General features: G+C 47.6%; 3 protein-coding genes across 3 annotated transcripts; all 3 read right to left on the bottom strand.

The window, feature by feature from the left end:
• Positions 1 to 3030: 3030 nt before the first annotated feature.
• Positions 3031 to 14066, bottom strand: LOC143956724 (olfactory receptor 52Z1P-like). The gene is made up of 2 exons (XM_077466915.1): positions 14024 to 14066; positions 3031 to 4681 (listed from the first exon to the last, which is right to left on the bottom strand). Exon 2 carries the CDS (start codon positions 4414 to 4416, stop codon positions 3451 to 3453), a length of 966 nt encoding a protein of 321 aa, XP_077323041.1. The 5' UTR covers positions 4417 to 4681; positions 14024 to 14066; the 3' UTR covers positions 3031 to 3450.
• Positions 14067 to 27753: 13687 nt separating this feature from the next.
• LOC143956723 (olfactory receptor 52D1-like) lies at positions 27754 to 29059 on the bottom strand. The gene has a single exon (XM_077466913.1). It carries the CDS (start codon positions 29057 to 29059, stop codon positions 28109 to 28111), a length of 951 nt encoding a protein of 316 aa, XP_077323039.1. The 3' UTR covers positions 27754 to 28108.
• Positions 29060 to 49672: 20613 nt separating this feature from the next.
• On the bottom strand, positions 49673 to 50878 carry LOC143956722 (olfactory receptor 52E8-like). The gene has a single exon (XM_077466912.1). It carries the CDS (start codon positions 50713 to 50715, stop codon positions 49765 to 49767), a length of 951 nt encoding a protein of 316 aa, XP_077323038.1. The 5' UTR covers positions 50716 to 50878; the 3' UTR covers positions 49673 to 49764.
• Between the last annotated feature and the right edge of the window lie 21211 nt (positions 50879 to 72089).

Here is a 72089-nt window from a genome sequence, read left to right as displayed (position 1 = left end):
TAGCTGAAGACATCGAATGTCAAGGAGAGCAGAAATGCAACCCGGCAGGTCCAACCCAAAAGGGGATCTTTCCCAAAGTCCCCTAAGCTTTCCTTACTCCTTCTGTAGACTTGGGAAGGGAAGGTAGGCGGAGAAAGGAGCGGCCAGTGCCCAAAAATATGCAACCTGGAAGGTGAGTTGGAAGGAATTTATTGAAAATAGAAACAAGTTCATTGAACTAACACGTTTCGGGGAACACTTCTTCAGGGCTATCAAATAAACACAGAGGTGGTTTACAGAGACAGATATATATATATATATGAATGTAAATGTGTAAAGGCTGTGTCCCGGAGCTGCCTTCTCTATGTTGAACCTGTGTTTGTTGAGTCTTTGACAAACTGTTTAGATGGTCCTTCAGACATTTTGCATATATATTATATTATATTATTTCAAATTTTATTTGTTTTATTTATTTTATATTAATTTGAAGACCAGGCCTTTTCTGACACTTTTTGTTTACAAAAATCAGGATTTTGCTTGCTAGAAAATTATTTCAAAATTGTTTTAGCAGAGACCCTAGAGATTAAAACGGGATGGCAGGTCCTTTTTATGGAGAGATATTTGGTCTATATGACCCCCAAATCTCTCCTCTACCTTTGAAAGCAGAAGATAAAAAAATAAAATAAATAGATCTTTTGCTTTAGAAAAAAAAATAGTTTACTTCCACCCTAGACCGGAAGTGACGCCATGACGTTGCTTCATGGCGTTGCTTCGGTTGATGTTGCTGCGGTCCTCCAAGGCCATAGAGGGGATCAGAGATGATCTGGTCTTTGGCAAACTCTGTGGTCAGCTGTGCAAACTGTCAGATCATTTCCTGGGCTCAGCCGGTAAAAGCCCCACCTTCAGGAGGGGGAGGACTCCTCCCGCTGCTTCTGAAAGTGATCCAGCAGCTAATTAGTCACTCTGAACACTTTCATGAAAAAGAGAACAATTCCAGCTGTGGCATCCATGGCGTATAAAAACATATTTCGTTCACACTTTCTCTCCTGGTTTGCCAACTATCTGGTAGAAATAATTTAGGTGAATTTGAAGCCCCCCCAATCCTTTTTATTTGCTCTGGGCCTGCAGCCTTGGTCCTCCCCCACCATGTGTCTCGACTTTACCTGTCCCTCCTGAGTTCCTGGGACCTTCATGGTTGGTGTCAGGAGGGAGAACATTGGGAGAACATTGGGAGATCATTGGGAGATCATTGGGAGATCATTGGGAGAACATTGGGAGATCATTGGGAGAACATTGGGAGATCATTGGGAGATCATTGGGAGGACATTGGGAGATCATTGGGAGATAATTGGGAGAACATTGGGAGATCATTGGGAGAACATTGGGAGATCATTGGGAGATCATTGGGAGATCATTGGGAGAACATTGGGAGATCATTGGGAGAACATTGGGAGATCATTGGGAGATCATAGGGAGATCATTGGGAGAACATTGGGAGAACATTGGGAGATCATTGGGAGAACATTGGGAGATCATTGGGAGATCATTGGGAGATCATTGGGAGAACATTGGGAGAACATTGGGAGATCATTGGGAGATCATTGGGAGAACATTGGGAGATCATTGGGAGATCATTGGGAGAACATTGGGAGATCATTGGGAGACCATTGGGAGATCATTGGGAGAACATTGGGAGATCATTGGGAGAACATTGGGAGATCATTGGGAGAACATTGGGAGATCATTGGGAGATCATTGGGAGAACATTGGGAGATCATTGGGAGAACATTGGGAGAACATTGGGAGATCATTGGGAGATCATTGGGAGAACATTGGGAGAACATTGGGAGATCATTGGGAGATCATTGGGAGATCATTGGGAGATCATTGGGAGAACATTGGGAGATCATTGGGAGATCATTGGGAGAACATTGGGAGAACATTGGGAGATCATTGGGAGATCATTGGGAGAACATTGGGAGATCATTGGGAGATCATTGGGAGAACATTGGGAGATCATTGGGAGACCATTGGGAGATCATTGGGAGAACATTGGGAGATCATTGGGAGAACATTGGGAGATCATTGGGAGAACATTGGGAGATCATTGGGAGATCATTGGGAGAACATTGGGAGATCATTGGGAGAACATTGGGAGAACATTGGGAGATCATTGGGAGATCATTGGGAGAACATTGGGAGAACATTGGGAGATCATTGGGAGATCATTGGGAGATCATTGGGAGATCATTGGGAGAACATTGGGAGATCATTGGGAGATCATTGGGAGAACATTGGGAGAACATTGGGAGATCATTGGGAGATCATTGGGAGATCATTGGGAGATAATTGGGAGAACATTGGGAGATCATTGGGAGAACATTGGGAGAACATTGGGAGAACATTGGGAGATCATTGGGAGATCATTGGGAGATCATTGGGAGAACATTGGGAGATCATTGGGAGATCATTGGGAGAACATTGGGAGAACATTGGGAGATCATTGGGAGAACATTGGGAGATCATTGGGAGAACATTGGGAGATCATTGGGAGATCATTGGGAGAACATTGGGAGAACATTGGGAGATCATTGGGAGAACATTGGGAGATCATTGGGAGATCATTGGGAGAACATTGGGAGAACATTGGGAGATCATTGGGAGATCATTGGGAGAACATTGGGAGATCATTGGAAGATCATTGGGAGAACATTGGGAGATCATTGGGAGATCAATGGGAGATCATTGGGAGAACATTGGGAGATCATTGGGAGAACATTGGGAGATCATTGGGAGATCATTGGGAGAACATTGGGAGATCATTGGGAGAACATTGGGAGATCATTGGGAGAACATTGGGAGAACATTGGGAGATCATTGGGAGAACATTGGGAGAACATTGGGAGATCATTGGGAGAACATTGGGAGATCATTGGGAGATCATTGGGAGATCATTGGGAGAACATTGGGAGAACATTGGGAGATCATTGGGAGATCATTGGGAGAACATTGGGAGATCATTACATATCTGTTTCCTGATCTCCTCTGCATTTTATGAACCTGGAAGCACTTCTGAGCACCTCCGGGTTCAGAATGGTCAGGGAAGAAGCCAACCATAGACTGTACTCAGAGTGCAGCTTCCACATTAGGGGTCTAATAGACCTCTGATGTCTCCTTAATGGATCCTCTTCAAGGCAGAACATCACTTTGTCCTTCTGCTCATTTCATGTCAGCCCAGCCTGTCATTGGTACGCCCCAACAGGGACTGCATCAAGAACCTTCAAAAATAGACCATGTGTCTCCTCAGATGAGTCCCATCAAAGCCTCACGAAAATAAACTCTCCTGAAGGGTATAAAATCTTGATCAATTGTTCATGATTGAGAAGTGGTCACTTTTTCCATTTCTTACCTCTCACTGAAAGCATAAAACATACAAATACAAACACAATAAAGCATTGGGCCTATAAAAACCTAAAAACATTTCCCCCCAAAGACATTGGGTGTCCCTCTACAAAGCATTGCCGAGGCCCTCTGGCGAATCTCTCTGGTTTTTACGCCATAGATGATCGGGTTCATCATCGGTGGGACAAGGACATAGAGGTTGGCGAAGATGAGGTGGAACTGCTGAGAGATGTGTCTGTGGCCAACTCTGTGAGCTATGAAGCTAAAAAATGCCGGTATGTAGAAGAGAACGATGACACAGGTGTGGCACACGCATGTATTGAAGGCTTTGAAACGAGCCTCGGAGGATGAGAGTCTCAGAACTGCTGAGATAATAGCAGCATAGGAAATTATAATGAGGACCAAGTCCACCCCGGTGGAACAGGTGGCTATGACCAGCCCATACACCACATTCACCATTATATTCGAAGTCGCCAACCTAGCCACGGACATGTGTTCACAGTAGGTGTGCCCTATGACGTTGCTTCGCTGGAATGGTAATCTGTTGAGAAGAAAAGCAAATGGCGTAATTACGAAGATGCTTCTGAGAAGAGCCACCATGGCCGTCTTCTGTATGAAGGAGCTGGTGAGAGTGGTAGTGTAAGATAAAGGGTGACAGATGGCGCAGTAACGGTCATAGGCCATGGAGAGCAAAATGGCGGATTCAGTACAAAAAAAGAAATGGATGAAGAACACTTCGGTGAGGCACCCAATGAAAGAGATCTGATGGTTACCAAACCAGAAGATGCTGAGGGTCTTGGGTACGGTGGTGGAGCTCAAGAGGACGTCGCTGATTGCCAACATCATCAGGAAGATATACATGGGCTGGTGGAGACTCTCATTGGCCGAGATGACCAAGACCAAGGCGGAGTTTCCCAGGAGTGACAGAACATACATGATGGAGAAGGGGATGGAGATCAGGAGATGCGAGTCCTCCAGGCCAGGAATTCCCATCAGGAGGAAATAATCAGGGTGGAAATCGGTGGAATTTAACATTTTTCAATTTTATTTTGTAAGTTGCCGATCTGCTTGAGTGAGAAAAGCATCAAAAGTTGAAATAATTTCACAAAATTTCGTTATTTAAGAGAAATAATACCAAATATTTATTTATTATTTGATTACTTATGTATTATTTATTATGTATTTGTTTGGAGTGTAGAAGGGTTTGAAACATCACCAGTTCCTCTCCTTATATTTTGTGGTAGTCTTCTGTTGGTAGATATTCCTCCATTTCCTGCCAAGGTAGAAGGTGATAGGAGGCCTATCAACAGAGGCAAAAAAAAACAGTTGAGTGGGGAAGGGTTAGAACCTCTGAGCATATTTTACATCCCCACTCCGGCCTTCCCTTCAGTCTTGCACAGGTGTATCGGGCTCCTCTCCTGGACTGAAAAATGGCTTCCTCCGATTTCACTGCATACTGTGAGCTTCAAGTAATATTCGCCAAACCCAACCTGAAGCTGAACCCAGGTGCATTCGCCACCCACCACTAGTCATAGCGCCCTGCGTCCCCCCGCACCCCCCCCCCCCAGCCCACAGATCCTCAAAACCACCAGGCCAGGGTTGTGATGAAGTGGCCTTTGTCCTTTCCTAGGGGGATCCTCCTTGACAAGGTGCACCCCTCTTTGTTGGCCAGGCATGATTTAGGATCAGGGGGTGGATGCACACTTCACCCCGCCCGTTCCTGGCCTTCATGCTCCGATGGGGGTCTGTTGTGGATTTTTCGAGGGACTCCAAACTTTTTTTCTAGTTTTTTTTTGCATTGGGTTTCCCCTTTAATTGCATATCAGACTCCAAGAGTCTGCGTATAATTTGGGGAAACCTCACGCCTATGTGCTTTTTTTTGGGGGGGGGGGGGCTTTTTCTAGCATGGGGTCCCCCCATGACATCCATACCAGACCCTCAGAAAGCATTACTATCTGGCTTTGTATTTTTCGGGAGAACGCCACTCATTTTTTGTTCTGTGGGATCCCCCCCATTAACATCTTTATCAGACCGTAATGTAGGCCAATGAGGGTCCCTTTTTAGGGTGGCTCCTCCATTCTCTGGCGGGTTCCTGAGGGTCCCTTTATAAAGTGGGTGGAGCCGGGGCTCTGGGTCTTGCTGACCAGGGGAGATCAGGAGAAGGAAGGTCCTCAGGCCATCATTGTAAGAGCAATAAAAGTGTAAAAAAAAAAATAAAAAAATCCCCAATTACACCCCACCCCCACCTTCCCAGAGTAGTACAGTGTCACCATGGTGACAATTAACCATTCTGATGACAGGATGTAAAAAAAAAGTTTAAAAAAAATGGTAAAAAGAAGAAAAAAAAATAGTAAAAATGTTTAAAAATAATTGAATAAAAAAACGATCATTTTTTTTTATATATTTGTACTGTCTTGGCATTTTAGGGCCCCAAGAAATGAGATTGGTCTTCAGTACATCCCATACTTTGCAGGCACCATAACCTTCACACAAACCAATTAGTATATTATTAATATTAATATACACTTATTGGGATTTATTTTTATTTTTTTTATTTTTTTTTACAAAAGACATGGAGCAGAATACATATTGCCCTAAATTTATAAAAAAAAATATATATATATATTTTATTGGATATGTTTTATAACAGAAAGTAGAAAATATTGTTTTGTTTTGTTTTTTCAAAATTTTCATTCTTTTTTTATTTATATAGCGAAAAAAAAAAAAAAAAAAAAAAAAAACAGCGGTGATCAAATTCCACCAAAAAAAGCTCTATTTTTGTGAAAAAAATTATATAAATATATTTTGGGTAAAGTATTACATGACAGCACAATTACCAGGTAAAGTAGCGCGGTGCTGAATAACAAAATATGGTGTAGTCATGGAGGGGGGAAAACCTTCTGGAGGGCATGTGGTTAATCTATATAAACAATGCTACTTTGTATCTCTCTATCTGCAGTCTGATCAATGTTTATAAACAAAGTTTTAAACAAAATCAATCAGTGCTGAACAAAATAAAATAGAATAAAATAAAAAAATATACTGCAGCTAGAATACTATAGGTCAAAATACCAAATCCCACATTGCAAATAAAAAGTAACAGTACAGCGGTCTCCTATTTTATCAATGTATATAAACAATGTTACTTTGTATCTCTCTGTCTCTTGTCTGATCAATGTTTATAAACAATGTTACTTTGTATATCTTTGTATCTCTTTATGTCCTGTCTGATCAATGTTTGTAAACAGTTACTTTGTATCTCTCTATCTCTGGTCTGATCAATGTTTATAAACAGTTACTTTGTATATCTCTATCTACTGTGGTAGTTCGGAATCTCCAATCCTGGGACCGGGTTTTGGGAACAGCCAGCAGTCTGGCTGGATGATTGCACAGGTGGGTCTTGGGCTTAAAACAAAGACAACACCATGGTTCTGGGCTCCACCCTCCCGAGGAGTCCAGGCGTGTAAGGGAGAAGAAGTGTGCATGTCTGCACAGGTCGGTCTGTCAGAGCAGACAGAGGGTCCAAGCTTGTGGACTGAAAGAGAAGCTGTTAAAGAGTGCTGAGGTACGGGGTGTACGGGAACTCTGTTAAAGAGCCAAGAGGGCTGCAGCAGAAGTCTGAGCAGCAGTGCTGCTAAAGAGAGCCAGGTGGCTTGGTATTTTTGGTTCTACGTACATTATTGCTGCGGAAAGCTGAAACCCCTGTGTGGGCAACTATTTTGTTATCTGACTTTTCTTTCTTTAATAAAAGTGGGCCTATAAGCCCTGAAAACGGCATATCTGGAGTGGACTCAGCTCACTGGTAAGCTCTACCTTTAAGCTAAAATAACCCCCAAATATTACAAGTGGTGTTCGAATGCGGGCAGAAGACGGTGGAATCCGGGTCCTTGCTCCACAGTAAGTTCAAGTCAGGAACTATTGGCTGTGTGTGAAAGTGCAGCCAGGCAAAAGGCATTCCGTGTTGCAGGTGGTGTACCTGTGAATGAAAAGTCAAATTTTTTTTTTTTTCCTTGCTATGAACTGTGTTTGTGTGTATGAGACAGCACAATCAGTGTGTGCAATGTGCAGGTGAGGAAAGCTTGCATGAAGAGAAAAGCAACTTGCTTTAAAGGAGACACTTTCATTTTCCTGGACTGTTTAAAGTTGCTCTGGAGTCTCTAAGTATGGGGCGGTCAAAGCTCTTAAAAGAAGCCAGGTTTGCTGAAATGAGAGACAGAGCTCTGTGGTTGGAGGGGATGTTACCGCCTGAACGAGCCCCATACATACCTGATCAGAGTTTATCAAGGAGAAAAAGGGCTGGGGTTGTCCCTAGCAACCCTGGTGCAATGAGTGCACAGGTGACTGCTGTTATGGAGAGTCCACCAGCATTTGAATCTGCAGTGGATTGGTGCAAGCGGCATTTAGCAGCCCTGGACCAAGCTACAGAGGAAAGGAAGCCAACCCTCAGTGCAAGGGGAAAGCCGCTGGATGTCCATAACTGGAAGAGGGCTGTTGTTGCCCCTGGCAAAGCTGATGCAGTTAAAACAGCTAACGTGAAAGATGTGAATGTGTCACAGCATGAGACGGGATCCAGCAGAGAGAAGCCCATGCTATATGCAAGGAGAGAGGCTGATCAAAGGCTGAGGATGAGAGTGGTTGCCCATAGCAACGCAAAAGAAGCCAATCGGGCTGTCTCTGTACCATGGGCTATGTCTAATAAGGATCGTGGAAAGTGGCTTAAGGAGGAGCCAATTTATCATGTTGGAGAGAGCCAGCAAAGTTCTGCTGGGAGAGTGCGGTCTCCCATGGCAACCGGAGTGAAATTTATGCCTGAAAGGAGCTGCAGTAGAGGTTTGGTTCAGCGTCCCCACAAAGAGGCCTGTGCATTCCGGCCTGCTGGGAATCACCAGGAGAGAATCGCTTTGGGAAAAAATCGTCCAGTACCATGCCTGGAATGTGGCCAGCTGGGGCATGGCATGTTTTCTTGCCCTAGGTTGTGGAATACGGCTGGAGATAATGTTGCTGAGAAAGTTTTGTCTGTAGGCCCAGATTCCGGTGAAAATATGTTTGCAGTCACCCCTAGCAACAAGAAGTTTCCTGTTGTGCCTGCAGGGGGTGCTAAACGGTGGGAGATGCCTGCTGTAGTTTCATCCCATGGCCCCCAGGAGGAGTTGGCCAGTAAAAGTGCAGCAGAGGACTGGTGCATAAGACGACGTACTCAAATGAAGATGGTGACCCCAACTACTGCGGTGGGTAAGACTGTCTTTAATGAAATGATGGCTGGAACTGCTGATTTCATGTTTAAAAGGACTGGTTACGAGACTGTCCATGATGATGTGAGAGTGACTCCAGTTAGTGGGGCCACTGAATGTGCACTTGAGAATGACTTTTCCCTATATAGTGGGAATGCAAGGGTTAAAATCCAAATAGAACCTGTGTTGATGTCTAAAAGATTTGTGTCTAATGACTATCAGGCTCAAGTTGACCATGGGCTAGGACAGCCTACAAATGCGAAAAATGCTATAAGTGTTACTGTTAATGAAAAGTTTAATGCTGTTGGGAAAACTTTTGCTCTGAAAGAACCTGGGGTTATCAAAAATGGGCTGTTGCCTGTAGCAACTGGTGGTAAGACAGCACAGTTGTCCACAGGAATCTCCAGGGAACTTCATGTGTTGGAGTCAGAGGTTGCCCTGGACAACTGCGATGTCACTCTGGTGGGACAGAATGGAACTGTACTGTGTAATGGTAATGTGTTAGTGCAAGCTGTTAGTACTAAAAATGTGCAGGTAAATGGTGGATTAACACAACCTGTGAAAAATGCAAAGGTGTGTGAGGCTTATGAAATGCAAGCAGAGCAAGGTGGTGAATATGGTGTATTGCAACCTGTGCTACCACAGTCTGACGTGATTTACAATGACTGGTGTAATGAGTCTGAAGCTAAGCCAGTCTGTTCTTATGTGTCTCCTTGGGCAGATGGATCGGTGCTGAGGAGTACCGCAGAAGGGAGCGCACATACAACAGATTGGGATAGTTGGAGCAAAAATCTTATCTCCCTGATAGATAAGGCTTTTATGCACAAAAATATGGTGGACACGGTTTCTGTTGGGCCAACAGGAGGGGCTGCAGAACAGCCTGTACCTGAGGGTGCGGTGGCTGCTGCAGGGGTTAACCCTGGTGAGCAGGATGAACCAAATAAGGGCACAGCAGAGACATTGTCCGTGACCCACAAAACTGAGGTTGGCATGGAGTGTCAACGTGACGTCGCTGGTAATGTTCTAGAGCAGTTCACTGATGCTGAGCCTGAGAAGTTGGGTATGAGTCCAGCAATTGGCAGCGCTCTGGTGGAGCACCAGGCTGTGTTTACCTCCAGCTGCGAGAAGGTTCCGTTAACCGTCGCAACTTTTCAAGTCTCAGCAAGTGAGTCTCTCTGTATCCCCAGTGTCAGGAAAATCCCCAGGAAGGACTTAGGTCTGGAGTCAAGGGCCTGGTTTATAACCGAAGCATTAAAAGAGATGCTTGAACTTTGGGATGTACAGCCAATCTATACTAGTGTGTCTCCTCCACAGTCTTATGGTCTGGTATTGCGGAGTACCACTAGGTGGAGCACTGTATGGCAGGCTGTACAGAGCAAAGCAATACAGGACAGGAATGGTTTATTCCTAAATTTGCTACTTTTGTTAAAAGTTGCCGCTACGTATGCTGCTAGATTAGCTCCAGAAGAAATATTTGAGACAGATATTGGAGAAGTTGAAAATAAGCCTAAAATGTCTGTGGTTACACCTCCTAACAGCCAGATGGGAAGCATTTCTGCTGCTATGGTCCAGTGTGGTGCTGGTCAGTTGGTGAAGGGCGTGTATACTGCACCAGTAGAAAAACCACATGAGGTGGAAGGGCCATGTGTGGACCTGAAAGCAGCAGAGATCCTGACCAGGGCTCAAACAAAGGTGGTTAAAGAGGCTGGGGTCCCCAGTCCAGTGGTTGGTTTAGGTGACAAACCTAATAATAAGGTCCCCGGGACAGGGGAATGGACAAAGAGCATGGTAAAAATTGTATGTGGATCAGACGAGAGCTTGCCTGTTCCGGTGGATAAAAATACAGGTAGCATCAGAACGGGTCAAGTGGTAGGACAGCTGCCTGCAGAGTGGGTGAACCCAGGGGAGGTGGCGTCCTGTGAGGTTCCTGTGGGTGATGGCGGCCCTCCAGTATGTGTGCCCTCTGCAGACTCTGCCCTAGCAAATTTTGAAAAAAAAGGCATTGGTGACATGTGCAACATTGAGAGGTCTAATGTTGGTTTGAATATGTCTGTCAATGATGAACCAAATAATGTGTTAATGGTACATGATAATGTGGTGCCCAAAGGTACAGGTAAACCTGGTAATCAATTAGTGACTGCTGAGTCAGGTACCAGAAATAAGAGGTGGGTCTCCGTTCTAAACACTATAAAAATAGGCCCCCTACAGTCTCAGAACAGTACTGCTGAGAGAGTTTTGGGGAAACCTGGGAACCTGAAGCGTGGAGGCAGAAGGGTTGGTAGGAAGACCAACGGGTACCCATTAAGATTTCAGGAGAGGAAGTGTTTATGGAAATTCACTCGGAAGAAAAGTTGGGAAGGTCGCATCAAAGCTCATAGCAGAGTGACAGTAAGGCTTAGAGGGAGACACCAAAGGAGGCCTTGGGTGGAGTTCCCCGTTAGGAGAAGCGAGGTTGGACAGGAGGGTACTTCTGTAAATGGTATCTGGCACAGAGGTGCCAAAAGTAACTTGGGTGTTCCGCCCTCTGGGTCGAAACAAAGGGGGGGGATATGTGGTAGTTCGGAATCTCCAATCCTGGGACTGGGTTTTGGGAACAGCCAGCAGTCTGGCTGGATGATTGCACAGGTGGGTCTTGGGCTTAAAACAAAGACAACACCATGGTTCTGGGCTCCACCCTCCCGAGGAGTCCAGGCGTGTAAGGGAGAAGAAGTGTGCATGTCTGCACAGGTCGGTCTGTCAGAGTAGACAGAGGGTCCAAGCTTGTGGACTGAAAGAGAAGCTGTTAAAGAGTGCTGAGGTACTGGGTGTACAGGAACTCTGTTAAAGAGCCAAGAGGGCTGCAGCAGAAGTCTGAGCAGCAGTGCTGCTAAAGAGAGCCAGGTGGCTTGGTATTTTTGGTTCTACGTACATTATTGCTGCGGAAAGCTGAAACCCCTGTGTGGGCAACTATTTTGTTATCTGACTTTTCTTTCTTTAATAAAAGTGGGCCTATAAGCCCTGAAAACGGCATATCTGGAGTGGACTCAGCTCACTGGTAAGCTCTACCTTTAAGCTAAAATAACCCCCAAATATTACACTACTGTCTGATCAATGTTTATAAACAATGTTACTTTGTATCTCTCGTCTGATCAATGTTTATAAACAATGTTACTTTGTATCCCTCTATCTCCCGTCTGATCAATGTTTATAAACAATGTCACACTCAGATACAAATCTACCTGTTCGTTCATCACCAATGAAATTCTGGCACAAGCAACAGTTGACAATAATGCATCCTGCCTACATCCCTTTCCAGGGGTGGACTGACAACTCATGGGGCCCCCGGGCAATCAGAGATTATGGGGCCACACAGTATACACAAACACAGTATACACATACATGTACACACAGTATACAATCACACAGTATACACATACATGTACACACAGTATACAATCACACAGTATACACATACATGTACACACAGTATACAATCACACAGTATACACATACATGTACACACAGTATACACATACATGTACACACAGTATACAATCACACAGTATACACATACATGTACACACAGTATACACATACATGTACACACAGTATACACATACATGTACACACAGTATACAAGCACACAGTATACACATACATGTACACACAGTATACACATACATGTACACACAGTATACAATCACACAGTATACACAGACATGTTTCTATTGGCTGAGAAGGTACTGGAGAGGCGGGGCAGCTATAATCTCAGGATTTTTAGACCAAAAGGATGTCGGTAAGGGACATTTCAGAGACAGATGTAAAAAAAAAAACACAGATTTTTCCATACTGTCCCTGGCAACCCTGATGGGGCCCCCTAGTGGCCCCGGGGCCCTCTTGCAGTGCCCCGAGTATCCGAATGGTCAGTCCGCCCCTGTCCCTTTCCTATGCTCAACCCAACATACACCCAAGCATCAATGCCCTTTGTGTGGACTGGAAAGAGCAGCCCTGGTGCACAGACTATGACTCTGTCCTCTCATCATCTCCTTCTGGACACACGTAGAACATTTGGCCTCCAACGTTACGGGATGTCCCCCTACAAAAGACATTTCCCCCCCTGCTCTTCGGACGCCTGGAAACTGCCTCCTCGACTTGCATGAAAACCCAACCAATGGCCCCTCAGGGCAACAAAGCTTGGCTGTCAAGGTGCTTCATGTCAGCCAGACACGCAATGCTTATGAAATGGTCCACCTCCAGCCCACCTACATTACGGGACCTCCAAATCGACCTCACTTCTCTGGTGGACAAAGAAGAGCTTGATGCAAGTCTGTCCAGATGCGGCCTGCCACCCCCGACTGCAACTTCAATGGACGCGCTTCATCGCCACAACGTTACCCGCTACAGACCACCCAGGTCGCCTGCCATCTCCTTCTGAAACCAGCGGAGCCCCCCCAACTACCTGATGGACTTTCCTCCCCCTAAAGTCACACTATGGATCAAACCAGCTAACGCCCTGAATAGAGGGTCACATCCAATCCCTTCCTCGCTCCTCAGCATCTATCACCACGAGCCCCCCCCCCACATACCACAATGACGCTCATACTAGGTCACCCTTGTACTTCCCCCTCCCTCCTTGTGACTGTTGGTTTATAGGGGTCAATCATTACCCTCCCCCCCAATTTCCTCTCTCTCACTCCATTCCCCAGACTTGTTTTACTACGATCAGTGCCGGGACAAGGTCACCCAGCGCCCAGGGCAAAGATGCCAAACTGCGCCCCCTTTGCCTTAGGGTTAGGGTCAGGGTGCCCCCTAGCCCTGCAATAAACCATTGCGCCAGGGGCAGACGCCCCTCCTGCCCACCCCTTGTCCCGGCCCTGACTACGATACATTGTTGTGTTATCTGCCGATATGTTCCATTTCCCCCAAAGCTCCATCCATAGTCTCCAATATAGGAATATCATCATTGCCTCACTCTCTTTGAGCCATCTGATGCCTTTATCTCCCTTTGAGGGGGGTGAGGGGAGCACCAGAACCCTCCTTCCACCTACTTCTCCCTCCCCCCCCCGGTCTCGGAGCCGAGGAGGACGAGACCTACGGGTTTGGAGAGAGGACCATACATCCGTAAAGGACCAGCCTCTCACAGTTTGTAACCCCACTTATAAATATTTGCTATCAGGTCTGCTCCCTACTCAGGGTAAGCCTCGGCATGTTTACTTTGCCATGCGACTTTGTTCCCTCTTATGTTGAAAAAAAAAACACAAATATTTGAATAAAAAAAAGTTCTTGTGTGTGTAAAGGCAGGCGTCCCAATACTTTTGGTAATCTAGTGTATGTGTGAATGGACCCTAAACTCCAAATACTATTTATTAATATGCATGTAGCAGACAGAAAAGTTCTGATTGGTTGATAGAGGGGTCCAGGTTCTCTCTTACCAGGAGGGCCGGTGTGAGGGACGAGGCAGAGGAGAGGTCGGGGGCCTCGGTGTGAATTCAGAACTAAGAAAAACATCTTCTATATAAAGGAGATTCTGCCGGTCTCACGGTGAAAGAACTCACCGGGGAGAGAACGTCCTCCTCAAACGTATCTAATAATAATTGTGGTCCCCTCCCGATAATCCTCACCAGACCGATCCCCGGTAACACTTTGCTGACCATATACATTTTTTATTATAAATAGATGCCAAATGGAACATTCGGGTCTTATTATTAGTAATCGAGCAAAGTTCAGTTCTCTGGACGTTATCCGAACAATAAAAAAATCCACCAACCCCAAACGTTGTACCTGAACCCAACTGGAGTCCATCACACCTTCTAATGTTCTACTTGACCTTTTTAAAGCCAATTTGCAAGAATTTGAGAAAAAGGAAGTTATGGGTAGCTGGGCACCACCATGGGGGGTGGCTTGTATGCTTTTTCTTTTTAAATATAATATTCATCAAAACTGGACCTTGCACTGGACCGGGCCAACTACAGAACACTATGCCTAAATCCCGGCGAGTCTGGGACCCCTAGACTTCTCTAACTTTGACTGCAGGCTATTGAAACTGTGGTGATAAAGCCTATGAAACGCCGTCACCTATAACCCGGAAACCTCATCCGACTATCCCCTCACCCTTCCCCCACCTCCCTTCTTGCACTGGACCCCGGGCCAACTACAGAACACTATGCCTAAATCCCGGTGAGTCTAGGACCCCTAGACTTCTCTAACTTTGACTGCAGGCTATTGGAACTGTGGTGATGAAGCCTATGAAACGCCGTCATCTATAACCCGGAAACCTCATCCGACTATCCCCTCACCCTTCTTGCACTGGACTGGGCCAACTACAGAACACTATGCCTAAATTCCGGCGAGTCTGGGACCCCTAGACTTCTCTAACTTTGACTGCAGGCTATTGGAACTGTGATGATAGAGCCTATGAAACGCCGTCACCTATAACCGGAAACCTCATCCGACTATCCCCTCACCCTTCCCCACCTCCCTTCTTGCACTGGACCGGGCCAACTACAGAACACTATGCCTAAATCCAGGAGAGTCTGCGACCCCTAGACTTCTCTAACTTTGACTGCAGGCTATTGGAACTGTGATGATAGAGCCTATGAAAGGCCGTCACCTATAACCCGGAAACCTCATCCCACTATCCCCTCACCCTTCCCCACCTCCCTTCTAGGGATGAGCTGAACACCCCCCCCCCCCCCCCCCCCCCGGATTCGAGTGTGAACAAGGGAACTGTCACAAAATCCATGAAATCAGACTGAGACAGAAGTACAGTTAAGTCACACTTTAATAATAAAAGTAGAAAGAACAAACGTAGTCAAAACATAGCCAGAGTTCAGTAACTGGAATGGATAGTCAGACAAGCCAGAAGTCCGGGATCAATGTAGTGGAACAGCAAGCAGGATCTGGAGCCAGAAGGTGTCAGGAAGATCCTGTCAGCAAAAGACAGTCTGGGCCTTCCGTCCGCGCGTTCGCCGGTGCACGCACGCACGCCTGTTGGCGCTAGACGGGCTATATAATTCTGTCTGTCACTTTGAGATCTTGCTGTCTGATCTACAGCGTGCGAGTATCCTGACCCTGAGAACCTGTCTCCTGTGATCTCTTACCCGGCTTGTCTACCTACCATCCCTGCTATCTGCCTGCACCTGATCGCGGCCTGCCTGACTACTCTTCTGCTTGACCCTCTGGTACTTCTGCTGTCTGCCTGATTACGATCCGGCTTGTCTGACTATCCTCCTGCTTGTTCCTTTGGTACCTCTGCTGACCATCTGATCACCGACCCGGCCTCTCTGACTACCTTGCTCCCAGCATCCTGGTTCCTGGTGCCTGTCTGCTGTCCAGCTTCCAGTTGTTGGTCCAGCTTCTGCCTGCAGTCCAGCTTCAGCCTTAGCTCCTGCTCCAGAGTCCTGGTCCCTGGTTCCTGCTGCCTACCTGCTGCTCTGTTCCAGCCTGCTGCACCCGCCCTGCTGATCCAGCTCCTTCTTGATCCCAGCCTGTCTCCTTATCCTGTTGGAGGTTCCGCTACACAGTGCTTCCTGGGTTGCAGATCCATCCGCTGCTACTGATCCTGCCAGGCACTCGTGCCGCTCCTGACTCTTGTGCTTCCTGTATACTCTACCAGGGCCCTCGAATCGGAGCAGCAAGAGAGGTCTCTTCCTGCAGGTCGGGCTCTTCCACTAGGTACGTGACAGAAGGGATGTCAGCAAAGCAAGTCTTTAATCAGGAACGCAGGAGATAGTTTCTTGTGATGTTGTCCAAGGCGAAGGCAGAGCTCCTCTGGACTGGACGGCTTAAGGAGCCGGGACTGACGAGCAGGATATCATCAACAGGTGAGTACCTGCGGAGAGAGATAGGAGCTGGCAATTAGCTGACAGCTGAGCGGCCAGTTCAGAGAAGAAAGGGCTGAGCCCAGCCCTGACATGAACCCCGTTAAAGTCTATGGGACACGAATATGAAAAACCAAAAGTGCTAATTTTAAAGGCTTATATGCAAGTTATTGCCATAAAAAGGGTTCTGGGACCCGGGTCCTGCCCCAGGGGGGCATGTATCAATGATAAAATACATTTTTAAAACAGAAGTTTTTTCGGGAGCAGTGATTTTTTTAACAATAAAACAATGGAACAATATAAATTAAATATTCCTTTAAATATCGTGCCTAGGGGGTCCCCTTAGTCTGCCTGTAAAATGGTGCATCTTTCCTGTGTTTATAATAGTAACACAGCAAAATGACTTTTCTTAACCACTTCCCGACCGCCGCACGACGATGTACGTCGACAGCATGGCACGGGCAGGCATATGGGCGTACATGTACGTCCCTGCCTTCCCGCGGGTCGGGGGCCCGATCGGGCCCCCGCCCGGTGCCTGCGGCGGTCGGGATCCGTGCAGGAGCGATCGGTGATGAGGAGGCGGCCATTCGTTCATGGCCACCCCCTCGCGATCGCTCCTGACGAATGGGAGTGAAGCATTGCATCACTTCCTCTCCTGTAATGTAAACACAGGAGAGGAAGTGATGTAATCTCTCCTCCGTGTCGGTATTTTTCGTTCCGGCACCGAGGAGAGCGGATCGGTGAGTTGCACCAACACTACACTACACAGTAGAACATGCCAGGCACACTCACACCCCCCCTTTACCCCCCGATCACCCCCCCAATTACCCCTGCCCCCCCCCCAGTCACAGTGACACCAATGCATATTTTTTTTTTTTTTTGCATTGGTGTCATTTGTGACTGTAATAACTGTTAGGGCAGTTAGGGTTAGCCCCCTTTAGTTCTAATGTACCCCCCTAACCCCCCCAATAAAGGTTTAACCCCGTGATCACCCCCCGTCGCCAGTGTCACTAAGGCTGGGTTCACATTGCAGCGGTTTATGAGAACGGATGTGATTCGCACCGCACTGCAGTGCAAATCACATCCGATCTCTGTGCGATTCGAGTTCAGCCATTCGCCGCACCCGCCGCACCCGCCGCAAATTCGCACGGGACCCTTTTTTTGGTCCGCCGTGTTCACACCATGCAATCCGAGTTTGCAGATCGCACTGCGATATGCGAACTGATCTGGGGGTGTCATTAACATTTCACTGACACTCCCAGCAGTTCTCATAGGGCAGTGTGAACTGCCGCCGGAAGGCATGTGATGCGGGAACCCGCCACGGATTTGCGGCGTTTCCGCATCGCTCCAGTGTGAACCCAGCCTAATAAGCGATCGTTTTTCTGATCGCCGTATTAGTGTCACAGGTGACGCTAGTTAGGCAGGTAGGTATTTAGGTTCGCCGCAGCTTTTTATAGCGCCAGGGACCCCCATATACTACCGCATAAAGCCCCCTGATTGCCCCCTAGTTAACCCTTTCACCAGTGATCACCATATAACTGTTACAGGTGACGCTGGTTGGTTAGTTATTTTTTTATAGTTTCAGGGCACCCGCCATTTATTACCTAATAAAGGTTTAACCCCCTGATCACCCGGCGGGTGTCATTTGTGACTAATAACTGTTAGGGCAGTTAGGGTTAGCCCCCTTTAGTTCTAAGGTACCCCCCTAACCCCCCCAATAAAGGTTTAACCCCGTGATCACCCCCCGTCGCCAGTGTCACTAAGGCTGGGTTCACATTGCAACGGTTTATGAGAACGGATGTGATTCGCACCGCAGTGCAAATCACATCCGATCTCTGTGCGATTCGAGTTCAGCCATTCGCCGCACCCGCCGCACCCGCCACACCCGCCGCACCCGCCGCAAATTCGCACGGGACACTTTTTTTGGCCCGCAGCAGAATCGGATCGCATGGGTGTTCACACCATGCGATCCGAGTTTGCAGATCGCACTGCGATATGCGAACTGATCTGGGGGTGTCATTAACATTTCACTGACACTCCCAGCAGTTCGCATAGGGCAGTGTGAACTGCCGCCGGGAGGCATGCGATGCGGGAACCCGCCGCGGATTCGTGGCGTTCCCGCATCGCTCCAGTGTGAACCCAGCCTAATAAGCGATCGTTTTTCTGATCGCTGTATTAGTGTCACAGGTGACGCTAGTTAGGCAGGTAGGTATTTAGGTTCGCCGCAGCTTTTTATAGCGCCAGGGACCCCCATATACTACCGCATAAAGCCCCCTGATTGCCCCCTAGTTAACCCTTTCACCAGTGATCACCATATAACTGTTACAGGTGACGCTGGTTGGTTAGTTATTTTTTTATAGTTTCAGGGCACCCGCCATTTATTACCTAGTCTCACTAGTGTACCCCTAAATTTAGGGGTGTCTACTTTCCAAAATGGGGTCATTTGGGGGGGGTTTGTGCCATCTTGGCATTTTATGGCCTTCAAAACTGTAACACCCTTAGAAAGCCTGAAGGCGGTGCTTGGTTCTCGGGGCCCCGTACGCGGCTAGGCTCCCAAAAAGTCCCACATATGTGGTATCCCCGTACTCAGGAGATGCAGCAGAATTTATTTTGGGGTGTCATTTCACATATGCCCATGGCATGCGTGAGCAATATATCATTTAGTGACAACTTTGTGTAAAAAAAAAAAAAAAAAAGTTTGTAATTTTCCCGCAACTTGTGGCAAAATATAAAATATTCCATGGACTCAACATGCCTCTCAGCAAATAGCTTGGGGTGTCTACTTTCTAAAATGGGGTCATTTGTGGGGGTTTTGTGCCATCTTGGCATTTTATGGCCTTCAAAACTGTAATAGGTAGTGAGGAGTGAAGTCAAAAAATTACGCCCTAAGAAAGCCTGAAGGCGGTGCTTGGTTTTCGGGGTCCCGTACGCGGCTAGGCTCCCAAAAAGTCCCACATATGTGGTATCCCCGTACTCAGGAGAAGCAGCAGAATTTATTTTGGGGTGTCATTTCACATATGCCCATAGCATGCGTGAGCAATATATCATTTAGTGACAACTTTGTGTAAAAAAAAAAAAATAATAATTTTTTGTCATTATTCAATCGCTTGAGGCAAAAAAATAAAATATTCAATGGGCTCAACATGCCTCTTATCAATTTCCTTAGGGGGTCTACTTTCCAAAATGGGGTCATTTGGGGGGTTTTTGTACTGCCCTGCCATTTTAGCACCTCAAGAAATGAGATAGGCAGTCGTAAACTAAAAGCTGCGTAAATTCCAGAAAACGTACCTTAGTTTGTAGATGTGACAACTTTTGCGCAAACCAATAAATATACAGTTATTGACTTTTTTTTTACCAAAGACATGTGGCTGAATACATTTTGGCCTAAATGTATGACTAAAATTGAGTTTATTGGATTTTTCTAATAACAAAAAGTAGAAAATACCATTTTTTTTCAAAATTTGCGGTCTTTTTACGTTTATATCGCAAAAAATAAAAATCGCAGAGGCAATCAAATACCATCAAAAGAAAGCTCTATTTGTGGGAAGAAAAGGACGCAAATTTCGTTTGGGTACAACATTGCATGACCGCGCAATTACCAGTTAAAGGAGCGCAGTGCCAAAGTGTAAAAAGACCTCTGGTCATTTACCAGCAAAATGGTCCGGTCTGAAAGTGGTTAAGGAAAAAATGTAATTTAAAACTGATCGCGGCTGTAATGAATTGTCGGATCCCCCGCCAATATAGATAAAAATCATTGAAAAAAACGGCATGGGTCCCCCCCTCCTCCGCCCATGCCAGGCTTTTCGGGCCTGGTATGGATATTAAGGGAAATTCCACGCCAAAATTAAAAAAAAATGGCATGGGGGTCCCCCGAAAATCCATACCAGACCCTTATCTGAGCACACAACCTGGCAGGCCGCAGGAAAAGGGGGGGGGCCAGGCCACATTCCCTCATCATTTTTTTTTTAATTTTGGCAGGGGGTTCCTCTTAACCGCTTTAATACCTTGTGTTATATAAACTTGCACTGACTGAATATAGAGTCTACACTGAATATAGAGTCTACACGAAATGTAGAGTATATATATATATATATAATACACTGCCACTAACTAACCTGCCTGCCTAATCTATCTCCATCCACACACTACACAGGGCCGCTATGTAAGCAGCCTTATATAGTGTGGGGCGTGGACAATTATGGCTCTCTCCACAGAGCACGCTGTGATTGGCCAAAGTTTTCAAGTCAGGTTTGGGTTAGTCAGGTGCATGCTTTGGCCAATCATCAGACGCTAATGCACTGCGCGATCTCGCAGCTCATTATGAGGCATTCCATGGCGCTCAAATTTCGAACGCCCCATAATGTTTGGTATGTTTTAGAACAAAGGAACACGTGATGTTCAAGTCAAACTTATGTTCGACTCAGAGCGTGGGCTCATCCCTACTTCCTGCCCCACACCCTCTCTTTGAACCCTTTCTGGACTCTCTCTCTGTTCCTTTTGCCTCTCTCCGACCTCAAGCTCTTCTTCTTCCCTTTTTCTCCAGCGCCATAACCACCATTTGTAAACCAAGCTGGACATCTCTTCAAACTTGACCACTTGCACATCTGACCCTGCAACTAAACTTGAAAGTTTCGGGGGTTAGCAAATCCTTTACTTTTTGAATGCCCTTACCCAACATTTGTACTGTACGTCAACCGTGCTTATGAAACCTCAAAGTACATTTATTAGTTTATGGCCTACACCAGCTTTTCTCAACCATTTTACCCCAGAGGAACCCAAGAGGAACCCAAGGAACCCAAGAGAAACCCAAGGAACCCAAGAGGAACCCAAGGAATCCAAGAGGAACCCAAGGAACCCAAGAGGAACCCAAGGAACCCAAGAGAAACCCAAGGAACCCAAGAAGAACCCAAGGAACCCAAGAACTTATTTTCAGGTCCCAAGGAACCCCTGTTAAGATTAGTCCATCAGGGGGCCATGGGACAATTGCTTTGGAAAAATCCCCCCCCCTCCATACAGAATGCCACTTTTGCAGTCATGGCAAGTTGCGTTGGACCTGGTACTATGCAGGCACCATGAGATGGGAGGTTGGAGGAAGCCATCCCTACCTATGGAGGAACCCTGGTGGAGGATGGCCGGCTTGCGCTGTTATTTCAAAAAAACTTAAATCAAGTCTATTGAACAAGGCGAAGATACCGTTCAGCGGGGAACGAGTCTTCTAATTAGACTTGAGAAGTAATGCTAAAAAGAGACATTTCCTTTAAATAACATGCTTGGGAAATTTTTTAACCCCTTCGAAACCGGGCACTCCCCCCCCCCCCCCCTCCTGTCCAGGTCATCTTATTGAATGACAATTACGCAGTCATGTAACATTGTGCTCATATGATATTTAAAAAAATTTTTTCACATAAATAGAGCTTCATTTTGGTAGCATTTAATCACCCACTTGGATTTGTTTTTGTTTTTTTTGCTAAATAAACAAACAATTGTTTCTCTTTCTTTATTTTTTTTTTACATTTTTGTTTATTTTTTATTTTTTTTACATACGGTCACCAGGACAGTACGGCGTCCTCATATAACTGATGTGGCGTGACCAGGGACACTGCCTGGTTACAGTATGTTAAAATATTTAAAAAAATAATAATAATATATTTTTTTAAATGTTTTAAAATATTTCTAGCGGTGGGCTCCTGAAGAGCACCCACTATGCGTTTTTTTTAAAGTTAAACTTTACCCAAGCTACAGTTTGGTTTGGCTCTATTTGCCTAAATTGGACTTCTGTGTCAGTCTGACTGGACTGTGAGATGTTCAGCCTGGCCACAGGGGGCACTGTCTCTTGTGGCGGGTGGGAACTATGGTCTGGTAAGGTGCTTAAGTTACTCTCTTTCGGAGCAAGGTCAGTGGGAGTGGCCCTCTCGCTGTGCCCTCTGGGGGAGGGTATTTAAGATATGGACGTCATGTGGTTCGGCGTTCCGGTCCAGTATGATGTGCTGATTACATGGTCCTGGTCCTCCTGACCAGCCCCCAGGAAGGCTATGGCCTGGGGTGCGGATCCACCTGACTTTGATGCCTCAGGGCTGGCTAGCCCAAGGCAAGGAAACTAAAGGAGGATTCTGAGGTGGTTGGGTGCCGTCTCCGGTTCGGGAGAGACCCAGTGTACTTTGAGCATTCCAGGGGAGGACTCTTTAGAAGAACACCACGTACGGGTTGGTTTTCTTAACAAGAGTCTGGAAGGGCTGAAGTAACCGAGAGAATCCGGTCTTGTGGATATCACCAAGCTGGCTGAAAGATCCAGGAATCCTACAAGTGTTCTACAGCTTAGTTTTCCTATGTGTTCTACAACAACGTCTGTGATAAAGACTTTGTTCCTGAGGAAGCTCCTTGTTGGTTGCGAGACCTTGTGAGAGACGGACTGTCCAACCCGAGTGATCATCCAGCTGTGATTGGCTGTTCTCTGGATGCGGTCAAAGTAATCAAATTCTTTAACGTTTCTGGACTTTGACATTGAGAGGTCCTGAATTCCTTCCCAACCCTCTGATCCCAAGTTGAAAGACTGTTCAATGGTTCAAGTTTTTGCAAATAAAATCCATTCAACTGGATCTATTGTCAGTCTGAAGTTACTGGGTCATCTACCACGGGACACCCCCTAGACGTGTCACAAGGATAACGGAGGGTAACGGTAAGCCCAAAAATAACCAGCAGCTCCTTCGGGGGTTAGTGCTCCATATTTTTTCTTTATTATTATTTTTTTTACATTTTTTATTTACATACAGTGACCAGAGCAATACAGTATCATCATAGTAACATTGTACTACTCTTAGGAAGAGATCATAGCAGTGAATTACTTTGCTATAAGCAAACATTTTACTGAATGAAACTGAATCTTTTAGTTTTCCTTGTTGTGATTAGCTGTGATTGACCACAGCTAATCACATGGTACAAAATGAGCTAAGACTGGCCCTGTCTGTACCATGTGATCCGTGTGACCAATCACAGCTAGCAACACAATTGTACACAATGACCCCCTTTATTCAGAGCTGTCAACCAATGGCGCTTCTCCTCATGGAACACCGAGGTAAATATCTGGACCCGGCTCCAAATGGACTCACCCAGATCTTTAATGGCTCAAATCCATGTGGGAACATACAGATACATGCTCCTCATAGTGTAATCAGTATACAAAAGCACATTTATTAGCTAAAAACAGGCTTACATTAGTAAATAAGCAACGCGCATTGCATAAAACCACTCGGCCACCAATCAGGTATTACTTCCAGGTTACTTCTGGTACACGATAAGGGTCCGCACAACGCGTATCGTCATCAAAAGGACGTCTTATGGAATGTACTCCACCCACCTGAAAAAAAAAACTGATAACCCCACCCCTTTTCTTTGCTTTATTTTACAAGGTGATGGTTTACATTTTCTTTAAGACCAAATATTGGGCACAGATAAATAGTATATTATATGTAGTCATTCTATGAGACACTGTCACCCTGGACAATAAAATATTGGTTGTCATATTGTGGCATGTCATTATAGGAATGTTCTAAATAATTTAGTAAGCAGTGAACAGCGATCCACGTTTCTGTCTGTTTTTCATTTACTGCAGAGGAAAAATCTGTACATCATCCATAAATCCTGATATGATTACATTTCATTAATAACTACCTTCACCCTGAAGGTAGAAGACAATTGCAATAAGGTTAAGACCTATATTGGGAGGTGCAGAGGGCCGATGGAGAACAATACTTCTACTAAGGTAGGTACATATAAAAGGTGTATTATGTGTAGCCATTTTCAAAAGGCAGTTTCATCCTGGATCAGGGGCGTAACTACAGGGGTCACAAGGTTTGCTACTGCAACCCAGCCCCATGCTCCAGGGGGCCCATGCTGCTCCCCTCTGCACCTGGACAGGAGGGTCGACATGTCCTCCATATTCCTCCTGCAGCCGCTGAATGCCTGCTTCTCCTCCTCTTCCTACTTCAGGCATTCAGCGGCTGCAGGAGGAACATGGAGGGCACTGGATTCTCTATATGTTACCCTTCCTGTCCAGCTTTCTTCTCCTGCCCCTCTTCTCTATCCTTCCTCCCTATTATCTTCTCTGGCAACTTCTGTGCTCTCTCCTGACCCTTTCTGCTCTTTTCCAGTCTCCGGGACCCCTACTGTTCTCAGGTCCCTCTGTGTTCTTCCCTGCTCCCCCTCATGCCCCCCTGATATCTTTCCTGGCCCCCCTGTGCTCTTCTCTGGGCCCCTGCTGTTCTTCAGTCCAGTGATCTGCTCCAGGCCCCTGCTGTTCTCCGGTCCCTCCTCCCTTTGCTCTTCTTCAGTCCCCCGCTGTTCTCTAGCCCCTTGCTCTTCTCCGGTTCCCTACTGTTCTCTGGTTCCCCTCTGTGCTCTTCCCTGTTTCCCCTTGTGTGCTCTCCTGCCCCCCTGAGATATTTCCTGCCCCCCATGCTCTCTCCTGGCCCTCCTCCTGCCCCCACAGCTATGCTGGGTTACCCACTCACCTCTCCCCCCTTCTCCCGCCTTGCCTCTCCCCCCTTTCTCTATCTCAAAAGTTAAGATGTCAGGAAAAGGTGTATTAGGTATTGGCTTAACTCCAATGTAAAAATGCATATAAAAGCATAGGAGAAGGCCTTCAAAAAATACAAGATTGAGGGATCATCATCAGCATTCAGACTTTATAAAGAATACAACAAGAAATGCAATAAGGAAGGCTAAAATAGAACACTAAAGACACATAGCGGAGGAGAGCAAAAAAAAATGTAAACAGTAAAAAAGGGAGGACAGACCATATTGGCCCCATAAAGAATGAGGAAGGACAGCTGGTTACAAAGGATGGGGAGATGGTGAAGGTATTGAATTTATTCTTCTTCTCATTCTTCACGAGGGAATCGGGGGCTTCAGTAACCAAAACTGCAGTGTTTATCCTCAGGACACATCACAGGAAGCCCCTCCATGGTTATCAGAGGACAGAATTAGAATTATACTTGGGAAACTTAACATTAATAAATCACCGGGACCAGATGGCTTGCACCCGAGTGTACTTAAGGAACTCAGTCAAGGAATTGCCAGACCATTGTTCCTAATTTTTACTGACAGTTTACTGACTGGAATGGTACCAGCTGATTGGAGAAAAGCCAATGTAGCACCAATAGTTTAAAAAAGGACCAAAATACATCCCTGGGAATTACAGACCAGTCAGCCTAACATCAATAGTATGTAAACTCTTGGAGGGGATGATAAGGGACTATATACAAGATTTTAGTAATGAGAACGGTATCATTAGCTGTAATCAGCATGGATTCATGAAGAATCGTTTTTGCCAAACCAAACTACTAACCTTCTATGAGGAGGTGAGTTGCCATCTAGATAAAGGAAGGCCTGTAGACGTGGTGTATCTAGATAAAGGAAGGCCCGTAGATGTGGTGTATCTAGATGAAGGAAGGCCCGTAGACGTGGTGTATCTAGATAAAGAAGGGGCCCCTAGACGTGGTGTATCTGGATAAAGAAGGCCCGTAGACGTGGTGTATCTAGATAAAGGAAGGCCCGTAGATGTGGTGTATCTAGATAAAGGAAGGCCCGTAGACGTGGTGTATCTAGATAAAGGAAGGTCCGTAGACGTGGTGTATCTAGATAAAGGAAGCGCAGTAGACGTGGTGTATCTAGATAAAGGAAGGCCCGTAGACGTGGTGTATCTAGATAAAGGAAGGCCCGTAGACGTGGTGTATCTAGATAAAGGAAGGCCCGTAGACGTGGTGTATCTAGATAAAGGAAGGCCCGTAGATGTGGTGTATCTAGATAAAGGAAGGCCCGTAGACGTGGTGTATCTAGATAAAGGAAGGTCCGTAGACGTGGTGTATCTAGATAAAGGAAGCGCAGTAGACGTGGTGTATCTAGATAAAGGAAGGCCCGTAGACGTGGTGTATCTAGATAAAGGAAGGCCCGTAGACGTGGTGTATCTAGATAAAGGAAGGCCCGTAGACGTGGTGTATCTAGATAAAGGAAGGCCCGTAGACGTGGTGTATCTGGATTTTACAAAAGCATTTGACACAGTTCCCCATAAATATTTACTGTAAAAAATGAGGTCTGTTGGCATGGACCATAGGGTGAGTACATGGATTGAAAACTGGCTACAAGGGCGAGTTCAGAGGGTGGTGATAAATGGGGAGAACTCGGAATGGTCGGGGGGAGGGTAGTGGGGTCCCCCAGGGTTCTGTGCTGGGACCAATCCTATTTAATTTGTTCATAAACGACCTGGAGGATGGGGATGGGGTAAACAGTCCAATCTCTGTATTTGAAATTTAAAATAATTCATTTAGGTGGTAAAAATCTGAGTGCAATCTATAGACTGGGAGGAGAACCTCTGGGGGGATCTAGGATGGAGGATGACCTGGGGGTCCTAGTAGATGATGGGCTCAGCAATGCCAAGCTGCTGCTAACAAAGCAAACATCTGTTGCACCTTTACCTGGTGCTTATCCCATAGCCACAGTATATCTGTGCAAAGACTATACCAGCCTTATAGGAAAACTTAAATGCATGCAGGTTCCTCATGACAGTTGTTAAGTGCACCAACGCTTCCTAAAGGGCCCCAACGTGTAGCCGGCAGAAGAAAGATCTCAAGGACTGCCACTGTCATATAAGCTGCATGCAAACCCCAGCTATCTCCGCATACCCTTTTTTAACCTCCCAACTACTGAGAGTGCTTACCAGACAGTTTTAGGCTTAGCATAACCATTGTTAGTCCAGTATTGCTCCGGTGGTTTGCAGTTCAGGTCTCGTACTACTCACTGCTGCACTTCAGGCGGCACTGTTACTGTTTATTTTGATCTGGACAGGAAGTGTCACCTTCTACCTTGTCCTTATTGCTAAATATTCTGAATACTAAGGCCGCGTACACACGCGCGGACTGTTCGCCCAACTTTGTCCGTCCAACAGTTTCGGCAAACAGTCCGCTCAAACTTAGCATGGACGGACATGGCCACACACGACGAACGAACAGTTTGCTGAAACCGTGCGCGATGACGTGAACGGCACGTACGACGGGACGAAAAATATGACGTCCTATACACTGCATTATAGCTTTCGGCGTGAAAATCCTTTCTGAGCATGCGCGCAACTTTGTTTGACGAACAAGCCTACACACGAGCGGACTGTTCGCTGAAACAAGGTTTCAGCGGACAGTTTTTCGGAATTTCCGAAAAACCTTGTCCGTCCAACTGTCCGCTGAAACTGTCCGCTGAAAGCCCACACACGAGCGGACTGTCCGCCCAAACACTGTTCAGCGGACAAAGTTGGGCGAACAGTCCGCGCGTGTGTACGCGGCCTAAGTGTAATATTATCATTATTATTAATTTCACCTTTTATGTCTACCTGCCTTTACCAAATGTATTTTATGACAATGCACTGTATTCCATTTGTTGCCTCTGTGCTTGCTCTCCTTAAATTTTGAATTATAGTTCTGGTATTACTGCCAGGAATTCCTCGGTGATGCTGTGGGTTTGTATACAAAAGCCTGGTGGTCAGAGGTGGTGAGGTCTTTGAGAAGGTCAAGGCCAGAAACAGAGGACCCATCTTAACCAGCAGCTCCGTGGGGGGTGGGGGGGTAGTACTACAGATATAAGATTGAGAAACACTGGAAATTTTCTCTCTCCAGTGCTTGAGATAGGAATCCTCTCTTGGAGGAAGGTCACCACTCATTGTCTATTACTGGTCAGTCTGGAAAATATAACAAGCGTCCTCTCCCGTATTTCTTTCGTCCTTACTCCGTAGATGATCGGGTTCATCATCGGTGGAATGAGGACATAGAGGTTAGCAAAAATAATGTGGAACTGCAACGAAATGTATCTGTGGCCGACTCTGTGAGCTATAAAAGAGAAAAAGGCCGGGATGTAGAAGAGAATGATGACACAGATGTGAGAGACGCATGTATTGAAGGCCTTGAACCGATCCTCGGAGGATGGGAGCCTCAGAACGGCTGAGATTATTACACCATAGGACACTATAATGAGGATCATGTCTACACCGGATGAAGAAGCGGCTATTATCAGCCCGTACACCACATTGACTAGTATGTCGGCAGAAGCCAGCTTGGCCACCGACATGTGCTCACAGTAGGTGTGCTCTATCACGTTGCTTCGCTGGAAAGGTAATTTCCTGAGTAGAAGGACGAATGGGACTGCCATGCTGAAGATTCTTAAAACAGCTATGGTGGCTGCCTTGACTATGAAGGAGTTGGTGAGGGTGGCCGCATATGTTAAAGGGTGGCAGATGGCGCAGTAACGGTCATAGGCCATAAGGAGCAGGATGGATGATTCAATGCCAAAAGCGAAATGGATGAAGAACACTTCAGTCAGGCATCCATTGAAGGAGATCTCATGAGAATCAAACCAGAAGATGCTGAGGGTCTTCGGGACGGTGGTGGAGCTCAAGAGGGTGTCACAGAAGGCCAACATCATCAGGAAGATATACATCGGCTGGTGAAGAATCTCATTGGTTGAGATGACCAGTATTAGCATAGAGTTTCCCAGAAGTGCCGAAACATACATGATGGAGAATGGGATGGAGATCAGGAGATGCGAGTCCTCCAGGCCAGGAATTCCTATCAGGAGGAAATAATCAGGGTGGAAGCCGGTGGAGTTCCACATTTCCTGCATTGAAAAGAAGTCAAGAATGAGCATCCTCGGTGATGGGAAAAGCTCACCAATAATCTACAATTTTGATCCGGCGTGTGATTTAGTGTGACAGTAACCACGCCAACCTAAAAGTGCATCTCAAACCAAAGACATTTCCCTTTTTTATTTCATTTTCAGAAGGTTAGGTAGAAAGGAGCACCTTACATCCAGTAATTGCAAGTTGGATTTAATTGTTTATTGAGATTAGCAACAAAAAAATTAAGCCAACGTGTTTTGGGGGGGGGGGGGGGAACAAAGTCTCTGTATCTGAATGCTAATAAATGGGGAAGGATCCAGAAAAAGGTGTGTCTGTAGGTGGGTTGCAGCCTGGTGCGGGGGGGGGGGGAAATAATTTACACAGTGTGTAATAATAAGTGGGGCAATAATAGACTTGTATTGGAGCAATGCAGCAACAGTTCACGAGGATCCCGGTGGGCAGACCAGGTGCACTTACAGTTACAGCAACGTGAACAGAGTGACACCGTCTATAGAAAGGGGCAGAATGTGGCCTGGCCATTTCGTACTTAATCTGGAAGATGCTCTGAAGAGATACAAGCTTTCTCATCTCATCAGGAACCGTTCCCTAGAGTAGGGAGGAGCTTCGAGTTCGACTCGAACATTGCCTGTTCGGTGAACAGCGAACAATTTGGGGTGTTCGCGGCAAATTCGAAAAGCCGCGGAACACCCTGTACAAGTCTATGGGAGGAATCTAAAGTGCTCATTTTAAAGGGTAATATGCAAGTTACTGTCCTAAAAAGTGTTTGGGGACCCGGGTCCTGCCCCAGGGGACATGGATCAATGCAAAAACAAAGTTTTAAAAACTGTCATTTTTTTCGGGAGCAGTGATTTTAATAATGATTAAAGTGAAACAATAAAAGTGTAATATTCCTTTAAATTTCGTACTGTGAAGGGGTGCATGTTTCCTGTGCTTAGAACTGTCCCTGCACAAAGTGTCATTTCTGCAGGAAAAAAAGTCATTTAAAATCACTCGTGGCTATAATGAATTTTCGGCTCCCCGTAATACAGAGAACACTCATTGATAACGCAGGTTTCTGTTACATCAGAGGGGGGCGGGGTCACCCACACGTCATTGGGGAAGCCAGGCTTTCCCCCCTGCGTCAGAAGGGGGTGGGGTCAGGTGATGGGTGACCCCGCCCTCTTCATATAAGGAATGTCAGGCTGCTGGGATCCCCGCAGTGTCTCCTCCGGGGGAGACAGAGGATGGATGGATGGATTTGCTGCGCTGGAGAGAGAAATCACCCGTCGCTGGATCAGATCAGCCATCGTTGGACCCCGGAGAGATGATCATCCGTCGCTGGATAGCAAGAGTGGATTACCACCGCTGGAATCTTTTTTTACATTTTTTACATTTTTAATAAAGGACTTTTTCAACGGTGTGTGTGTCTTTTTTAACATTCTTTTACACTTTCTTTGTGAAATGGTAGGGGTACCTTACCATTTCAAATGAGGGGGCGGGATCTGGGTGTCCCCTTGCTAAAGTGGGATTCCAGATTCTGATAAGCCCCTCGCCCGCAGACCCCCACAACCACCGGCCAGGGTTGTGGGGATGAGGCCCTTGTCCCCATCAACATGGGGACATGGTGCTTTGAGGGGTCACAGACCCCCAAAGCATCCTCCCAATGTTGAGGGCATGTGGCCTGGTACGGTTCAGGAGGGAGGGGGGGCGCTCTCTCGTCCCCCCTCTTTTTCTGTGGCCTGCCAGGTTGCGTGCTCGGATAAAGGGTCTGGTATGGATTTTTAGGGGGACCCCACGCCATTTTTTTTTATTTGACGAGGGGTTCCCCTTAATATCCATACCAATATATCAATATATATCAATTGACTTCTCTGTATTGCGGGGAGCCGACAATTCATTATAGCCGCGAGTGATTTTAAAAGACTTTTTTTCCTGCAGAAATGACACTTTGTGCAGGGACAGTTCTAAGCACGGGAAACATGCGCCCCTTCACAGGCATACTATAGACACCCCCCCAGGTACGAAATTTAAAGGAATATTACACTTTTATTGTTTCACTTTAAGCATTATTAAAATCACTGCTCCAGAAAAAACTGCAGTTCTTAAAACTTTTTTTGCATTGATCCATGTCCCCTGGGGCAGGACCCGGGTCCCCAAACACTTTTTAGGACAATAACTTGCATATTAGCCTTTAAAATGAGCACTTTAGATTTTGAACGTTGGAGTCCCATAGACTTTAATAGGGTTCTAAAGTTCACACAAAGTTTAGGTCTGTTCACAGGTTCTGGTGCGAACCGAACAGGGGGGTGTTCAGCTCATCCTTACTCTAGAGCTACTACTGTTACTAACAGATGAGTTACCTTTCCCTACTCTACCCATTCACATAAAGCTGACCAAACCCGGGAGGCAGGGCCTTAAATAGGCTTTGCTTAAGCCAAGATGGCTGCCAGAGTCACAGCATCCAACCAGATCGCTTCCCCCGGTGACCCAGGAAACCATAGAGGAACCAGGACTTCCTCCTGACGTCCTCCAGACGGATCGATGTCTGAGTGCCGGCTCTGCATGCAGAGGCAGCCTTAGAGCTCCTGCCTGACTTTTAATGCTATCTGGGGCCACGCTAGAAGTCATGTAGATCGGTATTGCTTTCCTACACTTGACATGCATTTGCAAACGCACAACACAAATGCAGCTCAGCAGATTCCTATGGAGTAGAGTACAAGGCGATTCAGAGGCGGTGTGTTTGATCCTCTTTGCAATACGTTGCGTTCCTTTGGATGAAAGAGGCCCTAATAATGTGTGTTTGGATTTCAGACACCACAGAACAAATGGAGCCTCTTCCTATCGAACGTTAAACTTTTACTGCCTTTGAATAGAAAAGGCTGATTTTGACATAAATGACTCTCTGCAGAAATACTGACCTTCTGGGGCACCTGGGAGGTGCGGGGGGCATCACTGAGACTCACCGCTGCCTGGGGATAGCTGGGGGCTGAAAATCCCACAAGAATCTACCCCAGTCATAGTTTCATAGTTAGTAAGGTTGAATAAAGACACCAGTCCATCCAGTTCAACCTGAGTGAGTGTCTACAATTGTCCCTATCCCTGTACATTGTATACTCACATTGGTCCCTACCCTCAAGTAGCCCACAATCCAAGGTCCCCATTCATATACTAGGGCCAATTTTGGACAGAAGCCAATTAAATTACCTGCATGTCTTTGGATTGTGGGAGGAAACCGGAGTACCCAGAGGAAACCCACACAGGCACAGGGAGAACATGCAAACTCCAGGCAGGAAGCATCATGGTTGGGATTCGAACCAGCGACCCTTCTTACTGCTAGGCGAGAGTGCTAACCACTACACCACTGTGCCGCCCGCATGGATGTATTTTTGTAGGTCCAGCTAACCCAGGAGGCAATGGTGAGGTACGGGAATGTCACCCGTGCAGGAGCGGACTGACAACTCATGGGGCCCCCAGGCAATAAGATTGTGGGGCCACACAGTATACACACACAGTATACAATCACACAGTATACACTGACGTGTTTCTATTGGCTGAGAAGGTACTGGAGAGGTGGGGCAGCTATAATCTCAGGATTTTTAGACCAAAAGGATGTCGGTAAGGGACATTTCAGAGACAGATGTAAAAATAAACACACAGATTTTTACATACTGTCCCTGGATTTACTGAGGCTGGCAACCCTGATGGGGCCCCCTAGTGGCCCCGGGGGGGGGGGGGCACGGGCAGTGCCCGGGCAGCCAAATGGTCAGCCCGCCCCTGCACCCGTGTCTCCTAGAAGTGCCGGAAGCAGGGCTGTCTTTAGCGAAGGGCAAAAAGGGGCAGCTTCCCTGTGCCCAGTCATTGTTGAAGACAAATTATAAAACTGTTTGTTCTCTGAGTAGAAATGCAGATCAGGAGGAAATCTTTTCCATTCTCCCCTGTGGGAAGCCGAGACTCGGGTCACATGACCCCGCAGGTCCAACATGGGGGGTCTCCTAACGACAGCAGAATTGTTTTTTTGTTGGTATTCTGTTTTAGTGTGCATGGATATCTAATACTGCTTGGGTTCAGATCCCCCATCATATACTGTAGTGGCTCTGTACGGATCAGCCAAATGGTCCGGTTTGGTTTTTCTGAAGTGACCAATGGTTGCTCTCGTATCAGTGGATTGTATTTCCCCCATATCAATGGAAGATGATTGATGGAGCTCTTCTCACACCTTTTCTTGAGGTTAATGGAGCGCACTCTTATGCCCCGTACACACGATCGCACATTCCCCCAACAAAATCCCATGGGGTTTTTTTTTCTGACGGATGTCGGCTCAAGCTCGTCTTGCATACACACGCGGTCACGCAAAGTTGGTTTGGAAATTGCGAACGTCAAGAACGCCGTGACGTACAAGACGCACGATGAGCTGAGAAAAATGAAATTCAATAGCCGGTGCGACTCTTCTGCTTGATTCCGAGCAATGCGTGGCACTTTGTGCGTCGGAATTGTGTACACGCGATCGGAATTTCCGAAAACTGATTTTGTTGTCGGGAAAATTTGAGAACCAGATTTAAAATTTTGTTCAATGGAAATTCCGATGGAAAGCGTCCGATGGACCCTACACACGGTCAGAATTTCCGACAACAAGCTCCGATCGCACATTTTCCCTTCGGAAAGTCTGACCGCGCGTGTGTACGGGGCATTCGTGTCCTGATATCCCTCAGATGTGCCGCTCACAAAGATGTTCAGAGGTGTTCCCAAATGTTGGAGAACTGAAGAAAGTGTTTTGTGAGGGAAATCACACTCAGATGTACAGAGGAACACAAATATAGGACAGAAAGAAAGGAGGAGAGGATGTAAGGTCAGGACAGAAGGACGGAAGGAGAGGATGTAAGGTCAGGACAGAAGGACAGGAGGAGAGGATGTAAGGTCAGGACAGAAGGACAGGAGGAGAGGATGTAAGGTCAGGACAGAAGGACAGGAGGAGAGGATGTAAGGTCAGGACAGAAGGACAGGAGGAGAGAATGTAAGGTCAGGACAGAAGGACAGGAGGGGAGGATGTAAGGTCAGGACAGAAGGACAGGAGGGGAAGATGTAAGGTCAGGACAGAAGGACAGGAGGAGAGGATGTAAGGTCAGGACAGAAGGACAGGAGGAGAGGATGTAAGGTCAGGACAGAAGGACAGGAGGAGAGGATGTAAGGTCAGGACAGAAGGACAGGAGGAGAGGATGTAAGGTCAGGACAGAAGGACAGGAGGAGAGGATGTAAGGTCAGGACAGAAGGACAGGAGGAGAGGATGTAAGGTCAGGACAGAAGGACAGGAGGGGAGGATGTAAGGTCAGGACAGAAGGACAGGAGGGGAGGATGTAAGGTCAGGACAGAAGGACAGGAGGGGAGGATGTAAGGTCAGGACAGGAGGAGAGGATGTAAGGTCAGGACAGAAGGACAGGAGGGGAGGATGTAGGGTCAGGACAGAAGACAGGAGGAGAGGATGTAAGGTCAGGACAGAAGGACAGGAGGAGAGGATGTAAGGTCAGGACAGAAGGACAGGAGGAGAGGATGTAAGGTCAGGACAGAAGGACAGGAGGAGAGGATGTAAGGTCAGGACAGAAGGACAGGAGGAGAGGATGTAAGGTCAGGACAGAAGGACAGGAGGGGAGGATGTAAGGTCAGGACAGAAGGACAGGAGGAGAGGATGTCAGGTCAGGACAGAAGGACAGGAGGAGAGGATGTAAGGTCAGGACAGAAGGACAGGAGGAGAGGATGTAAGGTCAGGACAGAAGGACAGGAGGAGAGGATGTAAGGTCAGGACAGAAGGACAGGAGAAGAGGATGTAAGGTCAGGACAGAAGGACAGGAGGGGAGGATGTAAGGTCAGGACAGAAGGACAGGAGGAGAGGATGTAAGGTCAGGACAGAAGATCAGAAGGAGGATAGGATGTAAGGTCAGGACAGATGGACAGGAGGAGAAGATGTAAGGTCAGGACAGAAGGACAGGAGGAGAGGATGTAAGGTCAGGACAGAAGGACAGGGGGAGAGGATGTAAGGTCAGGACAGAAGGACAGGAGGGGAGGATGTAAGGTCAGGACAGAAGGACAGGAGGAGAGGATGTAAGGTCAGGACAGAAGGACAGGAGGGGAGGATGTAAGGTCAGGACAGAAGGACAGGAGGAGAGGATGTAAGGTCAGGACAGAAGGACAGGAGAATAGGATGTAAGGTCAGGACAGAAGGACAGGAGGGGAGGATGTAAGCTCAGGACAGAAGGACAGGAGAATAGGATGTAAGGTCAGGACAGAAGGACAGGAGGAGAGGATGTAAGGTCAGGACAGAAGGACAGGAGGAGAAGATGTAAGGTCAGGACAGAAGGACAGGAGGAGAGGATGTAAGGTCAGGACAGAAGGACAGGAGGAGATGATGTAAGGTGAGGACAGGAGGAGAGGATGTAAGGTCAGGACAGAAGGACAGGAGGAGAGGATGTAAGGTCAGGACAGAAGGACAGGATGAGAGGATGTAAGGTCAGGACAGAAGGACAGGAGGAGAGGATGTAAGGTCAGGACAGAAGGACAGGAGGAGAGGATGTAAGGTCAGGACAGAAGGACAGGAGGAGAAGATGTAAGGTCAGGACAGAAGGACAGGAGGAGAGGATGTAAGGTCAGGACAGAAGGACAGGATAAGAGGATGTAAAGTCAGGACAGAAGGACAGGAGGAGAGGATGTAAGGTCAGGACAGAAGGACAGGAGGAGAGGATGTAAGGTGAGGACAGGAGGAGAGGATGTAAGGTCAGGACAGTAGGACAGGAGGAGAGGATGTAAGGTCAGGACAGAAGGACAGGATGAGAGGATGTAAGGTCAGGACAGAAGGACAGGAGGAGAGGATGTAAGGTCAGGACAGAAGGACAGGAGGAGAGGATGTAAGGTCAGGACAGAAGGACAGGAGGAGAAGATGTAAGGTCAGGACAGAAGGACAGGAGGAGAGGATGTAAGGTCAGGACAGAAGGACAGGATAAGAGGATGTAAAGTCAGGACAGAAGGACAGGAGGAGAGGATGTAAGGTCAGGACAGAAGGACAAGAGGAGAGGATGTAAGGTCAGGACAGAAGGACAGGAGGAGAGGATGTAAGGTCAGGACAGGAGGAGAGGATGTAAGGTCAGGACAGGAGAATAGGATGTAAGGTCAGGACAGAAGGACAGGAGGAGAGGATGTAAGATCAGGACAGAAGGACAGGAGGAGAGGATGTAAGGTCAGGACAGGAGAATAGGATGTAAGGTCAGGACAGAAGGACAGGAGGAGAGGATGTAAGGTCAGGACAGAAGGACAGGAGGAGAGGATGTAAGGTCAGGACAGAAGGACAGGAGGAGAGGATGTAAGGTCAGGACAGAAGGATAGGAGAATAGGATGTAAGGTCAGGACAGAAGGACAGGAGGAGAGGATGTAAGATCAGGACAAAAGGACAGGAGGAGAGGGTGTAAGGTCAGGACAGAAGGACAGGAGGAGAGGATGTAAGGTCAGGACAGAAGGACAGGAGGGGAGGATGTAAGGTCAGGACAGAAGGACAGGAGGAGAGGATGTAAGGTCAGGACAGAAGGACAGGAGGAGAGGATGTAAGGTCAGGACAGAAGGACAGGAGGAGAGGATGTAAGATCAGGACAGAAGGACAGGAGGAGAGGATGTAAGGTCAGGACAGAAGGACAGGAAGAGAGGATGTAAGGTCAGGACAGAAGGACAGGGGGAGAGGATGTAAGGTCAGGACAGAAGGACAGGAGGAGAGGATGTAAGATCAGGACAGAAGGACAGGAGGAGAGGATGTAAGGTCAGGATAGAAGGACAGGAGGAGAGGATGTAAGGTCAGGACAGAAGGACAGGAGGAGAGGATGTAAGGTCAGGACAGAAGGACAGGAAGAGAGGATGTAAGGTCAGGACAGAAGGACAGGAGGAGAGGATGTAAGGTCAGGACAGAAGGACAGGAGGAGAGGATGTAAGGTCAGGACAGAAGGACAGGAAGAGAGGATGTAAGGTCAGGACAGAAGGACAGGAGGGGAGGATGTAAGGTCAGGACAGAAGGACAGGAGGAGAGGATGTAAGGTCAGGACAGAAGGACAGGAGGAGAGGATGTAAGGTCAGGACAGAAGGACAGGAGGAGAGGATGTAAGGTCAGGACAGAAGGACAGGAGGAGAGGATGTAAGGTCAGGACAGAAGGACAGGAGGAGAGGATGTAAGGTCAGGACAGAAGGACAGGAGGAGAGGATGTAAGGTCAGGACAGAAGGACAGGAGGGGAGGATGTAAGGTCAGGACAGAAGGACAGGAGGAGAGGATGTAAGGTCAGGACAGAAGGACAGGATAAGAGGATGTAAGGTCAGGACAGAAGGACAGGAGGAGAGGATGTAAGGTCAGGACAGAAGGACAGGATAAGAGGATGTAAGGTCAGGACAGAAGGACAGGAGGAGAGGATGTAAGGTCAGGACAGAAGGAGAGGATGTAAGGTCAGGACAGAAGGACAGGAGGAGAGGATGTAAGGTCAGGACAGAAGGACAGGAGGAGAGGATGTAAGGTCAGGACAGGAGGAGAGGATGTAAGGTCAGGACAGATGGACAGGAGGAGAGGATGTAAGGTCAGGACAGGAGGAGAGGATGTAAGGTCAGGACAGAAGGACAGGAGGAGAGGATGTAAGGTCAGGACAGAAGGACAGGAGGAGAGGATGTAAGGTCAGGACAGAAGGACAGGAGGAGAGGATGTAAGGTCAGGACAGGAGGAGAGGATGTAAGGTCAGGACAGGAGGAGAGGATGTAAGGTCAGGACAGGAGGAGAGGATGTAAGGTCAGGACAGGAGGAGAGGATGTAAGGTCAGGACAGGAGGAGAGGATGTAAGGTCAGGACAGGAGGAGAGGATGTAAGGTCAGGATAGAAGGACAGGAGGAGAGGATGTAAGGTCAGGATAGAAGGACAGGAGGAGAGGATGTAAGGTCAGGATAGAAGGACAGGAGGAGAGGATGTAAGGTCAGGACAGAAGGACAGGAGGAGAGGATGTAAGGTCAGGACAGGAGGAGAGGATGTAAGGTCAGGAAAGAAGAGGGACAGGCAATATGGACAGGACAAAATGACAGAAGAAAGGGTCAAGAGGACATCACAAATAGAAAGGACAGAAGGACAGAAGGAAAGGACATTCAGCTTGTGGCCTCAGTAGCTGTAATGGGAATGGACAGCTCTTGTGCTTAAGGTATGTCCAATCCTAAGAAGAAAAATGTTGTATATTGCAGCTTACCAGTCCTTAGATGTGGTGGCTGCATTCCTTTTCTTTTTTTTTCCCCAGAATCTTTTCCCCATATTTTCATCTGGTGATCCTGCCAGTAACACACTTCCTGCCCTAGGGTGACAACGCTCACTCACTCTCCTGTATCCATGGAAGTGTGGTCACCTTGGGATGCTCTTCTAATTTGGACTACCAATAAATCAGAATACAATCCTGGTTGCGGTTGTGAATGGGCCCCAATCTCCAAATACTATTTATTGTCGTAGAGGGAGAAAAAAAATACTGGCCTAGATGTGATCGGTGCTGAGGCCGGTTCTGATTGGCTGATATCATTGTGGTGGAGGACCAGCATCATCCTCTTACCAGAAGCCAATGTGGGAGAGGAGGTGGAGAGGAGGCCGTGTGTCTCGGTGTGTTTTATGATATATTTATATAAAGCAGATTCTGCTCATCTCATGATGGAGCGCCCCCCAGGGGAGAGAACGTCCCCTCACACTTCTAATAATAATAATTGTGTCCCTTCCCGATAATCCTCACCGGTCCTATCCCCAGGAACACTTTGTTATACGCCTGAAAGAGTCTAAATATCTTTCAAGTGTGTAAACACCAAAAGAAAAAAACCTGAGAGTTCCTCCATTGTCCTCATAACAACTCCAACAGTGGTGAGTGATGTCAATCAAGTACGGCCAATCAGTGGCCACACATAGCCACTTACCAGATATCCATGACCACTGCAAAAAAAGAGCGGTAAAAAAAGTGCAGTAAACATCAGTAATTGGGGATAAATCTTCTTCAGCTCACTCACTTCACTTCAACTCCAACCAACGCATTTCGTCGTCATAAGACGTCATCAGGGGCATCAAAACACATTGGGTGGAGCCAGATTGTGTAATATCATCACGATACTGGAACAGACGGTGGCGTTTTTGTTGGTTTGAAACAATAGGATATTGATATGGTTTTTTTTTTTTACCCTATGTAAGTACAATACTACAATACAAGATGCAACTCAACTCAACTTTAAAATAAAAGCTGACGTCTTTCGATGACGAAATGCGTTGGGTGGAGTTTTTGGAGCGTTCTACACTATGAGATGTTTTTTTTTTTTTTTTTGCTTCCTCTATGATTTGTTTTCTTTTTGAGACCTATGTTTTCTTCTTTTGGTGGTGAATTCATCTCACTAATGGGGGGGAAGTGAAATTCATTCGTTTTCAATTTTGTTTCATTTGTTTTTTGTGTTTGTTTTTGTTTTTTTGCTTTTTCGGGTCATTCGTTATGGTCGAAATTCATAAATTCGAAAATTTGTAAATTCGTAAAGTTGAAAAATTCTTCCAATTCGCAAAATTTGTACATTCGTAAAAATCGGAAAATAAGAACAAAAATCCGAACATTCTACATAATAACTACCCTGTTTCCCCTAAAATAAGACCTAGCCTGATTGTCGGTGTTGGCTGCAATATAAGCCCTACCACCCAAATAAGCCCTACCCTGTTTCCTCAAAAATAAGCCCTACCCTGAAAAGAAGACCTACAAGGACTTTAACTAGGGCTTATTTGGGGGGGGTAGGGCTTTTATTGCAGCTATCACCGACAATCACACTAGATCTTATTTTAGGGGAAAGAGGGTAACTAATAACGAGTATTAAATTCTAGGTATTGGAACTTCCTTTCAAATTTGGCTGTGATGCCGCGTACGCACGATCGGAAATTCCACCAGGAAAAGTCGGATGTGAGCTTTTGGTCGGGAAATTCCAACCGTGTGTGCGCTCCATCGGATTTTTGCCTGGCGGAATTTCCACAGGCAAAATGCTGAGAGAACGTTCCCCCTGGAAAAAGTTCCGATTGGAATTTCCGATCGCCTGTAGCAATTCCTACGCACGCTCGGAAACAATGAACTTCATTTTCTCGGCTCGTCGTAACGCGTTGTACATCACCGCGTTCTTGACGATCGAAATTTCGGAGAACTTTTGTGTGAGCCACGTGTACGCGCGCCAAGCTTGAGCGGAATTCCCTCGGAAAAAAACATCCAAGATTTTTACGAGGGAAATTCCGCTCGCGTGTACGCGGCATAAGTCAACGTAACAAATTCGAAATTTATCCGAAGTTACAAATTATTCAAAATAACAAATTCTGCATCTAAACAAATGGAATGAATTATTAACCGGTTCCCGATCGGCGCGCGCCGATGTACGTCGGCAGAATGGCACGGGCAGGCATATTGGCGTACAGGTACGTCCATTTTTAAATGCCGCCCTGCAATTGCGTGTGCGTCGCCGGCGGCGCGCTCGCGTGCTGGTTCGGGGGCCCCCGTGAGTCCGGTCGCGGGTCTTGCGGACTCGATCGCCGCTGGGATACCCGCGATCGTCTCACGGGGCGGCTGAACGAGGAGATGCCGTTGTGAACAGCATCTCCCCGTTCTGCCTAGCAACAAGTGACGCTGATCTCTGCTCCATGTGATTGGAGCAGAGATCAGTGTTCACTAAATTAAAGCCCAGCCCCCCCACAGTTAGTAACACGCCCCTAGGAACACTTAACCCCTACACTGCCACCCACTGGTTAACCCCCTTCACTGCCAGTGTCATTTACACAGGAATCACTGCATTTGTATAGCACTGATTGCTGTATAAATGACAATGGTTCCAAAAAAATGTGTCAAAAATGTCCGATGTGTCCGCCGTAATGTCGCAGTCCCAATAAAAATCGCTGATCGCCGCCATTACTAGTAAAAAAAAAAAATATTAATAAAAATGCTATAAAACTATACCCTATTTTGTAAACGCTATAACTTTTGCGCAAACCAATCAATAATCGCTTATTGCGATTTTTTTTTTAACCAAAAATATGTAGAAGAATACGTATCGGCCTAAACTGAGGGAAAAAAATGTTTTTTTATATATTTTTGGGGGATATTTATTATAACAAAAAGTAAAAAATAATGCGTTTTTTTTACAAAATTGTGGCTTTATTTTTGTTTATAGCACAAAAAATAAAAACTGCAGGGGTGATCAAATACCACCAAAAGAAAGCTCTATTTGTGGGGAAAGAAGGACGTCAATTTTGTATGGGAGTCACGTCGCACGACCGCGCAATTGTCAGTTAAAGCGACGCAGTGCCGAATCACAAAAAGTGGTCTGGTCTTTGACCAGCAAAATGGTCCGGGGCTGAAAGTGGTTAATAATAATAATAATAATAATAATAATAATAATAATAAAAAGTTTTCATTATGATTGTTGTTTAATAATATTAATGTGTTCCGTTCCTTTAGATGCGGAATTCGTTATTTCAGATAATTCGCAACTTCAGATAAAATCGTATTTGTTTTGTTCGCTAACAGCCAAACTTGAAAGGAAATCCCAATACATATAATTCAATGGTCAGTAATACTTAAGTTATTATCAGTTAGTTATTATTTCAGATATTTATGAATTTTCGGATTTCATTCTTATTTTCGGATTTTAGTTCTTTTGAATTTTCATTCTTATTTTCAGATTTCCAAATCTTCGAATTTCCAAAATTTCTGATTTTCTGATTTTTGAATTTTGAATTGACGAAGGTTCAAAAGCAAAGCGATTTCCCAGACTTGTTCATCCTCCGACTTCGTTGGGGTAGGCGGAACACTTAGGTGGGGGTGGGTCAGCCATACCTCTTGACCTTTGACCTCTGGGGACATGCCTGGTGACCTTTTGAGGAGGTCCCTATTCCAATCTCTGAGTCCTAACTTTGTTCTTCAAAGGGAATCCCTAACCATAACCCTAACCCCTAACCTTAACCCCTAACCCAAACCCTAACCCAAAACCTACCCCCAACCCCTAACTATAACCCTAACCTCTAACCCTAACCCCTTACCCTACCCCTACCTCTAACCCCTAACCCTAACCCCTACCCCTAACCATAACCCTAACCTTAACCCCTAATCCAAACCCTAACCCTAACCCAAAACCTACCCCTAACCCCTAACCATAACCTTAACCCCTAACCCTAACCCCTTACCCTACCCCTACCTCTAAACCCTAACCCCTACCCCTAACCATAACCCTAACCTTAACCCCTAACCCAAACCCTAACCATAACCCAAAACCTACACCTAAACATTACCCTAACCCCCTACCTCTAACCCCTAACCTTAACCCCTAACCCAAACCCTAACCCAAAGCCTACCCCTAACCCCCTAACCATAACCCTAACCCCCTACCTCTAACCCCTAACCCCTACCCCTAACTCCTAACCATAACCCCTAACCTTAACCCCTAACCCAAACCCTAACCCAAAACCTACCCCTAACCCCTAACCATAACCCTAACCTCTAACCCTAACCCCTTACCCTACCCCTACCTCTAACCCCTAACCCTAACCCCTACCCCTAACCATAACCCTAACCTTAACCCCTAATCCAAACCCTAACCCTAACCCAAAACCTACCCCTAACCCCTAACCATAACCTTAACCCCTAACCCTAACCCCTTACCCTACCCCTACCTCTAAACCCTAACCCCTAACCATAACCCTAACCTTAACCCCTAACCCAAACCCTAACCATAACCCAAAACCTACACCTAAACATAACCCTAACCCCCTACCTCTAACCCCTAACCTTAACCCCTAACCCAAACCCTAACCCAAAACCTACCCCTAACCCCCTAACCATAACTCTAACCCCCTACCTCTAACCCCTAACCCCTACCCCTAACTCCTAAGCATAACCCTAACCCCTAACCCTACCCCTAACTCCTAACCATAACCCTAACCCCTAACCCTAACTCCTAACCATAACCCTAACCCCTAACACTAATCCTAACACCTAACACTAACCATAACCCTAACCCCTAACCCTACCCCTAACCCTACCCCTAACACTAACCCTAACCCCTAACCCTAACCCCGTAACCCCTACCCCTAACTCCTAACACCTAACCCTAACAACTAACTCTATCCCCTACACCTAACACCTAACCCTAACCCCTAATTCTATCCCCTAACACTAACCCTACCCCTAACACTAACCCTAACCCCTACCCCTAACTCCTAACACCTAACCCTAACCCCTAACTCCTAACCTCTAACTCTAACCCGGAAATTCCTTAAACGTGTTTCCGCTGATTCGGATATTTCCAAATTAACGAATTTGTCAAAATTGGTTAAAAAACTAATTCGTAAGGAAACAAATTGCACATGTGTAAGCAGAAGATTGATTCTACCTGGAATTTGGCCCCCGATTACTGATATTTACTGCACTTTTTTTATAGCATTGTATTTGCAGTGGCCACGGATATCCCGGTAAGTGTCTCTCTGTGGTCACCGATCATGGAGGAAACTTCCGTTTGACATCACTCACCACATCTGGAGTCCTTCTGAGGACAACTCATGACCTCCTTTTCATGGTGTTTGCACATTTTGAACCCACCTCGGAGCTGCTGATATTGACATTTTGAACCCACCTCGGAGCTGCTGATATTGTTTGATGTCTCTGTAAATTAGCGCTGCGCCTTGTTATTGTTGTTTTTTTTTTTTAACATATAAAAAGTTCTATTACCTGTAGTCACTTTCAAAAGCCAATTTTCATCCCGGACAATAAAATATCGGTCATCATATAAGCATGTTGTAAATATTTTAGTAAGCAGTGAACGGAGGGCCACCCACGTTCCCCGGATTTCTATTAGTTATACTGCAGAGGCAAAATCTATAGAGGATCCGTAACTCCTGATATGATGACATTTCATTAATAACCACCTTCACCCTGAATGTAGAAGATGATTCCAATCATTTTAGGACCTATATTGGGAGGTGCAGAGGGCTGATGGGGCACATTTTTACTTCTACACATATAAAAGGTGTAATATGTCGAGTCCTTTTATTCAAGGATTGTATTGTTTTTTTCTTAAAATAGTGTAATAAATGCGTTGTTACAGGAAATAAAGAATGAGATTTCCGGCCTGTGGAACGCACCTCATTTCCGGCATTGAAGCCAGTCCCTCCCCTATAAATAAGAGTATTACACGCCCTAACCAAGCCCCCGATGACGCATTCTTATGACGAAACGTTGGGTGGAGCTAAGGACGTGTGACGTGGATCCGGGGACACGGCGGCCATTTTGTCGGTTGGAAGCGCTGGTCGTAGGCACATATGTGGAACGCACCTCATTTCCGGCATTGAAGCCGGTCCCTCCCCTATAAATAAGAGTATTACGCGCCCTAACCAAGCCCCCGATGACGCATTCTTATGACGAAACGTTGGGTGGAGCTAAGGACGTGGGACGTGGATCCGGGGACACGGCGGCCATTTTGTCGGTTGGAAGCGCTGGTCATAGGCACATATGTGGAACGCACCTCATTTCCGGCATTGAAGCCGGTCCCTCCCCTATAAATAAGAGTATTACGCGCCCTAACCAAGCCCCCGATGACACATTCTTATGACGAAACGTTGGGTGGAGCTAAGGACGTGTGACGTGGATCCGGGGACACGACGGCCATTTTGTCGGTTGGAAGCGCTGGTCGTAGGCACATATGTGGAACGCACCTCATTTCCGGCATTGAAGCCGGTCCCTCCCCTATAAATAAGAGTATTACGCGCCCTAACCAAGCCCCCGATGACGCATTCTTATGACGAAACGTTGGGTGGAGCTAAGGACGTGTGACGTGGATCCGGGGACACGGCGGCCATTTTGTCGGTTGGAAGCGTTGGTCGTAGGCACATATGTGGAACGCACCTCATTTCCGGCATTGAAGCCGGTCCCTCCCCTATAAATAAGAGTATTACGCGCCCTAACCAAGCCCCCGATGACGCATTCTTATGACGAAACGTTGGGTGGAGCTCAGGACGCGTGACGTTGGGATGTGGATCCGGGGACACGGCGGCCATTTTGTCGGTTGGAAACGCTGGTCGGTGTTTTGAAACATGTGAACGCACCAGCTTTTTTTTTTTATCTAATACGTTTTTTTTTATCTGAATGCTGCCTGCGCAATGAGCGTTTTTCTTTCTCTTATATATTAATGTGGATGCTGGAGATTATCCGTTGAAATTTTAATGAATGGAAGCCGTCCTTTTGGGTTCTTTTGCCAACTGGGAAGAGGATTCGCCTAGATCTCTGTGGAGTGGATCGATCGGTGCAGGACAATCGTTGGGGCCATTAACATTTATTGTGCGTACCTTTACACACTGATGGTAATGCCCTGTACACTATAGAAAGGAGGTTTAATGCTTCAGATCAGGCGTCAGATTGTTTCCGGGCATGCGTCGGAAATTTTGCGCGTCGGAATTACCACAGACGATCGGAATTTCCAACAGAAACGTATTCTGTCGGAAAAAAATCGAGCACCTGCTCTCAAACTTTTGCTGACGGAAATTCGGACCAGCAAAATTCCAATGGAGCGTACACACGGTCGCATTTTTCCGACGAAAAGCTGTCATCGGTCTTTTGCAGGCCGAATTTCCGATTGCGTGTACGCAGCATGAGAGCAGGTTCTCAATCGGAAATTCCCGATCGTCTGTGGCAATTCCGACGCATGCTCGGAAACAATTCGAAGCATGCTCGGAAGCATTAAAGGGGTTGTAAAGGTAAATGTTTTTTCACCTTAATGCATTCTATGCATTAAGGTGAAAAAAACATCTGACATTCCCGGCACCCCCCAGCCCCCCGTTTTACTTACCTCACCCCTCGAAAGTCCCGCGCTCGTCCCCCGACGTCCTTTCCACCGTTCAGCATGGCCGCTGATTGGCTGGAGTGGATGGATGGAAAACAGCGCAGCCATTGGCTCGCGCTGCTGTCAATCACATCCACTGACGCGCAGCGCCGGGGGGGGGGGGCGGGACCGTGTGATACAGCGAGCGGCTATAGCCGCCGGCTGTATCACGGGAGAGCGCCTGCAGATGCTTCTCACCATGCGAGGGAGCTCACATGAACGTGAGAAGTACCTGTGGGAGGAAGCAGAGACAGCCGCCGAGGGACCCCAGAAGAGAAGGTTCGGGGGGCCACTCTGTGCAAAACGAGCTGCACAGTGGAGGTAAGTATAACGTGTTTGTTATTTAAAAAAAAAATAATAATTCACTTTACAATCCCTTTAAACTTTCCTTTTATATGTACGTTTTATTGTTATCGAGTTGGTGAAGGAATTTCCGCTTTCGCTTTTGGAAGAATCTGAACGCAGTAGCCCATTTTTGGACATCTCTTTACGGTTCAGTTGGGACGTTATAATACCTTGCACGTTTATTCTGGCCGTTCAGCCGGTATCTCAATATTTACTATTTGTGTATATTCACCTATGGCACATTGTATAAAATTTGTTTTTTCAAATTGCTCGGTGCTTGCTTTCCTTAAATTTTGAATTATAATTGGGTGCTGGTATTACTGTCAGGAATTCCTCGGTGATGCTGTGGGTTTGTATACAAAAGCCTGGTGGTCAGAGGTGGTGAGGTCTTTGAGAAGGTCAAGGCCAGACACAGAGGGCCCATCTTAACCAGCGGCAGGGCCGTCTTTAATATTGATTGGACCCTGGGCAAAAATTTTCTTGGTCCCCCCCCCGCCATGTAATTTCGCTCTCCACCTGCTCTGAGACATACAATAATTAGCTACTGGACTCAAAATCAGTTTACTGTATCAGATCAGGGAGCTATTGCGATTGGTTGCCAGAGGTTACAGTATATCATTACTGCTTATTGACTGGTTGCTAGAGGTTACAGCACACATATGGCTCACTGATTAGTTGCTAGAGGTTACAACACATGATTTCTGCTTGTTGATTGGTTGCTAGAGATTACTGTACAGTAATACTGCCCACTGATTGGTTGCTAGAGGTTACAGCACACCATCCCCCCCCCCAACAATGCAGGGCCCAGGGCAGCTGCCCCTTTTGCCCTGCCTTAACCACTTGCTTACTGGGCACTTAAACACCCTTCCTGCCCAGACCAATTTTCAGCTTTCGGTGCTCTCACACTTTGAATGACAATTACTCAGTCATGCAACACTGTACCCAAATGAATTTTGTGTCCTTTTTTTCCCACAAATAGAGCTTTCTTTTGGTGGTATTAGATCACCTCTGGGGTTTTTATTTTTTGCGCTATAAATGAAAAAAGACCGAAAATTTTGAAAAAAAACGCATATTTCTTTGTTTCTGTGACAGAATTATGCAAATTATTAATTTTTCTTCATAAATTTTGGCCACAATTTATACTGCTACATGTCTTTGGTAAAAATAACCCAAATTAGTGGATATTATTTGGTCTTTGTGAAAGTTAGAGAGTCTACAAGGTGTGATGCGAATCGCACAAAATTGATCACATCTGATGTACTGGTGGCCGATCTCACTTCTTGTGACCCGAACAAGTCAGGAAAGTACAAATACCCCCCAAATGACCCCTTTTTGGAAAGTAGACATTCCAAGGTATTTAGTAAGAGGCATGGTGAGCTTTTTGATGCTGTCATTTTTTTCCCACAATTCTTTGCAAAATGAAGATTTTTCATTTTCTTTATTTTTCTCCACAAAATTGTCATTGTAATAGGTTATTTCTCTCACGTGGCATGTGTATACCACAAATGACACCCCCCAAAAAATTCTGCTACTCCTCCTGAGTATTACAATACCACATGTGTGGGACTTTTTCGCAGCCTGGCCACATAGAGAGGCCCAACATGCAGGGAGCGCCATCACGTGTTCTAGGAGCATAAATTACACATCTAACTTGTTGACTACTTATTACACTTTTGAAATACCAGGACAATGACACGTGACACTGATGACAGATGGCACTGATACGTGGCAATGATGACACTTATACGTGGCACTGATGACACGTGGCACTGATGACACGTGGCACTGATGACAGATGACACTAATATGTGGCACTGATGACACGTGGCACTAATACGTGGCACTGATGACACGTGGCACTAATACGTGGCACTGATGACACGTGGCACTAATATGTGGCACTGATGACACGTGGCACTAATACGTGGCACTGATGACATGTGGCACTAATACGTGGCACTAATACGTGCCACCGGTGACAGATGGCACTAATACGTGGCACCAATGACACGTGACACTGATGACAGATGGCACTGATAAGTGGCATTGATGACACGTGACATTGACAACAGATGGCACGTGACACTGACAGGTGGCACTGATGACAAATGGCACTGATACGTGGCACTGATGACAGATGGCACTAATACGTGGCACTGATGACAGATGGCACTATGTGGCACTAATAACACGTGGCACTGATGACAGATGCCACTTATACGTGGCACTGATGACAGATGGCACTGGGGACAAATGGCACTGACAAAAGGTGGCACTGGGGACAGATAGCACTGCGGGCAGGTGGCACTGGGGTGGGGTGGATTGCACTGGGGTGGATGGCACTGGGGCGGATGGCACTGGGGCGGATGGCACTGGGGCAGGATGGCACTGGGGCGGATGGCACTGGGGCAGGATGGCACTGGGGCAGGATGGCACTGGGGCAGGATGGCACTGGGGGGGGGCATGGCACTGGGGGGGGGGGGGGTGGCACTGGGGGAGGATGGCTCTGGGGGAGGATGGCACTTTTTATTAAACTTTTTTTTTACTTTTTTTTTTTTTTTTTTTCTTTTTTACACTGACGGCTGCTGCAGCCGTTCTTCTCTCCCCTCTCACACGCTGTCTGTGTGAGGAGGGAGAGCGGCGCTGAGAGATGATCTCATATGTTTACATATGAGATCATCTCCCATTGGACACGCCGATCACGCTGTAAACGGCCGCTGTGATTGGCCGTTTACAGCGATCTGTGTTTGCCTGTCCCCGGGGGACACGGCAAACACAGAACTTCCGCGATGCGCGCCCGCGGCGGCGCGCATTGCGGAAGTAAACACCAGGCCGTCCAGGGACGGCCAGGCACTGGAAGCCGCCCGCCCTAAGGCCGGTGTCTTGTCAAATAGGGTCCTCCATCAGATGCTGTCCTCTGCGTACTGCGCATGCGCAGTACACAGGAGCACAGATTCCGAAAATTGCCGAGGACGAACGGCGCCTGCGCCGTGAGTCCAGGTTCTATCCCCACCATCCAAGTGGACATAGAGTTAGAATAAAAAAGAGCCGAGCGCAGCGAGGCCGAGCCCGAAGCGTGGCGAGCGAAGCTCGCCCGCGAGGGGCCCTCTAAAATTCTAAACCCTATGTCCGCTTGGATAGTGGGGCTACCTCCTCCACTCACGGCGCAGGCGCCGTTCAGCTTCGGAGATTTTCCGAAGCTTCGTCTGCTCCGTACTGCGCATGCGCAGTACGGAACGGACACATATCGATGGCCGGACTCTATTAGGCAGAACACCGGCATTCGGCTATAGGGCGGGCAGGAAGCGGTTAAAGAGGGCGCTGACCAGCGGCTCCTTGGGGGGGGGGGTTGCGCTACAGATGTAAGAATGAGGAACACTGGAAATTTTCTCTCTCCAGTGTATACAGCAAGCTTGAGATAGGAATCATCTCTTGGAGGAAGGTCACCACTCATTGTCTATTACTGGTCAGTCTGGAAAATATAACAAGCGTCCTCTCCCGTATTTCTTTCGTCCTTACTCCGTAGATGATTGGGTTCATCATCGGTGGAATGAGGACATAGAGGTTAGCAAAAATAATGTGGAACTGCAGAGAAATGTATTTGTGGCCGACTCTGTGAGCTATAAAAGAGAAAAACGCCGGGATGTAGAAGAGAATGATAACACAGATGTGAGAGACGCATGTATTGAAGGCCTTGAACCGATCCTCGGAGGATGGGAGCCTCAGAACGGCTGAGATTATTGCAGCATAGGACAGTACAATGAGGATCATGTCTGCACCGGGTGAAGTAAAAATTGTCATCAGCCCGTACACCGTATTGACTAGTATGTCGGCAGAAGCCAGCTTGGCCACCGACATGTGCTCACAGTAGGTGTGCTCTATCACGTTGCTTTGCTGGAAAGGCAATCTTTTGAGTAGAAAGACGAATGGTACTGCCATGCTGAAAACTCTTAAAACAGCTATGGTGGCTGCCTTGACTATGAAGGAGTTGGTGAGGGTGGCAGCATATGTTAAAGGGTGGCAGATGGCGCAGTAACGGTCATAGGCCATAAGGAGCAGGATGGATGATTCAATGCCAAAAGTGAAATGGATGAAGAACACCTCAGTCAGGCATCCATTGAAGGAGATCTCATGAGAATCAAACCAGAATATGCTGAGGGTCTTCGGGACGGTGGTGGAGCTCAAGAGGGTGTCACAGAAGGCCAACATCATCAGGAAGATATACATCGGCTGGTGAAGAATCTCATTGGTTGTGATGACCAGTATTAGCATAGAGTTTCCCAGAAGTGCCGAAACATACATGATGGAGAATGGGATGGAGATCAGGAGATGCGAGTCCTCCAGGCCAGGAATTCCCATCAGGAGGAAATAATCAGGGTGGAAGCTGGTGGAGTTCCACATTTCCTGGGTAATCCGATTGCCTGCATTGAAAAGAAGTCAAGAATGAGCATCTGCGGTGATGGTAAAGGTCCACCAATGACCTACAATTTGGACCCGACATGTGATTTCTCGTGACACTAACAACGCAAACCTAAACGTGTACCTCAAACCAAAAACATTTTTATTTTTTTTATTTTAGGAAGGTTAGGTAGAAAGGAGCACCCGGTATCCAGTAAATGCGTGTTGGAAAGTGGATTTTTAATTGTTTTTTGAGAGTAGCTACAAAGGATTAAGAAAAATGCGTTTTGGGGGGAACAAGGACTCCCCCTTCCTCGGGGCTGTTGCTTCATGCTAATAAATGGGTTGCAGCGTGGTCCGGCTGTAATAAGTCACACAGTCAATGTGTAAAAATAAACTTGTATTGGAGCAATGGAGCAACAGTTCACAAGAATCTCGATGGGAAGACTTGCCCAACTAGGGTTACAGCAATGTAAGCAGAGTTAGCTCCACCCAGAGTGATAGACAGAGCTGGAATGTGACCTGGCCATTTCCTGCCCAATCGGGAAGATGTCTAGAAGAGATGTGACCCTACGCTTTCCCTGCTCCTCAGGAACCTTTCCCTACCTCTAGTACTGTCCCCTAACAGGTGGGGTGCCTTTCCCCAATGCTATCCACTCATACAGTGGTGTATTTTAGTTTGGTGCTGCCCTAGGCAAGACTAAAATTGGGCATCCCCATCTAAATTTGCCACACTCCTTCCTATTTAAGATTCATCCCTTCATTGAATAAACTCCACCCTTCCTCTTTAGGCCCCACCTTTTCCTGTTAGAGCCCCACCTCTCCAGAGTTGGTGGGAGAGAGAGAGAGAAAGAGAGAGAGAGGGGTGAGGAAGAAAGAAACAACATTGGATGCTCACCTTCCCATAGCCCATGGCCCATAAGGCAATACCTAATACAGAGTTGGGTAGGTGTCCATAGGACAGTAGATAACATTTAGTAAGGAGGGTATCCAAAAGGCAGTAGCTACTACAGAGATGGGTAGTAGGTGTTCAAAAGATGAGAAGCTAATGGCAGGGTAATTTCCAATAAAGCACAAAGTATACTGTAGAAAGGTAGGTGTCCATAGGGCAGTAGATAGTATAGAGAATGGTAGGTGTCCATAGGGCAGTAGGTAGTATAGAAAACGGTAGGTGTTTATAGTGCAGTAGTTAGTATAGAAAAGGGTAGGTGTCTATAGTGCAGTAGTTAGTATAGAGAAGGGTAGGTGTCCATGGTGCAGTAGGTCAGTAGGTAGTATAGATAAGGGTACTTGTCCATCGAGCAATGGGTAGTATAGAGAAGGGTAGGTATCCATTGTGCAGTAGGTAGTATAGAGAAGGGTAGGTGTCCATAGTGCAGTAGGTGAGAATAGAGAAGGGTAGGTGTCTACAGAGCAGTAGGTAGTATAGAGAAGGGTAGGTGTCCATAGTGCGGTAGGTAGTAAAGAGAAGAGTAGGTGTCCTTAGTGCTGTAGGTAGTATAGTGAGGGGTAATGTCCATAGAACAGTAGGTAGTATAGAGAATGGTAGGTGTCCATAGAGCAGTAGGGAAGTATAGAGAAGTGTAGGTGTCCATTGTGCAGTAGGTAGTATAGAGAAGGGTCGGTGTCCATAGAGCAGTAGGTAGTATAGAGAAGGGTAGGTGTCCATGGTGCAGTAGGTTATATAGAGACGAGTAGGTGTCCATAGAGCAGTAGATAGTATAGAGAAAGGTTGGTGCCCATAGAGCAATAGGGAAGTATAGAGAAGGGTAGGTGTCCATGGTGCAGTAGGTTATATAGAGACGAGTAGGTGTCCATAGAGCAGTAGATAGTATAGAGAAAGGTTGGTGCCCATAGAGCAGTAGGTAGTATAGAGAAGGGTAGGTGTCTATAGTGCAGTAGGTGAGAATAGAGAAGGGTAGGTGTCTACAGAGCAGTAGGTAGTATAGAGAAGGGTAGGTGTCCATAGTGTGGTAGGTAGTAAAGAGAAGAGTAGGTGTCCTTAGTGCTGTAGGTAGTATAGTGAGGGGTAATGTCCATAGAGCAGTAGGTAGTATAGAGAAGGGTAGGTGTCCATAGAGCAGTAGGGAAGTATAGAGAAGGGTAGGTGTCCATAGTGTGGTAGGTAGTAAAGAGAAGAGTAGGTGTCCTTAGTGCTGTAGGTAGTATAGTGAGGGGTAATGTCCATAGAGCAGTAGGTAGTATAGAGAAGGGTAGGTGTCCATAGAGCAGTAGGGAAGTATAGAGAAGGGTAGGTGTCTATAGTGCAGTAGGTAGAATAGAGAAGGATAGGTGTCTATAGAGCAGTAGATAGTATAGAGAAGGGTAGGTGTCTATAGAGCAGTAGGTAGAATAGAGAAGGGTCAGTGTCCATAGAGCAGTAGGTAGTATAGAGAAGGGTAGGTGTCTATAGTGCAGTAGGTAGAATAGAGAAGGATAGGTGTCTATAGAGCAGTAGATAGTATAGAGAAAGGTTGGTGTCCATAGAGCAGTAGGTAGAATAGAGAAGGGTCAGTGTCCATAGAGCAGTAGGTAGTATAGAGAAGGGTAGGTGTCCATAGGGCAGTAGATAGTATTGAGAAAGGTTGGTGTCCATAAAGCAGTAGGTAGTATAGAGAAAGGTAGGTGCCTATGGTGCAGTAGGTAGTATGATAGTTTCCCTTCTGCCGATCGATGTGTGAGTGCCGGTGTCTTGCCGAAAAAGGTCCCCCGGCGCATAAGGTCCCCGCTCTACTGCGCAGGCGCAGCGCTTTCACAGTATGAACCACTACGGAGCTGCCGAAAGTCTCCGAAGATGAACAGCTGATCGTGATCTCTACACGGCGCCTGCGCACTGAGACCAGGTTCAAGCCCCACCATCCAAGTGGACAATAATATGCCGAGTGGATCAAGGCTGTGCCAGTAGCGTGGCGAGCAAAGCGAGCCCGCGAGGGGCCATAAACAGTGTTGGAACGCAAAGCGCCGTGTAGAGCTGACTCACTGTCTTCAGCTTCGGCTATTTTCGGCGACTCCATTGTGGTTCATACTGCGCTATCTGGGGCTCCACTAGAACTCCGCAAACACAGATCAGCAGATTACTATTGACCTGAATGGAGTGTAGCGCCGGCTCCTGAAGAGCACACGCTATGTGTTTTTGAAATTTAACGTTACACCTGAACTGCAGTTTGGTTTGGGTATAATTATTCCAAATTTTGACCTCAGCATCAGTCTGACTGGACTATAGGGTGTTCAGCCTGGCCATAGGGGGCGCCGTTTCTTCTGGCAGGCATGGAAACACAGTCTGGTTGCGTGCTTTAAGGTTTCTTTCTCTCGGAGCCCGCCCAGTGGGAGTGTCACTCTTGCTGTGCTTTCTGGGAGAGGGTACTTAAGATGTGGATGTCACGTGGTTTGGGGGTTTCCGGTCCAGAAGTATGTTCTGACTCCATGGTCCTGGTCCTCCTGACCAGCCCCCAGGATGCCTATGGCCTGGGGTGCGGATCCCCCCGACTTTATGTCTTGGGGCTGGCTAGTCCGAGGCAAGGAAACTAAGGAAGGGATTCGGAAGTGGTCCGGTGCCATCTCAAGTTGTGGAGAGGCCCAGCAACTTTGTAGTTATCCAGGAGAGGAATCTTCGGAAGAAGACCACGCACAGGTTGGCTTCTTAGCAAGAGCCTGGTAAAGCTGAAGGACCCAAGTGAATCCAATCTCGTGCTGAAAGATACTGAGACTTATTCCTGATTTAAGCACCTTGTTGGCTGTCCAACTTGAGTGACCATCCAGCTGTGATTGGCTGTTCTCTGGATTTAGTCGAAGTAAGAGAGTTCTTTATTACTGACTTTGACACTTATGCCACGTACACACGTAGCAGACTGTCTGCCGGACTTTCCGAACAAGCTACCTGCCCACACACGGTACTTTTGCGGCAGACTATCCGCCGTACTTTTGAAATGTACGGACTCACCCACACACTTGGAGGAAAGTATGCTCATTTTGAGCGTGCCTCCAGGTAGCCGGGCCAGCGAAGGAGGCGTCGCTGGCCCCGTCACCTGATATGGACTTAAAGGGGAATCCCAACGCCGAAAAAAACGGCGTAGGGGTCCCCCCCTAGATCCATATCAGACCCTTATCCGAGCACACTACCCGGCCGTCCAGGAAAGGGGGTGGGGACGAACGAGCGCCCCCCCCCCACCCCAAAGCACCTTGTCTTCATGTTGATGAGGACAAGGGCCTCTTCCTGACAACTCTGGCCGTTGGTTGTCGGGGTCTGTGGGTGGGGGGGCTTATCGGAATCTGTGTGCCCCCTTTAATAAGGGGGCCCCCAGATCCCGGCCCCCCCACCCTATGTGAATGAGTATGGGGTACAATGTACCCCTACCCATTCACCTGTTAAAAAAAGTAAAAAAAAAACACAACACACAAGGGTTAAAATACTTTATTGCACAGCTCCAGGGGTCTTCTTCCGTCTTCGGGGGTCTTCTTCCGTCTTCGGGGGTCTTTTCGCCGGACTCCTCCGCTATCTTCTGCTAGCTCTTTTACTAGCGAAGGAGCCTAACTTTCTTCTTCGCCGCCGCCCTCTTCTTCCGACTTCGGGGGTCTTGTCCCCCTCTTCGGTTCTTCTTGCCGGGCCACCACGCCTTCTTCTAGCTCTTTTACAAGCGGTGGCCCGGTCTTCTGTCGCCGCCATCGTCTTCTGTTCTTCTCTTCTTCTCTTCTGGAGATGTTGCCTCGTCGCTGTCTCCGGTCACAATGGCAGGGACACGGCGTGCGGCGACTTATATAGGGACATCTCCGGATGATGTCCCCGCCCATTATGATGTCACAGTCCCAGCATCCTCTGGGACTGTGACATCATAATGGGTGGGGACATCTCAGGGGGGGGGGGGCTCGCTCATCCCCACCCCCTTTCCTGGCCGGCCGGGTAGCGTGCTCGGATAAGGGTCTGATATGGATCTAGGGGGGGCCCCCACGCCGATTTTTCGGCGTATGGATCCCCCTTTAAGTCCATACCAGGTGACGGGCCAGCGACGCCTCCTTCGCTAGCCCCGGCTACCTGGAGCTGCGCTCAAAATGGGCGGACTTTTCTCCGGGCGGGAAAAGTCCGTTAATTTCAAAAGTACAGCGGACTGGCATACACACGGCCGTACTGTCTGCCGAAATGCGAGTCCGGCGGACAGATTGGAGTGCAAAACTACTTTCTTAGTGCGCCGGACTTTTGGGTAAAAAAAAGTCCGCCGGAGCCCACACACGGGCGGATTGTTTGATCGTGCGTACGAGGCATAAGAGTACCTGGACTTTTCACCTGACCCTCTGATCCTACACTAGAGACTGTTTGTTAACTACGTTTTAGCAAATAAAAATCCCTTTAAGCGGATCTGGCCTCGGTCTCTAACGTTTCTGGGCCATCTACCACGGGAACCCCCTGGACACGAGGAGCTAGTGAGAGAAGGTAACGGTAAACCCATTAAAACCAGCCGCTCCTTCGGGGGTAAGTGCTACAGGAGTAGAGTACATGAGGATTCAGAGGGGGTGTCTGGCCTGCTTTTGAATGTAACGGGTCCTATTAAAGTGTCTTCGAAATTTCAGGCACAGCAGATGAAATGCGTTCCTTATCAAACATTGCGCCATCACCGCCTTTGAATAGAATAGACTGCGTTTGACAAGGTCGACGACCCATAATGACCTTGGTCCCAGATTCTGGTGCATCCAGGAGGTACGGGTGACATCACCACCGCTGGAATAGCTGGGGGCTGAGAATCTCACAAGAATGTACTCCAGTCCATTGAATAGGTGCGTTCTTGTAGCATGTCAAGTGGCCGGCTAACCCAGGAGGCAGTGGTGAGGTACGGTAATGTCACCCGTGTCTCCTAGAAGTGGCAAAATTCAGAAACAAGTTGTTGTTTGTTTTTGTAGGTTATAAGATGGAGACAATGGAGAATGCCTGCATATGGACAGGACAAAAAGACAGAACAGAGGGACAGGAGGACAGGGCATATGGACAGGACAGAACAACAGGAAGAGAGGAGATATGGACAAGACAGAAGGATAGGACATATGGAAAGGACAGAAGGACAGGAGAAAGGGACAAGAGGACAGGAGATATGAACAGGACAGGACAGGAGGACCGGACATATGGATAGGATGGAAAAACAGATCAGGCCGACAGAAGGACATGACATATGGACAAGGCAGAAGAACAGGGGGACTGGAGATATGGACAAGACAGAAGGACAGGAGGACAGGATATATAGACAGGATGGTAGGACAGGAAATATGGACAGGAGGACAGGACATATGGACAGGACATATGGACAGGACAGAAGGACAGGACATATGGACAGGACAGAAGGACAGGAGGACAGGACATATGGACAGGATGGGAGGACAGGATATATGGACAGGAGGATAGGAGATATGAATAAGACAGGAGGACAGGACATAAGGACAGGATGGGAGGACAGGATATATGGACAGGACAGGAGGACAGAACAGAGGGACAGGAGGACAGGACATGAGGCAGGACAGAAGTATAGAACAAGGGACAGGACATATGAAAATGACAGAAGGACAGGAGATGGACATGTGGACAGGACAGAGGGACAGGGGGACAGGGGGACAGGACATATTGACAGGACAGACATATAGAATAGAGGGACAGGAGGACAGGCATATGGAAAGGACAGGAGGACAGGCATATGGAAAGGACAGGAGAGAGGGACAAGAAAAAGGTCTTATGGACAGGACAGAGGGTCAGGAGAACAGGTCACATGGACAGGACAAAAGGACAGAACAGAAGGACAGGAGGACAGGACTGAACAAAAGAACAGAGTGACAGGAGGACCAGTCATATGGACAGGATGGAAGGACGGGAGGACAGGAAATATGGACAGGACAGAAGTATAGAACAGAGGGACAAGAGAAAAGGACATATGGAGAGGACAGGAGGACAGGAGGAGAGGACATATGGAGAGAAAAGAGTGGCAGGAGGAGAGGACATATGGTCAGGAGGAGAGGACATATGGATAGGACAGAACATTAGAACAGGAGGAGAGGACATATGGTCAGGAGGAGAGGACATATGGATAGGACAGAACATTAGAACAGGAGGAGAGGACATATGGTCAGGAGGAGAGGACATATGGATAGGACAGAACATTAGAACAGGAGGAGAGGAACAAAAGAACCGAGGGACAGGAGGAGAAGACATATGGACAGGACAGAACAACAGAACAGAGGGACAGGAGGAGAGGACATATGGTCAGGAGGAGAGGACATATGGACAGGAGGAGAGGACATATGGTCAAGAGGACAGGGCATATGGACAGGAGGAGAGGACATATGGACAGGACAGAACAACAGAACTGAGGGACAGGAGGATATAACACAGGTCAGGAGGACAGGGCATATGGACAGGAGGAGAGGACAGGGCATATGGACAGGAGGAGAGGACATATGGTCAAGAGGACAGGGCATATGGACAGGAGGAGAGGACATATGGACAGGAGGAGAGGACATATGGACAGGACAGAACAAGGAACTGAGGGACAGGAGGAGATAACACAGGTCAGGAGGACAGGACATATGAACAGGAGGAGAGGACAGGGCATATGGACAGGAGGAGAGGACATATGGTCAGGAGGAGAGGACATATGGTCAAGAGGACAGGGCATATGGACAGGAGGAGAGGACATATGGACAGGAGTAGAGGACATATGGACAGGAGGAGAGGACATATGGACAGGACAGAACAACAGAACTGAAGGACAGGAGGAGATAACACAGGTCAGGAGGACAGGGCATATGGACAGGAGGAGATAACACAGGTCAGGAGGACAGGGCATATGGACAGGAGGAGAGGACATATGGACAGGAGGAGAGGACATATGGTCAGGAGGAGAGGACATATGTTCAGGAGGAGAGGACATATGGACAGGAGGAGAGGACATATGGTCAGGAGGAGAGGACATATGGTCAGGACGAGAGGACATATGGTCAGGAGGAGAGGACATATGTTCAGGAGGAGAGGACATATGGACAGGAGGAGAGGACATATGGTCAGGAGGAGAGGACATATGTTCAGGAGGAGAGGACATATGGTCAGGAGGAGAGGACATATGGTTAGGAGGAGAGGACATATGGTCAGGAGGAGAGGACATATGGTCAGGAGGAGAGGACATATGGTTAGGAGGAGAGGACATATGGTTAGGAGGAGAGGACATATGGTCAGGAGGAGAGGACATATGGTCAGGAGGAGAGGACATATGGTCAGGAGGAGAGGACATATGGTCAGGAGGAGAGGACATATGGTTAGGAGGAGAGGACATATGGTCAGGAGGAGAGGACATATGGTCAGGAGGAGAGGACATATGGTTAGGAGGAGAGGACATATGGTCAGGAGGAGAGGACATATGGTCAGGAGGAGAGGACATATGGTCAGGAGGAGAGGACATATGGTTAGGAGGAGAGGACATATGGTCAGGAGGAGAGGACATATGGTTAGGAGGAGAGGACATATGGTCAGGAGGAGAGGACATATGGTCAGGAGGACAGGACATATGGTCAGGAGGAGAGGACATATGGACAGGAGGAGAGGACAGGGCATATGGACAGGAGGAGAGGACATATGGTCAGGAGGAGAGGACATATGGTCAGGAGGAGAGGACATATGGTTAGGAGGAGAGGACATATGGTCAGGAGGAGAGGACATATGGTTAGGAGGAGAGGACATATGGTCAGGAGGAGAGGACATATGGTCAGGAGGAGAGGACATATGGACAGGAGGAGAGGACATTTGTTCAGGAGGAGAGGACATATGGTTAGGAGGAGAGGACATATGGTTAGGAGGAGAGGACATATGGTCAGGAGGAGAGGACATATGGTTAGGAGGAGAGGACATATGGACAGGAGGAGAGGACATATGGTTAGGAGGATAGGACATATGGTTAGGAGGAGAGGACATATGGTTAGGAGGAGAGGACATATGGTCAGGAGGAGAGGACATATGGTTAGGAGGAGAGGACATATGGTTAGGAGGAGAGGACATATGGTCAGGAGGAGAGGACATATGGTTAGGAGGAGAGGACATATGGTTAGGAGGAGAGGACATATGGTTAGGAGGAGAGGACATATGGTCAGGAGGAGAGGACATATGGTTAGGAGGAGAGGACATATGGTTAGGAGGAGAGGACATATGGTCAGGAGGAGAGGACATATGGTTAGGAGGAGAGGACATATGGTTAGGAGGAGAGGACATATGGTTAGGAGGAGAGGACATATGGTCAGGAGGAGAGGACATATGGTTAGGAGGAGAGGACATATGGTCAGGAGGAGAGGACATATGGTTAGGAGGAGAGGACATATGGTTAGGAGGAGAGGACATATGGTTAGGAGGAGAGGACATATGGTTAGGAGGAGAGGACATATGGTCAGGAGGAGAGGACATATGGTCAGGAGGAGAGGACATATGGTCAGGAGGAGAGGACATATGGTCAGGAGGAGAGGACATATGGTCAGGAGGAGAGGACATATGGTTAGGAGGAGAGGACATATGGTCAGGAGGAGAGGACATATGGTCAGGAGGAGAGGACATATGGACAGGAGGAGAGGACATATGGTCAGGAGGAGAGGACATATGGTCAGGAGGAGAGGACATATGGTTAGGAGGAGAGGACATATGGTCAGGAGGAGAGGACATATGGTTAGGAGGAGAGGACATATGGTCAGGAGGAGAGGACATATGGTCAGGAGGAGAGGACATATGGTCAGGAGGAGAGGACATATGGTCAGGAGGAGAGGACATATGGTCAGGAGGACAGGACATATAGACAGGAGGAGAGGACATATGGTCAGGAGGAGAGGACATTTGGTCAGGAGGAGAGGACATATGGTCAGGAGGAGAGGACATATGGTCAGGAGGAGAGGACATTTGGTCAGGAGGAGAGGACATATGGTCAGGAGGAGAGGACATATGGTCAGGAGGAGAGGACATATGGTCAGGAGGAGAGGACATATGGTCAGGAGGAGAGGACATATGGTTAGGAGGAGAGGACATATGGTTAGGAGGAGAGGACATATGGTCAGGAGGAGAGGACATATGGTCAGGAGGAGAGGGCATATGGACAGGAGGAGAGGACATATGGTCAGGAGGAGAGGACATATGGTCAGGAGGAGAGGACATATGGTTAGGAGGAGAGGACATATGGTCAGGAGGAGAGGACATATGGTTAGGAGGAGAGGACATATGGTCAGGAGGAGAGGACATATGGTCAGGAGGAGAGGACATATGGTCAGGAGGAGAGGACATATGGTCAGGAGGAGAGGACATATGGTCAGGAGGACAGGACATATAGACAGGAGGAGAGGACATATGGTCAGGAGGAGAGGACATTTGGTCAGGAGGAGAGGACATATGGTCAGGAGGAGAGGACATATGGTCAGGAGGAGAGGACATTTGGTCAGGAGGAGAGGACATTTGGTCAGGAGGAGAGGACATATGGTCAGGAGGAGAGGGCATATAGACAGGAAGAGAGGACATTTGGTCAGGAGGAGAGGACATATGGATGGGACAGAATGACAGAAAAACAGGACACATGGACAGGATTGAGTGACAGAACAGAGGTACAGAAGGACAGAAGGACTGAACAGAACAATACAGACGAACGGGTGGACAGCTCAAATGGACAGGACAGAAAGGCAGAAGAATAGGGGGACAGAAGGACAGTTGAACAGAACAAAAGGACAGAAGGACAGGGGGACAGGGCATAAGGACAGATAAGAGTGACATGAGGACAAGACATTGGGAAAGGTTATAAGGACCGGACAGAAGGACAGGAAAGAACAACAGAAGGACAGAAGGACAGGACGACAGGACCTCAGCAGCTGTAATGGGAATGGACAGCTCTTGTCCCTTTGTATAAGAATTAGCGTTCAGCCTGTGTGTGACCTGTATATGTTGTAGCTTACCAGTCCTTAGATGTGTTGTCTGCATTTGTTTTCAGACTCTTTTCCAATCTTTTCATCTGGTGATCCTGCCAGTAACACACTTCCTGCCCTAGGGTGACAACGCTCACTCACTCTCCTGTATCCATGGAAGTGTGGTCACCTTGGGATGCTCTTCTGATTTGGACTACCAATAAATCAGAATACAATCCTGGTTGCGGTTGTGAATGGGCCCCAAACTCCAAATACAATTTATTATCATAGAGGGACAAAAAAATACTGGCCTAGATGTGATCGGGCTGAGGCCGGTTCTGATTGGCTGATATCATTGTGGTGGAGGACCAGCATCATCCTCCTACCAGAAGCCAATGTGGGAGAGGAGGTGGAGAGGAGGCCGTGTGTCTCGGTGTGTTTTATGATATATTTATATAAAGCAGATTCTGCTCATCTCATGATGGAGCGCCCCCCAGGGGAGAGAACGTCTCCTCACACTTCTAATAATAATAATTGTGTCCCTTCCTGATAATCCTCACCGGTCCCCAGGAACACTTTGTTCTCAAGCTGGAAAAAGTCCAAATATCCTTCAAGTCTAAGAAGCACAATATAGTGAATGGACCCGACATATTATTGTGTCCTTTACTAAAAATTGACACTTTTTAACTTGATTTGTTATCAATAAATAATTCAGTGATCAATATGAACAAGGTAGTAATTCAGTGCCATGCCTCATACAAAGTCCCGTTCCTTCCTCTTCCATATATTAGGGATGGAGGTTTGGCACGCCTATGATCAGCTTGTGTCGGGTCCCATCACTATATTGCCAACTAGGGTGGAAGACTTTCCTAATGACCCGCCACACCTTAACTATATAATTCATTACCCATCCATATTAAGATTTTATTTTCTGGAGGTCTAGGGCTAGAATTATTGCTCTCGCTCTACCGATCGCAGAGATACCTCAGATGTGTGGTTTGAACACCATTTTCATATGAGGGCGCTACTCGCGTATGCGTTCGCTTCTGCGCGCAAAATCGGCGGGACCGTGTGCAGACGGTCGTGTGTAGAGCCATGCGGCAAGCATCTTGTGAGACACAAAGTGTCTCACAATTTGAACACTAACTACATGGCTCTGAACACGATCGCGTGCACATTCTATCATGGCTCAGTGGGCCATCATTTTTGTATGGTTATGCTATGGTTCCCATGTACGCAGATCTGTTTGCTCAGGAGCGTTAATGCAATCACCACGAGGTAGCCATTCTCTTGGTGAGGCATAAATGTTCATCCCTAAAAGAGCAAACAGATGCGCCGCGTCCATGGGAAGGTTTCCACAGCCAATGGTCTTCCACCAAAGTCTGTATGTGCGAATACCCTCACATGAGCGTATTACAGCAAAACTGACACTGGGGGGGGGGGGGGCGTCTGACAACATACATCGTCATAAAAATGTCACAGTTCCTCCTCTTTGTCATATACTCCCATGTGTCCCTCGAATCTTGATCTTCTTCTTACACCTGGAAGTGAATCAGTCCTTACAGTCCATATGAGTTGATAACATGGCTTAACAGGTAGACTCTGTCCTCCAGGAGGGATGACTTGGAAGAGGACATGAAGGCCAGGCGCTCTGGGATCCTCTGTATCTTGTACGTGGGTTGGGCTTTCGGGGCGTCTCATCTCAGCGAGGAAGACCTGGTCATCTGCTCGGGCTGGATCTCATAATGTCATATAGAAGGAATAGAAACGAAAACAACATGAGTATATATACCTCTATTTCCTTCAACCATGATCTGATGGAAAATAAAAACTCCCCAAAGTTTCCCAGACCCTTAAAAGGATTCCAACCTTCACCAGCTATAGCTCCGGCTTTACCTTGCAGGGATCTAACGTTATCCACATGGGGCTGAACTTTGTCACCAGTATCCCCGATCCAGGTACAACAATCTTTACCTATGAATTCCCAGAAATCCCCCTTGGATGCCAACAGATAATCATGGGCCATCTTTCAATAGAAGGGCCTCGATCTGCCGTTCTTCCTGCGAGATCTTCCTTGGGGCTTCAACAATTACATTGAACATCCCGTCCACACTGGGTGAGAAATAGTTCAATCGTTTCATAAGCTCACCCCCCACCGTGTACAAGCAGGAGACCGTGCCCAGACCTGGTCGGGGGTTGGTGAACAATTCCCTTCTAGCTGTTCCTGCCGTTTTTACCTTCTCCCGCACCGTCAGATCCTCACGATCGGCCGCAACATAAGATGCCAACAGATAATCATGGGCCATTTTTTAATAGAAGGGCCTCGATCTGCCGTTCTTCCTGCGAGATCTTCCTTGGGGCTTCAACAATTACATTGAACATCCCGTCCACACTGGATGAGAAATAGTTCAATCGTTTCAAAAGGCTAAAGCCCCCACCCTGTACAAGCTGGAGACCGTGCCCAGACCTGGTCGGGGGTTGGTGAACAATTCCCTTCTAGCTGTTCCTGCCGTTCTTACCTTCTCCCGCACCGTCAGATCCTCACGATCGGCCGCAACATAAGATGCTGAGACGGGTTTTACCCGGATGAATGAACCTCGTGCATTAGGGGGAGTTACCTTATAATCTATAGACCCACATAAGTACCAAACTAAAGCTGAAGCACACTTGTGGGCTACCTAGTTGTCCCGATACCCAAACTGGCAAGAACCAGAGCGATTGTTAAAACTGTAACTAATTTTACCTTCTAGAAATGTATTGTTAAAGTGGTTGTAAACCCTTAAGCCGCGTACACATGTGGCGGACTGTCTGGCCAACTTAGTCTGTCAGACAATCCGACGGACAGTCCGTCATACTTTCGAATGAACGGACTTGCCCACACACGGCACTTTTTGAGCGGACTAATACGGCGGACTAAGTCCGCCATACTATCCGCCCTACTTTTGAAAAAGACTCGCCCACACACACGGAGGAAAGTCCGCTCATTTCGAGCGCGTCTCCAGGTAGGTGGGGCCCGCGAAGGAGACGTCGCTGACCCCGCCGCCTGGTATGGACTTAAAGGGGAACCCCAACGCCGAAAAAAATCGGCGTGGGGGTCCCCCCCAAGTCCACAACAGACCCTTGTCCGAGCACGCTACCCGGCCGGCCAGGAAAGGGGGGCGAGCGGGCTCCCCCCCTCCTGAGCCGTACCAGGCCGCGTGCCCTCAACATGGGGGGGTGCCTTGGGGAAGGGGGGGCCGCGCGGCCCCCCCCCACCCCAAAGCACCTTGTCCCCATGTTGATGAGGACAAGGGCCTCTTCCCGACAACCCTGGCCGTTGGTTGTCGGGGTCTGCGGGCGGGGGGCTTATCGGAATCCGGGAGCCCCCTTTAATAAGGGGGCCCCCGGATACCGGCCCCCCACCCTATGTGAATGAGTATGGGGTACAATGTACCCCTACCCATTCACCTGTGAAAAAAAGTACAAAAAAAACACAACACAGGGTTAAAATATTTTATTGCACAGCTCCGGGGGTCTTCCGTCTTCGGCGGTCTTCTCGCCGGACTCCTCCGCTATCTTCTTGTAGCTCTTTTGCTAGCGGAGGAGTCCGGCTTTCTTCCTCGCCGCCGGCCTCTTCTCCCGACTTCGGGGGTCTTGTCCCCCTCTTCGGTTCTTCTGCCGGGCCACCGCGCCTTCTTATAGCTCTTTTACAGGCGGTGGCCCGGTCTTCTGTCGCCGCCGTCGCCGCCTTCCGATCTTCTTCTTCTTCTTCTCCAGGAGATGTTGCCTCGACGCTCTCTCCGGCCGGAATGCCAGGGACGCACTCTGCTGCCACTTCTATAGGGACAATGGGGCGGTGTCACATGGCTTTATGTCACATGGCCGGGTAGCGTGCTCGGACAAGGGTCTGTTGTGGACTTGGGGGGGACCCCCACGCCGATTTTTTTCGGCGTTGGGGGTTCCCCTTTAAGTCCATACCAGGCGTCTCCGTCGCGGGCCCCGCCTACCTGGATACCCGCTCGAAATGAGCGGACTGGCACACACACGGGCGGATTGTCCGCCGGAATGCGAGTCCAGCGGACAGTATTTCCAACATTCCGAAATACTTAGTCCGCCAGACTGCACGCTGAAAAAGTCCGCTGAAGCTCACACACGAGCGGACTGTCTGCTGAAATGTGTTTCGGCGGACTAAGTAGGCCAGACAGTCCGCCGTGTGTACGCGGCTTTACAAACCACTTTGACCTACAGGTAAGCCTAGATTAAGGCCTAGATTAAGGCTTACCTGTAGGTCCAAGAAATATCTCCTAAACCTACACGGTTTAGGAGATATTTGCCCGAAGACAGGCACCACTGTCTACGGCGCATGTGCCGTAGACAGCGGCGTGCAGGCGCACTGAGCGTGGCATCCTCGATGGCAAAGATGCCGTGCAATGCCGCGCGTGTCGGCTCCCGTGCGCATGCGCGGGAGTGACGTCATCGCGGCTTCGCCGAATGACAGCGGCGGAGCTGCGAGACCCACCGAGAAGATGGATGTGTCGAACTACAGGGGACAGCGGTGACTTCGCTGGCTCCTGTGTCAGGTAAGTGACACATAATGGACTACTATGCGATGCGATGCGATGCGATGCATAGTAGTCCATTATGCTTTACCTTTGCAGGGAATGAAAGAGGAAGTAACACTCATCAGGGTTTACTTCCTCTTTAAGTTCTATTGACAAGTGTCTGTTTGGAGTTTTTACTGGTTTGTCAAAACTCCTCGTACCAATCTGAACATCATATATATAGCATGTACCGCCGCCATCGCTGGGGCACTAAAGCTCAGTGGAGATTCAGAGTAGACCCAGGAATTGGTCCTGTTCACTTTCTTAGCTAGTTGGAGAATACACCAAGATAAAAATATAAATAAACAAAGATGCCCCTCATACTTTGGTGTAGTTGAGCAGCTTCTTGCGGTGGCCGACGTAGATCCAGTTGTCTTGTCCCTCAAGCTTCTTTCCAACCGCCCAGTCACCTGGTGGGAAAGAATGTAACGTGTCCGGGTCCAGGAGGGACTCATGAACCCTGTGGTGGACCTTTTGAAGTCCATGTTACAGCGACTGCAAAATTTCTCCCAACAAAAACTGACTACACAATTGAGACACCAAATGAACACTTAACCATAGACAAAACACTTTAGGCTACACCACCAAGTCCCATAGGAGGACTAAAACATAGGCTATCCAACCAAACAACTCATTTAGAAACACCAAAGTTACAAAAAACACAAAATAATGATCATTGGTGTCAGTGGGGGGAATAGTGTCCCATCATTGGTGTCAGTGGGAGGAATAGTGCCCCATCATTGGTATCAGTGGGAGGAATAGTGTCCCATCATTGGTGTCAGTGGGAGGAATAGTGTCCCATCATTGGTGTCAGTGGGAGGAATTGTGCCCCTTCATTGGTGTCAGTGGGAGGAATAGTGCCCCATCATTGGTGTCAGTGGGAGGAATAGTGCCCCATCATTGGTATCAGTGGGAGGAATAGTGTCCCATCATTGGTGTCAGTGGGAGGAATAGTGTCCCATCATTGGTGTCAGTGGGAGGAATTGTGCCCCTTCATTGGTGTCAGTGGGAGGAATAGTGCCCCATCATTGGTATCAATGGGAGGAATAGTGCCCCATCATTGGTATCAGTGGGTGGAATAGTGCCCCATCATTGGTATCAATGGGAGGAATAGTGCCCCATCATTGGTATCAGTGGGAGGAATAGTGCCCCATCATTGGTATCAGTGGGGGGAATAGTTCCCCATCATTGGTATCAGTGGGAGGAATAGTGTCCCATCATTGGTATCAGTGGGAGGAATAGTGCCCCATCATTGGTGTCAGTGGGAGGAATAGTGCCCCATCATTGGTGTCAGTGGGAGGAATAGTGCCCCATCATTGGTGTCAGTGGGAGGAATAGTGCCCCATCATTGGTGTCAGTGGGAGGAATAGTGCTCCATCATTGGTATCAGTGGGAGGAATAGTGCCCCATCATTGGTATCAGTGGGGGGAATAGTTCCCCATCATTGGTATCAGTGGGAGGAATAGTGTCCCATCATTGGTATCAGTGGGAGGAATAGTGCCCCATCATTGGTGTCAGTGGGAGGAATAGTGCCCCATCATTGGTGTCAGTGGGAGGAATAGTGTCCCATCATTGGTGCCAGTGAGAAGAATAGTGCCCCATCATTGGTATCAGTGGGAGGAATAGTACCCCATCATTGGTATCAGTGGGAGGAATAGGGCCCCATCATTGGTATCAGTGGGAGGAATAGTGCCCCATCATTGGTGTCAGTGGGAGGAATAGTGCCCCATCATTGGTATCAATGGGAGGAATAGTGTCCCATCATTGGTATCAATGGGAGGAATAGTGTCCCATCATTGGTGCCAGTGAGAAGAATAGTGCCCCATCATTGGTATCAGTGGGAGGAATAGTACCCCATCATTGGTATCAGTGGGAGGAATAGGGCCCCATCATTGGTATCAGTGGGAGGAATAGGGCCCCATCATTGGTGTCAGTGGGAGGAATAGTGCCCCATCATTGATGTCAGTGGGAGGAATAGTGCCCATTCGTTGGTGTCAGTGGGAGGAATAGTGCCCCATCATTGGTATCAGTGGGAGGAATAGGGCCCCATCATTGGTATCAGTGGGAGGAATAGTGCCCCATCATTGGTGTCAGTGGGAGGAATAGTGCCCCATCATTGGTGTCAGTGGGAGGAATAGTGCCCCATCATTGGTATCAGTGGGAGGAATAGTGCCCCATCATTGGTATCAGTGGGAGGAATAGTGCCCCATCATTGGTATCAGTGGGAGGAATAGTGCCCCATCATTGGTGTCAGTGGGAGGAATAGTGCCCCATCATTGGTGTCAGTGGGAGGAATAGTGCCCCATCATTGGTGTCAGTGGGAGGAATAGTGCCCCATCATTGGTATCAATGGGAGGAATAGTGTCCCATCATTGGTATCAATGGGAGGAGTAGTGTCCCATCATTGGTGCCAGTGAGAAGAATAGTGCCCCATCATTGGTATCAGTGGGAGGAATAGTACCCCATCATTGGTATCAGTGGGAGGAATAGGGCCCCATCATTGGTATCAGTGGGAGGAATAGTGCCCCATCATTGGTATCAGTGGGAGGAATAGTGTCCCATCATTGGTGTCAGTGGGAGGAATAGTGCCCCATCATTGGTATCAATGGGAGGAATAGTGTCCCATCATTGGTATCAATGGGAGGAGTAGTGTCCCATCATTGGTGCCAGTGAGAAGAATAGTGCCCCATCATTGGTATCAGTGGGAGGAATAGTACCCCATCATTGGTATCAGTGGGAGGAATAGGGCCCCATCATTGGTATCAGTGGGAGGAATAGGGCCCCATCATTGGTGTCAGTGGGAGGAATAGTGCCCCATCATTGATGTCAGTGGGAGGAATAGTGCCCATTCGTTGGTGTCAGTGGGAGGAATAGTGCCCCATCATTGGTATCAGTGGGAGGAATAGTGCCCCATCATTGGTGTCAGTGGGAGGAATAGTGCCCCATCATTGGTGTCAGTGGGAGGAATAGTGCCCCATCATTGGTATCAGTGGGAGGAATAGTGCCCCATCATTGGTATCAGTGGGAGGAATAGTGCCCCATCATTGGTATCAGTGGGAGGAATAGTGCCCCATCATTGGTATCAGTGGGAGGAATAGTGCCCCATCATTGGTATCAGTGGGAGGAATAGTGCCTCATCATTGGTATCAGTGGGAGGAATAGTGCCCCATCATTGGTATCAGTGGGAGGAATAGTGCCCCATCATTGGTATCAGTGGGAGGAATAGTGCCTCATCATTGGTGTCAGTGGGAGGAATAGTGCCCCATCATTGGTGTCAGTGGGAGGAATAGTGCCCCATCATTGGTGCCAGTGAGAAGAATAATGACTGTACTCTTTATTTGCTGAGGTTCTATGTCAGGGAGATTGTTTGTCCTAGGTCAGGTCTGCCCAATCACAATGTCTTTTTTTTTTCCTCACCACGTATACATACAACAGTTGCAGACATTTCATACAGACTTCAACAACCTTTTGGATATTCAACAATTCCAGAAGGAGAGAGCAGGAAGAGAGATATTTTTTTTAAGTTTGAAGATTGAAAAACTGAACATTTTTTACATTTTTATTATATAGGCCACAATTTGTGGAAGGAGGTAGAGAAATCTGGTTGCACCTTTAAATCTATAATTCATGTCTTAATTAGATGACTAAAGATGGAAACATTTTGACACATCGCAGTTATTTAGCATCCAAAAAAACTAAAATTGTGTCTTTTTTGGACACTGATGATGGAAAGAGCATACAGGTCTGCACCACAGCTAAAAAGCCTGTTTGAACAGATGGACAGTTGTGAGAGACTGAGCAGGCATTTAGCATCGGGAAATAATTTATTTTTATTTTTTTGCCCATAGACGTGGTGTTTCTAGATAAAGGAAGGACCGTAGACGTGGTGTATCTAGATAAAGGAAGGCCCGTAGACGTGGTGTATCTAGATAAAGGAAGGCCCGTAGATGTGGTGTTTCTAGATAAAGGAAGGCCCGTAGACGTGGTGTATCTAGATAAAGGAAGGCCCGTAGATGTGGTGTATCTAGATAAAGGAAGGTCCGTAGATGTGGTGTATCTAGATAAAGGAAGGCCCGTAGATGTGGTGCATCTAGATAAAGGAAGGCCCGTAGACGTGGTGTATCTAGATAAAGGAAGACCCGTAGATGTGGTGTATCTAGATAAAGGAAGGCCCGTAGACGTGGTGTATCTAGATAAAGGAAGGCCCGTAGACGTGGTGTATCTAGATAAAGGAAGGCCCGTAGACGTGGTGTATCTAGATAAAGGAAGGCCCGTAGACGTGGTGTATCTAGATAAAGGAAGGCCCGTAGATGTGGTGTTTCTAGATAAAGGAAGGCCCGTAGATGGGGTGTATCTGGATAAAGGAAGGCCCGTAGACGTGGTGTATATAGATAAAGGAAGGCCCGTAGACGTGGTGTATCTAGATAAAGGAAGGCCCGTAGATGTGGTGTTTCTAGATAAAGGAAGGCCCGTAGACGTGGTGTATCTAGATAAAGGAAGGCCCGTAGATGTGGTGTATCTAGATAAAGGAAGGTCCGTAGATGTGGTGTATCTAGATAAAGGAAGGCCCGTAGATGTGGTGCATCTAGATAAAGGAAGGCCCGTAGACGTGGTGTATCTAGATAAAGGAAGACCCGTAGATGTGGTGTATCTAGATAAAGGAAGGCCCGTAGACGTGGTGTATCTAGATAAAGGAAGGCCCGTAGACGTGGTGTATCTAGATAAAGGAAGGCCCGTAGACGTGGTGTATCTAGATAAAGGAAGGCCCGTAGACGTGGTGTATCTAGATAAAGGAAGGCCCGTAGATGTGGTGTTTCTAGATAAAGGAAGGCCCGTAGATGGGGTGTATCTGGATAAAGGAAGGCCCGTAGACGTGGTGTATATAGATAAAGGAAGGCCCGTAGACGTGGTGTATCTAGATAAAGGAAGGCCCGTAGACATGGTGTGTCTAGATGAAGGAAGGCCCGTAGACGTGGTGTATCTAGATAAAGGAAGGCCCGTAGATGTGGTGTTTCTAGATAAAGGAAGGCCCGTAGATGGGGTGTATCTGGATAAAGGAAGGCCCGTAGACGTGGTGTATCTAGATAAAGGAAGACCCGTAGATGTGGTGTATCTAGATAAAGGAAGGCCCGTAGACGTGGTGTATCTAGATAAAGGAAGACCCGTAGACGTGGTGTATATAGATAAAGGAAGGCCCGTAGACGTGGTGTATATAGATAAAGGAAGGCCCGTAGACGTGGTGTATCTGGACAAAGGAAGGCCCGTAGATGGGGTATATCTGGATAAAGGAAGGCCCGTAGACGTGGTGTATCTGGATAAAGGAAGGCCTGTAGACGTGGTGTATCTAGATAAAGGAAGGCCCGTAGATGTGGTGTATCTAGATAAAGGAAGGCCCGTAGACGTGGTGTATCTGGACAAAGGAAGGCCCGTAGATGTGGTGTATCTAGATAAAGGAAGGCCCGTAGACGTGGTGTTTCTAGATAAAGGAAGGCCCGTAGACGTGGTGTATCTAGGTAAAGGAAGGCCCGTAGATGTGGTGTATCTAGATAAAGGAAGGACCGTAGATGTGGTGTATCTAGATAAAGGAAGGCCCATAGACGTGGTGTATCTGGACAAAGGAAGGCCCGTAGATGTGGTGTATCTAGGTAAAGGAAGGCCCGTAGATGTGGTGTATCTAGATAAAGGAAGGCCCGTAGACGTGGTGTATCTAGATAAAGGAAGGCCTGGAGACGTGGTTTATCTAGATAAAGGAAGGCCAGTAGATGTGGTGTATCTGGATAAAGGAAGGCCCGTAGACGTGGTGTATCTGGATAAAGGAAGGCCCGTAGACGTGGTGTATCTGGATAAAGGAAGGCCCGTAGACGTGGTTTATCTAGATAAAGGAAGGCCAGTAGACGTGGTGTATCTAGA

The sequence above is a fragment of the Lithobates pipiens genome, unplaced genomic scaffold (assembly GCF_037356315.1).
Source record: "Lithobates pipiens isolate NorthernLeopardFrog02 unplaced genomic scaffold, aLitPip1_a1.2 Scaffold_41, whole genome shotgun sequence".
Classification (NCBI taxonomy): domain Eukaryota; kingdom Metazoa; phylum Chordata; class Amphibia; order Anura; family Ranidae; genus Lithobates; species Lithobates pipiens.
The sequence above is the reverse complement of the archived record's forward strand: the minus strand, read 5'-3'. Positions and strand labels throughout refer to the sequence as shown.

What these genes read in the sequence shown, in the direction of transcription:
- LOC143956724 (XM_077466915.1), bottom strand. Translation starts at nt 4,416, where the DNA reads ATGTTAAATTCCACCGATTTCCACCCTGATTATTTCCTCCTGATGGGA.
- LOC143956722 (XM_077466912.1), bottom strand. Translation starts at nt 50,715, where the DNA reads ATGTGGAACTCCACCAGCTTCCACCCTGATTATTTCCTCCTGATGGGA.
- LOC143956723 (XM_077466913.1), bottom strand. Translation starts at nt 29,059, where the DNA reads ATGTGGAACTCCACCGGCTTCCACCCTGATTATTTCCTCCTGATAGGA.